Here is a 71709-nt window from a genome sequence, read left to right on the forward strand (position 1 = left end):
AATCAGAATACATGCCATCTTGGAGTGGGGGGAGGGTAGAAATGGGGAGAAAATTTTAACTCATAATCTTGTGGAAATCAATGTTGAAAACTAAAATATTAAATAATTACTAAAATAAATTGGGAAAAAAAAGATGGGACTTTATTTTCGCAGGTGACTTCGGTACCTTAAAGAAGCTCTGGGATTTCTTGGAGGCAGTGAAACCTGCTGTCCTCCTATTCACCTCTGGCCATATTTTCAACAGATGTACAGACTGTCTCAAATACACATACACACACACACATGCATGCACGCACGCACATGCACATGCACACGCGTGCACACACACACCAAGCTTGTCTGTCTGAACATATATTGTAATCCGGGCAATATATGTCCTTTCTTTATTTGGTCTTTCTTGTGTGGATGGTTAGGCCAAATTCCTTTGAGTCATGACAGGAGTCTAGGAAATGTTCCAGGACTTAATGCAATCAGCACAATGTCAGTCATTAGTCATGTTTTACTCTTTGTAACCCCTTTTTGGGGGTTTTCTTGGCAAGAATATTGAAACGGTTTGCCATTTCCTTCTCCAGATCATTTTACAGAAAAGAAGCTGAGGTAAACAGGGTTAAGTGACTTGCCTAGGGTCACTCAGAACAGAAATATTTAGAGGATCTCATCATCCACAGGACATTCCTCTTCACTTAGGACTCCACATGAGATCTCTTCCATCAGAGTCCTGATGGCCACGTATCTCCCTGTTTCCTACCTCATTTGATATTTAAGATCAGAGAGTCATTGAATGGGACTACTTCAGTTGTTTAATGTTTCAAGGAATCTTAAATGATTTTGACATATGGATGAGAGAAGCCTTGTTATAAAAAAGACTGTAACACAACATTTTCCCCTATCAAATCAAATGCTTTTTCACAATCAATATACAATAAGCAAAGTGGTTTTATATATTTCTACATCTTTCAGCTAATTGTAAAATGGTAAACATTTGGTCCAGCATTGAATATTGCCTTTGAAACCCTGCTCATTCCCTACAAGAATGTCCTTGGCTGCTATATAGCTGACTCTCATAAAGATTTTGTACAAATGGAAGATCAAGCATTTAGCTTGGTAGTTATTAACATATTTAGTTTTCATTTTTCGTTATTGATAAGGCCTGAGACTACTTCCATGCTTTGGGGCATCTTTCTCTCTTTCAGATACCTCGTATATTGATCCTTGATGGCCCTCACAATTACGTTACCTTCAGAAGGAATCACTGCTATCTGCACTTGGTATAATTTTTCTGCTCTTCCCTTCTGTGTTCTCTGTAGTGCCACTTCTAACTCCCCATGAGCACATCTGGGAGTATGATGTCAGAGTCTAAATATGGTGATCTCACTCTCCTTGATGGAGGAAACACTTTGGTATATTGATTTTTTGTTTTTACAAATTTTTTCCATTTTCCTTCTATTTGTAGTCCTTCTATTTTCATCTTTGAATGTCCTTGGGATGACCTTGCTGGTTGGATATCTTGCCAAGCTTTCCTTAAACCATTTACTCTCCACTGCTTCTCTATGCTTTATGAGATGATGTTGTTTCTGAGCATCAATCATCCTTCATTTTTAATTTTCCAAACTAGTTCATATTTTAACCTGGTGTCATCTTTGACAGCCACCACTCTCTGACAAGTCAGATGCTTGTTAACTAAGGCACTTTCTAGACTCTTTTGGTCTCCTTATTATAACAATTAATTATTTTAATATAATATAATCAAAGTGTATCAGATATCAGTGATAAAAGTCTGATAGCCAAGATATATACAGATGTACATATGTGTGTACATGTATATGTATACATACGCAGGACATCAAAGCTTAAAACTGTGCTAAGACTTTGGGGACACTTCATATAAGGAGTTGATACAAATATATAAGACAAATAGCCATTTTCCAATAGATAGTCTTCCCAATAGTCAGTTTTCAGAGTTTTTAAAAGAATTTCAAAGTATAAATAGCCAATTGAAAACATGTTCTAAACCACTAATAGTAAGAGAAATGCAAGTGATACAACCCTGCAATATCCCTTTACATACTACAGATTGACATAGACGACAAGAAAGGGTAATAAACATTGGAGGTGTTGTGAATTGAATATCAATTCGGAATTATGAAGGAAAAGTGACTAAATAATCCATGTCCTTTGAACTAACAATTCTAATACTGGGCATATATCCCACAAAAGCTAAAGATGATATAGGGGGAGATCATTAGAGACCAGCATCTGCAGATATAAAGCCCCTGAGCCTATCTACATGAACCTCTGGGATAAGCACTTTCTATGTGCCAAGCACTTTGCTAAGTGATGGGATATGAAAGAAGGTAATAGTCCCTCTCCTCCAGAAGCTTACATTATAATGGGGAAGACCACATGTACGTAAGTACAGACAAGATATATTAGAGTAGAAGGAAGATAATTTTAGAAATAAAGACGCTAGCCACTGAGAGAGATGGGAATGAGGATGGGAGGATAAGGGACTGGGAAAAGCCTTTTGTACAATGTGTACAAGCTGAGTGTTGAAAAAAGCTGGGCAAGCTAAGAGACAGAAGTGAGGAAAGAGAACATTCTAGGTGTAGGGGCCAGCCAGTACCTGAGTAGGGAAGAGAATGTCCTGTGTAAGGAACAGTAAGTTCCAGTGTTGCTGGATCACAGAATTTGCAGTATTTGGCTCAACACCAGACAAATACAGTCTTAAATCTGGCTAAACTTTATTTCTATATTTTGATTTAAAATACAAATAAAATGGATGAGAAACGGTTGGAGAATTATACAAGCTCTCCTGCTGAGAGACAGAAATTGATTTTTTATTATTACATACTTAACCAATCAACAAAAATGAAAAGCTGGTTATGATAAGAAATAGTTACTTTTCTGTTGGCTAATGAGAAGTGCTAGATTAAATGACAAATGTACTCAGACTGAAACTGCCTATGTTGCTTCATTTTTGCCAATGTTTATATATAAACTAAGCTTTGTAGGGAAGGAATCTGTTGGAACAGGACTTTCTTCTTTGTTATCCCTGGCATACAAACTACATTCTCACAGAGATTCCATTGAATCATTGATCCATGTTGCTAACCAGTTTATTTGAAAATCTGACAGATAGGAGAATAGTAGAGGATATGTTTAAATCAGAAAATAACCTTAATATTTCAAAGAGAGACAATATAAGGGTTGTCTCTGAAGAACATCTATAATGGTGCATGATGGTTTCAAGATGGTGTCTAAGGCTCATGCCCAGAGATCATGTTTCTTTTTTTTATTAGTTTATTTATTTTTAGTTTCCAACATTCACTTCCATAAGTTTTAAATTTTCTCCCCCTCCTTCCTCCCTCCCTCCCCAAGATGGTCTGCAATCTCATAGTTCTTTCTCTGGATTTGGGTGATATTTTCCATCATGAGTCCTTTGGAATTGTTTTAGGTCCTTGCACTGCTGAGAAGGGCTAAGTCTATCAAAATCAGTCCTCGTACACTGTGGCTGTTCCTGTGTACAGTGATCTCCTGGTTCTGCTCACTTCACTCCGTATCAGTTCATATAAGTCTTTTTGGGTTTTTCTGAAGTCTGCCTGTCCATCATTTCTTGTAACATATTCCATTACATTCATATACCACAACTTGTTCAGCCATTCCCTGATTGATGGACATCCCCTCAATTTCCAGTTCTTGGCTACCACAAAGAAAGCTGCTATAAATATTTTCGTACATGTGGGTCCTTTTCCCATATTTATGATATCTTTAGGATATAGCCCTGGAAGCAGCATTGCTGGGTCAAAGAGTATGTACATTTTTATAGCCCTTTGGGTATAGTTCCAAATTGCTCTCCAGAATGGTTGGATCAGCACATAACTCCACCAACAGTGAATTAGTATTCCAACTTTCCCTTATCTTCTCCAACATTTATCATTTTCCTGTTTTGTCATGTTAGCCAATCATATAGGTGTGATATGGTACCTCAGAGTTGTTTTGATTTGCATTTCTCTAATCAATAGTGATTTAGAGCATTTTTTCATATGACTATAGATAGCTTTAACGTCTTCCTCTAACAACTGCCTATTCATACCCTTTGACCATTTATCAACTGGGGAATGACTTGTATTCTTGTAAATTTGGCTCAGTTTTCTATATATTTCAGAAATGAGGCCTTTATCAGAGATACTAATTGTAAAAAATATGCTTCCCTCCTAATCTTGCATTGGCTTTGTTTGTGTAAAAACCTTTCAATTTAATGTAATCAAAATTATCCATTTTGCATTTCATAATGTTCTCTATCTCTTGTTTGGTCATAAATTCCTCCATTCTCCATAAATCTGACAGATAAACCATTCCTTGCTCCCCTAATTTGTTTAGAGTATCAGCCTTTGTATGTAAATTGTATACCTTATTGGGCTTTATTTTGGTATACGGTGTCAGATGTTGGTCTATGCCCAGTTTCTGCCATACTATTTTCCAGTTTTCCCAGCACTATTTTTGTCAAATAGTGAGTTCTTATCCCAGAATCTGGAGTCTTTGGGTTTATCAAACAGTCGATTGCTATAATCATTGATTACTGTGTCTTGTGTACCTAACCTATCCCACCGATCTACCCCTCTATTTCTTAGCCAGTACCAAGTAGTTTTGATGCTTACTGCTTTATAATACAATTTAAGATCTGGTATGGCTAGGCCACCTTCCCTTGTATTTCTTTTCATTAATTCTCTTGATATTCTTATCCTTTTGTTCTTCTAGATGAATTTTGTTATTATTTTTTCTAGCTCTATAAAATGATTTTTGGTAGTTTGGTTGGTATGGCACTGAATAAATAAATTAATTTAGGTAGAACTCTCTTTTTATTAAATTAGCTCTATCCATGAGCAGCTAATGTTTTCCCAATTGTTTAGATCTGACTTTATTTGTGTGAAAAGTATTTTATAATTGTGTTCATATAGTACTTGGGTTTGTTTTGGCAGGTAGACTCCTAAATATTTTATAATGTCTATAATAACTTTAAATGGAATTTCTCTATCTTTTGGTGTTGGGCTTTGTTAGTAATATATAGAACTGCAGATGATTTATGTGAGTTTATTTTGTATCCTGCAACTTTGCTAAAGTTGTTTATCATTTCTAATATTTTTTTACTTGATTCTCTAGGATTCTCTAAATATATCATCATATCATCTGCAAAGAGTGATAACTTAAGTTTCTTCTTTGCCTATTCTAAATCCTTCGATTTCTTTTTCTTCTCTTATTGCTACAGCTAACATTTCTAGTACCATATTGAATAACAGTGCAGAGATGGTTTTAAAACAGCCTGACATTTGCACTGCAAGAACTCCAACATTTGTGCTGTCTTGTTCACATGCTTACACTGCAGGGTGACAGAGGGGAATGAGGAAACTTCTCTGGTGCAGTATAACCAACACAAATGAGGGTAAGCATATGCATCTATCTGTTGGAAACCAGTTTGCACACTGGAGTGTTGAACAAGTGTAGTGGTTTGGAAATAATTTGATGACAGGTTTAGAAAGTGAAAGAACTCTGCACTTAGAAGCAGCATAATTTTGTGTAATTACTGCACAAAACACAATTGTTGTGTACATGATCATTACAAGTTTTGAACTCATGCAGAAACAATTCTATAATGCTTCAAACATGCACATGCTTGTTGTCACAGAGGAAAAATATATTTGTAACATAATTGGACAATTATTTACTGCTCAAGGCACCATTAAATAATTTTTAGCATGAATCCTTCAGACCATTGTTGTAAACTCCCAATGGGTTCTTGAACCCCTAAATAGGAACCACTGCTCTGATTGGTTGTTGGCCTTCATACTCAAAGAGGACCAAAATGATATCACTATATCAGGGCCAAGGTGTGTGACTATGGATGATGAGACCAATATGAGTTGAGAAGTCTCTACCACAGATCAGGCACAAATAGTCCACATGAACATTTAGACTTGGGGTGGCTCTAAATCTGCACATATCATGTTCCTTTTACGCTACTACAATTCTGCTTTGCGTATATAGCACAGAACCTTCTTTGATGCTAGCACCCCATGCTGAGCGGTCCTGTGCCAATGTTTCCCACGTGTCACAATTGATTCCAAAGTTCTTCAGAGAGACCTTGAGAGTTTCATTGTATCGCTTCTTCTGACCTCCATGGAAGCACTAGCCTTGTATGAGTTCTCCGTAAAATAGTCTTTTAGGCAAACATACGTTTGGCATTTGAACAATGTGGCCAACCCATTGGAGTTGTGCTCTCTGTGGTAGAGTTCGAATCCTTCCAGTTCAGCTCAAGAAAGGACCTCAGTGCCCGGTACACTATCTTACCAGGTGATCTTCAGGACCTTCCTTAGACAGTTCAAATGGAAGCGATTCAATTTCCTGGCATGGTGCTGGTACACTGTCCGGGTTTCACTGGCATACAACAAAAAGGTTGACACAAGAGCTCTGTAGACCTTCGAGTTGGTAGGCAGTCTAATACCTCTTCTCAGCAAAGAGGTAGAAGACTACTAAGGCATAACATTGAATACACCGTCAGATGGGTGCTGCTGTCTTGTTTAGCTACCTTTCTTTGTTACAAGATTCTGGAGTGGTTTGCTAAATGAGTTGGGGAAAACAGGGTTAAGTGACTGGCCCAGGGTCACACAGATTGTAAGTGTTTGAGGTCACATTTGAACTCAGGAAAAAAGAGTGTTCTGGACTACAGGACTGGACTGTCCCAACTATGGGAAAACAAGTTCTACTGTCAGTAGAACTGTGAATTTTTGCAGCCATTTCAGCAAAATAATTTGGAACTATGTCCCAAAAATTACTAAATTGTTCAAACCCTTGACTTAATGATACGACTACTAGGCCTGTGGGCAGCTAGGTGATGTAGTAGGTAGAATGCCAGCCATGGATTCCAGAGGACCTGAGTTCAAATATGACCTCATATACTTACTAGCTGTTTGGTCTTGGGCAAGTCACTTTACCCTCTTTGCCTCAGTTTCCTCATCTATAAAATGAGCTGGAGAAGTAAATGAAAACTCATTCTGGTATTTTTGCCAAGAAAACCCCAAATGGGGTCACAAAGAGTCAGACACAACGGAAAACAACAGGCCTATGGCCCAAAGAGATCACAGAGAAGACAAGATCCATATGTGCAAAAATACTTATGGCAGCTCCTTTTGTGGAAGCAAAATACTGGAAACTAAATGGGCAGGCCAATCAATTGAGGAATGACTGAACAAATTACAGTAATGGAATGCTACTATGCCATAAGAAATGATGAAAGGGATGGTTTTGGTGAAACCTGTGAAAATTTGATGCAGTGGAAATGAACAGAACCAGGAGAACAGTTTATACAGCACAGCAAACACAGAATTACATAGTAAAAATATATCACTTTGAAAGACCCAAGAACTCTGATCAACATAATGATCAACCATGACTCTAGAATATTCATGATAAAGAACAGTACACGGATTGAAAAGTATGTTTTCTGGATTTGTCCAATGCTGGAATCTGTTTTTTCTTTGCTATGCATATTTGTTAAAAGGATTTTGTTTTTATTCTTTTTTTTTGAATGGGAGGAGGGGTGGGAGCAAAACAAAGTTTTTTGTTCATTAAAAAAATAATTTTTTAAAAATTATAAAGATTAAAAAATAACTAAAGCAAAAGGTGGTACTAACCCCTGAAATCCTTGCCTTCCAGCACTCAGTGCCACGATTCATTCTTTTTCACGATACTCAGGGTTGAACGGGATAGGGTGGGGGCAGCAAGAGCTCGGTGCAATGTTTACAACTTCCCAGAGATTCCAAGGGCCGGACTACATTTCCCAGAATTCCTTCTGTAGGGAAGGGACGTGGCGAGGAAAACCTACGTTCACAAAACAGGACTACATTTCCCAGCGTCCCACGGGGGTCTCCGTCCCTCCCCTCCCCGCTCCCTTCTTTCGCTGGATCCTCTTGCGTGGCCGGCGTGGACTCCTGCCGGAAGCAGCTGTGGAGCAGCAGGTGGAGTCCGAAGCCGAGGTGGGAGTCTGGGGGGTGGGGGGAAGGCGGGTGGGGAAGTGGGAGTAGGGGAGGGCCGCGGCGTGGCGTGGCATCACTTATTTCCCGAGTGTCAGCAGACAGTGAGCTTAGAGAGGTGGTCCGCCCGTTGGACAGAAGGGGAAACTGAGGCCCACAGAGTCCAGGGTGTCCTTATTTAAGTTCGGTCGATTCAGACTCTTCCTGACCCCATTTGGGGTTTTCTTGGCAAAGATACTGGAGTGGTTTGCCATTTCCTTCTCCAGCTCATTTTACGGATGAGGAAACTGAGGCCAGCGGGGTTAAGTGACTTGCCCACAGTCCCACAGCTAGTAAGTGTCTGAGGTCGAATTTGAATTCAGGTCCTCCCGACTCTAGGGCCGGCTCTCTGTCCCCGGGGTGCCCTTAAGGGCCCACAGAAGACAGGCCCTACTCCGGATCCCGAGGGAGGGCAGGGTTCTATCTCTTCCCCTCTCCTCTCCCCGCCCTGTTGAGCCCCTCTGCCCCAGCCACTGGAAACAGGACCCGATTTCCCCGTGCCCTCCACCTCCTCCCTTCCCTTCCAACACCCAGCTCCCATGTGGTTATTTTGTGTTTATTTCAAGTATCACATACTTACATGTGTGCGTGTTGTTTCCCCCTACAGAATGTCAGCAACTTGAAGGCAAGGCAGGGCAACATGCGTTTATTAGGCACCTACCATGTGCCAGGCACTGGGCTAAGTGCTGGGGATACAAAAAGGGGCCAAAGACCCTGCTTACCCTTAAGGAGTTTACAATGTAATGGAGGCGATAACGTGGAAACAGCTGTGAAGGGACTGTTCCACCTTTGTCTTTGTATCCTAGGCACCTGGAACAATGTATATACATAGTCGATGTTTAATAAATGCTTGTTGATCAGTTGATGGGGGGCAGAGCTGATCTTGCACCTACCCATCCACACACACAAAGGGAGGAAGAGAAGACAGGAGAGAACCAGAGAAGGTGGCTTGGAAAACGTGATTGCTGTCTCACTGTTTGAAGGACTGTCTTGTAGAAAAGGGATTACCCTCATGTTCCTTGACCCCAGAGAGAAAAAAGGAGTAGATGAGGCTGAAAGGCAGATTTCAGAAGGGAAAAAGGCTATACAAAATTATTTAATCAACAAACATTTATTAAGCACTGATACTGTGGTAAACACTGTGGCTAGAAAGACAAAAAGAGAGCGTCCCCTGTCCTTAAAGGACATTATGTTTGCTGCCTTGGGAGGAAGTAGGTACCTCCTCACTGGAGCTCTGCAGGCATCTTGAGCTGATTCTGTCACAGCTGTTACAAAGGGCCTTTGGGTTCCTTACTATCCACTGCAGATCTATGACCCTGACTTGCCCAGGTGAGAGGAAAGGGAGAGTGTTGGAGAGAAGATTGTTAATAGGTCCTGGCTGGCCCTGGCCCAAATCCAAGGCTTTTATGCTTGCTTCTCCAGGACAGTTTGAATGGATACGTGGCCTCCAGGAAGTACAGATCATAGAGAGTTTTTCCTTCCTGCTCCTAGATGATCCTCTCTTTCCCTCTTGCATCCCAGAGAAGAGACTCCCTGGTCATTTCAGTTGTTCCTCTCCCACCATACGACTGGTCCTGAGGGAGTATAGCGAGATTAGTATTTATTTTGTGAGTGGGTACCCTTGACAAACTCCCAGTAGACTCTTCTTACAATGGCAGGTGGCAAAGAGAAGGCCATTATCTCCAGTGGAAGCAGCCTAGCCTATTCCTTCATTCCTGTCCCTCCTACTCCTTGGCTAGAATATAGGCTTCTTTTATCTATGACCTCAGCTTTTGGCTAATTAGAAATTCAACCTGATGAGAAGGATCAGGAGTCCATTAGACTCTTGAACTAGGGACTAGGGGACTTGGGTTCGAAACCTGGTCGCTTCTTGTCTCTGACCCTTAGCAACACAATCTCATTTCTCTGGACCTGCTTCTGCATCTGTAAAATGGGGTGGAACATATTTCTGCTATGGTACTCATAGGATTGTTGCGAGGAAAGCATTTTGTAAACCTTAAGACACTACAGAAATAAGAGTTGTTATTTTTGTGTTGTTGTCTTATTCTCATGTCTTTTGATGGGGCTCAGCTAGAAATGGCTGTGACAAATTGTTATCCCACTCTCTTATTATTTTATGTTCACTGTTTTCCAGGCAGTTGCACAGGTGACTTTAAAAAACAAAACAAACCACTTGGTTTTTGTAGTTGATTAAAACTCTTAGGCTTTAAGCTCCCTGAGTTGAGAACATCCTGAGTATAACCCCAGCAGCAGGCACAGCAGTGGGGGTGAGGTGCACCTCCTCCTGACTCCACAGCGTTTCCTCTGCCTGGTCTCTATTTTTAAAGCTTTTGGTCCACGTGGTCTGGGCAGCATCTACTAAAAAGCATAGCAATGCTTAATGCTTGTTAACTAGACTTGTGAAGTCTTTATGGATCAATCTTATGTCCGGGAGATTGTAGGCAACAGTTCAGTCTGTGCTAGTGCTCTGGTTCCAGACCAGTTGGTTGGCTGATTTCTCCAGGATATTTTGAGATCTGAATTTGTTGTAGCGGTGGTGGTGTGGTAGTAAGGGGACTTGTCGTCTGTCGGGCCTTGAATAGTAATAGCTTGTGATGTGTGTTTCTAGCCACTGGGTTATGTTGTGTTAGGTACTGAGTAGATGCCACCTTCATTGACCCGCAGTCTCTAGCATTTTCTTGAAGAATCTACGTTGATCATGAAGCCCGGGCTCCTTAAGATCACTGTAATTTCTAGTGGATGTTATTAGTATTAGTAATGAGGGAAGGAAGGATGAAGGTGGGGAGGCGGGGAGAGGAAGGGTAGGTAAGGACGGAACAAGAACAACAAACATTAGGGGCAGCTAGGTGGTGCAGTGGGTAGAGCACCGGCCCTGGAGTCAGGAGGACCTGAGTTCAAATGTGGCCTCAGACACTTGCCACGTTTACTAGCTGCGTTACCTTGGGCAAGGCACTTAACCCCAATTACCCTGCCTTCCCCTGCTCCAAAAAAAACAACAAACATTGGTGAGGGTCAGCTGTTTGCAGAGCTCTGGCTGGACACTGAGAGACACACTTTTCCTGCCTTCCTGGAACTTTCAGTTGAGTGTGGGGGTTGGGGCAGAAACTATTACTATTACAGCTAACATTTGTATCGTGCTTTAAAGGTTTGTAAAGTACTTTAAATATATTATTTCATTTGATCCTCAAAATGAGGTAAGTGCTATATTATCCCCATTTTACAGATGAGTAAACTGAGGTTGAGAAAAGATAAATGACTTGCCCAGGGTCACACAGCTAGTTAAGTGACTGGTGAAGAAGTCACACACAGGTCTTTCTGACACCCAAGTCCAGTACTCTGTCTATTACCCCAGCTAGCTGTCTCCATATCTCAAGTGTATCAGAGAGGTACAAAACAAAATATTATGCGAGGTTGGAGCAGGAGAGGTCTTATCGTGCGACGGGATCTAGAAAGGCTTCATGAAGGAGGTGGAGTTGACTGATCAAGAGTGGAGCCACAACTGAGCCCTGTCTATGGCTGTGACTTAACCACTGCTTGAACAGTAATAACATCACCTAAGGTTGTGGTGAGGTTCAACTGAGCCAATATGTGTAAAAGGCTCTACAGAGGTAAGGTTTGGGGCAGGTAAGGGGCAGGGCCCAGCTTTTCTTACCTTGTGTGTGACCTCTGTCCCCACAGGTGCAGCAGGCATGGCAGACCCATCAGAGGGTACTCGCATCCTGGTCACTGGGGGCTCTGGCCTAGTGGGGCAGGCCATACAGAGAGTGGTGGCGGACGGTGCCAGCCAGCCTGGGGAACAGTGGATATTTGTCTCCTCCAAGGATGCAGACCTAATGTAAGTGGTTCATAGCTTTCTCCCCTGGGCCCTTACACGTACCCATTTCTCTCTGTCCAGGCAGTAGGGTTGGGTTGTATTAGACTGGAGTGAGCTAGGAACGAGCTAGACCTAGGGCACAGCAGTAAGGCCAACCTGCCCAATTCCCATCCTGGACAAACATCCTGGTCCCCCACCTTTTGCCAAGAAAGTCAGATCTTAGTCACGTGATAACTTTATTACAAATTTAAAAGGAATGACAAGTTGTACGTAATTGATTCGCTGTTTCATGTGCAATCCTCTTTTTTATTATACTATGTTGTGGAAATGTTTGCTTTATTTTGTGAATTAAAAATAAGCTAAAAAGTTAAGAAAGCCAGATCTTTACCTGTTCCACCCTCTATTGTCTTACCTCTACCTGGAAGCCTTCCTTTGACACTTCCCTTCAGCATCTTTTTCCCTTTCCCCAGGCCACCACATAGCCACACGTCCCTGACTGGCTTCTTGGTCCCTGGTCCTTTAAGCTAGTCAGTCAGTCACTCATTTATTCGGTCTTTGCTGTTGTTTAGTTGTTTGCAGTCTGACTCTTAGTGACTGCATTTGGAGTTTTCTTTGGCGAAAATACTGGAGTGGTTTGCCATTTCCTTCTCCAGCTCATTTTACAGATGAGGAAATTAAGACAAACAGGGTTTAGTGACTTGCCCACAGCTAGTAAGTGTCAGAGGCTGGATTTAACTCAGTTCCTCTTGGCTCCAGGGCCAGTGCACTATCCACTGCAGCGCCTAGCTGCCCTGTTCAGCCTTTACTGTGTGTCAAGCTAAGCACTGAGGGATACAAAGAAAGGCAAAAGCAATCCCTGCGCTTTGGGGACCTCACATTTCCAGCAGGAGAGACAACATGTGAATAACTGGGGATGTCGATGGAAGGTCATCTCAAAGCAAAGACTAGGCAGCTGTGGGGGTGGGGGGGGACCAGGAATGGCCTCTTGCAAAAGGTAGGACTAGAGGTAGTGAAAAGAAACTAAGGAAAGTCCTACATGGGGGCAGAGCCTTCCAGGAGTGGAGACCACTTGTGCAAACACCCTGAGGCAGGTGGTGGAAGTTGTGTTTGAGGAGCAGCAAGGAGGCTGGTGTAGATGCCTGGAGGGTTCATTTGGGGGAGAGGGAAGAAGGGCTCGAGTTATGAAGAGCTTTAAATTGCAAGCAGATGGGTTTTGTTTGAGCTTAGAGGTAATAGGGAGCCCCTGGAACTTTTTGAGCAGGGATATGACGTAGTCAGATCTACGACTTAGAAAAATCACCTTGTCAACTGGGTGGAGAAGGGAGGCTCGGAGACCACTTCAGTGGCTTCCAGGTGACATGTAATGAGGGCCTGAATTAGGTTGGTGCTTTTGGGTGGAGAGAAGCAGACGTGTGTGAGAGATATTGTGAAGGCAGAAATGACAGGGTTTGGCAATGGATTGGATATGGGAGGTGAGTAGGAGTAGGAATCAAAGAAGACACTGAGCCTGGATGACTGGGAGAATGGTGGGACCCTTGACAAGAAGAAGCAAGTTGGGATGAAAGCAGAGTTTGCAGAGTAAAAAAAATGAGTTCCATTATGGACGCTTTGAGTTTATGATGAATATAAGATATCCAGTACAAAATACCCAACAAGCAGTTGGAAATGTAAGTCTGGAGATTTGGTCTGGAAAAGTAGATCTGGGAATCTTCTGCATAGAAATGACAACAACCCATGGGAGTTGATGAGATCACCAAGAGAGATAATCTGAAAGGAGAAGGGAAGAGGGCCCGGGACAGAGCCTTGGAGGATTCTCCTGGGCAACGAGCAAGTGTAACCTGGATGAAGATCCTGCTAAGGAGGCTGAGAAGTGGCTGGTCAGATAGGGGAGGAGCCAGGAGAGAGCAGTACCTTGAAACCCTAGAGAGATGAGAGTATTCAGGAGGGGAAGGTAGATGATAACAGTGGTCACTTGTACAGAGAGGTCAAGGAGGATGAGGAGGGTTCCCTAAGGCAGCCACACAGCACCTGCCTCCCATGTAGGCCAGGGTTATCCCACCATATGCTGACATCTCTAGAGATTTCTCCTTTGGCACAGACCAGGCTGTGATGGGATGTCCCTACTCTGAGCACACCCTCTCCAGCTCTCACACTATCTACCCCAGAGCTCAGGGGCCATCTAGTCTAACTTGTACCTGAACCCAAGTCCCTTCCATATCATACCTGACAAGTAAGTCATCCAGCCTGAGCTGAGAGCTCCACAGAGGGCAGGCTTGCTACTCCCCAAGGTAGCCCATTCAGTTTTGGGACAGCTCTAATAGTTGGGAAATATTTTTCTTGTATAAAGCCTAAATTTGCCCCTCTGTAGCTAATCATTTCTAGTTCTTCCTTTTGGGGCCAAGCCGAGCAAGTCTGGTGTTTCTTCCCCATGATGGCCCTTCGAAAGCTTGAAGACAGTGGTCATGGCATTTGGCCTTTCTCCAGTCCTAGATCTGCCCTTTATTTACTGGGTGACCTTGGGTCATTCCCCAGTTTTCTCCTTTGTCAGATTATACAAGTTCCCTTCCAGCTCCAGCCTTCAAACAGCTGAAAAGTAATTTTTTTGAGGCTCAGGCCTGATTGTTATTTTTTTGCTCCATGGCCTTCCGTAGCTCCCATTGCCTGTGGGGTATAATACAGCCTCCTTAGCTGGACTTGAAGGTTCTCCATAGTCTGACTCTTAACTGCCTCTCCTGCCTTTACTGCCTCTAACACTGTAATTTCTAGCCAAATTCTTTTATGGGTCATTCCTAGAATCCATCCTTTCCTTTTTCTTACCCGATGAATTGGCTCAGGCCACCCCTCTGTGCTTCAAATGTCTCTCCTTATCTCTGCCTGTGTAAGCCCATACTATTGCTTCCAGGCCGTACTCAGACACTATCTCCTTCACAAATCCTCCCCTGATAAAAAGTGAATCCTTCTTCCTTGTATTTTCCTGGAGTTCTTGGTATCACTCCTTTGCCCCCATTGCTCTCTAGTTGTAGACACTCTCTCTCTGACCCTCCCTTCTCTTTTGATCGCTTATTAGAAACACATACTTCATACTCCAGTAGATCTACGATTTCATCGATGTGGATTTCCCCCCACCTCCCATGACACAGACTGTACCCCTTCCCTGTTTGCCTATCCTATGTAACTTTGGTCCATGGATGCCCATAAATTTGACATAGAGTCCCTTCCTCTCCTCTAAAAATGTAAAGAATACCAGGGGAGCACACAGGACGTCCAAAGGTTGGCCTTTGCTCTTGCTACCTGACCATTCCTCCTTCTTTTCAGATTATACATCGATTTGATGATATCTTTTATTTGTTAAGGGTTATAGCTTGTTCCCATCCAGCATGTGCCTCGCCTCGCCATTGCCCTTTTTGTGATAATCAGTTTCAATGTTTTCAGAAGCTGTAGTGGTCTATGAGTCATAACCATACAAGAGGACTCCTAGGATATTGGCATAAAAAGACACCCTCATTTTAGGTAGAATCTTGAGTTCCTTTAGACTTTTGGGCCTACCCTTCTCCTCCTGTTGAATTATGGGCCCAGCTTGTCCATTTGCATTATCACATGTACATATACACACCGAGCACTTGCACAGGCATGTGTCTGTATCTGTTTCTGTGTCTGTGTATAGTTGGAAATGAATTTCTGGAAAAACATAGCTGACTCTGTTTTGTTCTATATTAACCATTTTGCTGTCTGTGACCCCTCAGAAACTGCAAAACCAGACACAGCCGCTGATGACCTGCAGCGTCTCCTTTTCTCTACATATCTGTACAAAAAGACTTAGTTGCTGAAGGTGAACGATTTCAGAGTCCTCCCTTGTCTGACCTGACAGGCAGTTATCTTTGATTTAGTGAAACGAGCTATACTAAGAAGATAAATCTCTTGTCTATCTCCTGTAGCCAAAGATACACATTTTCTTTTAACAAGTATGTTATTTTTTGGTGTGGCCACCTGCATTATTCTTTTCTTTATTTCCTATCTTGTATAAATATCACTTGCTAAATAATGGATAACATATTCCTCATCAACCCCTGGTGGAGAATGATACACTCTGAGTATACAAAACCAGTTTCCGATTTGTGCTGGCTTACTTGGCATTAGCTAGTCGAATCAATAAGGAAATTCATTAGATAATCCCTAGATATCTGTGCTGAAGGACGAACTCTAGGTTTCATGTCACAGCCTTAACTATAGGTATTCTTCATGCACTCCACTGGCTTTGCCTGTGCTGATGGTTAGGGCAGAGCCCTTTGAGCGGTTACAAACCTTGTCTGGGAGGCTCTGCAGTGTTCTGAGGCTTGCTAGGACCAGTATGATGTCCTCTGCAAACAGGGAGCATCTAGGGAACCTGGCCAACCGTCGGGACTCCCTCTTCTCCTTGGACTCAGCACTGGAACTCAGGGACAGTGGTGAATGAACATCCGGCAAGCAGATGTCTCCTTGTTTTCTGACTTAGCTGATGGTAATGATTGTTATTGTCAAAAAAAGTTATGTCTGTTATGTCTTTCATAAAATCTTACGTAACTTTGATGTATACATGGAAAACTTTGTTGGAAAAGGGCCTTTGAGATTACATTTGGTGCTACCAAATTCAAAGCTTTTTATAATCAATGAGCTATAAATATAATAAGATCTTTCTGGTAGTGGCATGATGGCAGAGGTGTGATTTAAGATGGAGTGATGCTTGTGAAAAATTGACTGGTCCCTGACAATACAATCATCTGCGAGGCCTTTGATGCCTACCTATATGATCTTTGTAATTTTTTTATTTAGATGGGCAAGTAGGCATATACTTTAATGCCCTACTCCTTTTTCTCATTGATGGAAGAGGAGCATTGATAGAATTCCCCTATTCACATTATTTCCTATATTTTTAGCACATATGGCCCTATAAATGCATGATTTTTCAGTGAAGTAACCACCATACTGTTTCGCAGATAACACACGGGAGGCACTGGAGTTTTTGGACTTCAGCCTGTAACAGGTTCACTCTTGGTCTGGTCAGACAGGAAGAGCAGGAAGCCAGCTTCGGAGGGGTTAATAATCTTACTTTGTTCTATTCTAGTCCTCTCAAGATGAGGTTGCTGATAATGGGAGGATCAACTCCTACAGCATTCCTTAATCACCCTTCTCACAGGGGCCAGCAAGAATATAGTAGGAGCTACAACTCCTGTGGAATCCCCCAAGCCTCAATGGGGGCTAGTTGAGGCAAATACAGATTCTCCCCAAGCTTTGATGGGGGCTGATCAAGTCACACACAGCATTACACTGTCATGTTCCCCTATAGGTTTCCCCATCACTGACCAGTGATTACTTGCTTTCTAGGGCAACAGACAAAGAAGGCATCTTGCCAACATTAAGGTCACAGGTTAACTTTAGCAATATTGTCACTCTGTGCAAGTGTAATAAATATCAGTTTTCTCACCCCCATATCTCATGGCACAGTCCCAATAGGAGTGTCTGTCTAGGATCCTTGGGGCTATTCTGGGAGTTCTATTTAACACCTGGGAGCTAGACACACAGCTAGTAAGTGTCAGGTGTCTAAGGCTGGATTTGAACTCAGGTCCTCCTGACTCCAGGGCCAATGCTGTATTCACTGCATCACCTAGCTGCCCCAATAAAACTTTTTTTTGACAATAGCAATCATTACCATCAGCTAAGTTTACAGTCACAGATTGGCTAGTTGGGGAAAGGAACTGATTAAGGGAAAGGGCAGTGCTTCTCTAAATACCCTCCCCCAGGAAACTCTAGAGGGGTCAAAGCACCAAAACTAGCTTTCCACCAGCTCTCTGGCTCTGATCGGCTGAGTTTGGGAAAGAGAGTATTAGTACTTGTGTTACCCTCTAGTTTAAGAGTCTTAAATGGCTGGGTTGGGGCTAGGAATCAGCCTAAACTCCCCCTGCCACATGACTCACAAACCCCTTCTGAAGCATATTGAGGGTGTTTGAGTTTCCTGGGATTCTAGGGCAGTGATTGGCAGAATAGGGTGAAGAGAATTGATCAGATGGCTCATCTTTCTTATCTCTACCTAAGATGTGGAAACCTGTTATCTGTAAAAGCTAGGGGAAACCACTGAGAAAATGCTGTACCTGGACCAAGCTGAGCATTATCACAGTTTTAGGAACAGGAAGAAATCTTCCCAACAGTTTAGAGATAGAAGGCAAAATGGTGAAATTTCAATAAGTTGCATTAGTGAACAGAAAACGCTTACAGATTTCTAAGGAGTTTTTTGTTGCCTGGGTTGTTAACTAGCTTGTCCAAAGCCAATGGAAATGACCTTTAGGCTTACTTCTTAAGGGAGAACAGTAGAACCTTTTTTCTAAGGAATTGCAGCTTTTCCTTTGGAGTCTGACCTAGATACGGGTGGGAGGTGGGACAGGAAACCACAGTGTTGAAGGGGAAAAGGATCCAGTTTACCAGCATAGCTATGTGTGCATGCTGGCTAGCAATTTCAGCATTTAGATTCAGGGCAGAAGGCTGTTATTTGCAATTTCAGAATTTTTCAATGTAGACACACCCTTATACAATATTAACAAGAGTATAGAACTAGAAACCAGACAGTAGGCAAAGAATTCCAGGCATCAAGTTCTCTTGCCCTTGATAGCATATGGAGTTGGCTTTTTTTTTCCAGTACTAATAAGGGCTGAGATTTTTTTCCCAAAAATCTTTAGTATCTTTCTGTTTTTCACATGCCTTATGAATCAATCCCTCAACATTAGGAATGACTGATAAGTCATATTAGTGGTAAATCATTTCATGTAGGTTTAAATATAATCACCTTAAATTGTTATTTGCTGCCTTCTCTGTCCCTGTTTGGTGCTTGTCATAATAATAATCTCTAGCATTCATATAGCAATGTATATCTATATGTCCCTATAGCTATCTATTTCTATATACAATCTTGTTTGATCCTCACAACAACCCTGTAGGTGCTATTATTCCCATTTTAAAGAAGGGAAAACTAAGTCCAAGGGAGGTAAAGTGATTTGTCCAGAGTCACACAGCTAAGTAAGTGTCTGATGCAGGATTTGAACTCAGGTCCTCCTGACTCCAAGTCTGATACTCTTAATCCACTGTGCCACCTAGCTGCTTTGTCATATTCAGACCTTTCCTGATTATTCTCCTGAAGAAAGGAGTCGGGATATGTAGACATGGTTTCTGTTAGTCTGCAAGTTTTTTTGGCTTATTTCATTCCTTTTTCTGGAAACCTGTTTTTCACCATCCATACCTATTCCCACCTTTCCATTAAAGTCACTGCATGACAAATTGTATCTTGAATATTTTTGTAAGGTCTTTTCAGGCTCTTTGTAGAGTTTCTCTTTGTCTTCTGCCACCAATCTTGGAGTGTAAGTTTATAATTGTTTTCATGGCAGTCCCTTTGCAAATACTTATCATCAAACAATACAGTACAAGCTGATAAAATGATGTTCTTTGTTGCTTTTTGGCACATGATAAAACCAGCTCTTCCCATAACTTTCTTAAGATTGTAGATTTATGGGTCAAGGAGACCTTAGAGGCCATTGAGTCCGAATTACTCATTTTATAGATGAGGAACCAGAGGTTGAGTGACTAGTCCAGAGTCACACGGCCAGTGTCTACCTGTGAGCCATCTTTCCATTTATCTGCAACTTCCTTCTGTCTTCTAGATTTGTTTATGGCAAAATCATCAGGGTTAATATATTTCAGTTCTTGTCCTTAGTATAGTATGTCTGTTCCTTGATCATTGCTTAAGAGCCTCACATTTGGAGTACCAATAGCTCAGTTAATGTGCACGCGTATTTTTTACTGTATGATTCATAGCTCCCTCTGCTCTGCACATAATATAAATGTCTGTTGAGTCAGGGTATGATTTGCCTCTCCCCCTGCCAGGGACACAGCCCAGACCCGAGCCCTGTTTGAGAAGCACCGGCCTACACATGTCATCCATTTGGCAGCCATGGTGGGTGGCCTCTTCCGGAACATCAAGTATAACCTGGACTTCTGGGTAAGGAAGGCTTCTGCCCTTGGAGCTTGGAAATGGGGAAGACCCAAGAAGGTGATTTCTTCTTCCTTCAAGGCACTTCCTCTTCCTCCTCCCCCAATTTCCTGAGGTGCTGTCCTGGAACTTCTCCAGGAGGAAGGGTGCCCAGTGGTGGGACTCATTCCTGTGTAGAATTATGCAAGCATTAAGCCCTTCCTAAGGACCAACTGTATGCCCAGGGTTCCTGGAAGCTGGGAGAGAGAAACATGACAGAGCCAGAGAATTAGGGGCTCATTGAAGGACTGAAGAGACTGGTATATTTTTTAAGGTTCTATGCCCTAACACCACATATGTGTGAATATATGTGTGTGCATGTGTTTGAAGACCAATATGGAGGGTGCAGTTCCATTCAGCCAGCATTTATTAGGCACGTACTAGATTGGCTGGAGCGGCAGTTTGGGTTAGGCCTCTGCCCTGAGCACCAGTAGTGCCCAAAGCCCCTGCTCTCCCCCAGCACACTCTCTTCCCAGCCACACCCCTAGGCCTGCCTGCCCCTCAGTCCTACTTGGATTTGGCCTGGGTTGAAGTTCAGTTGCAACTTGATAACTGTGTAACCTTGCAGAAGGCACTCCCCACTCTGAAATTCTGTATTTCCATATTTAAAATAGGGATTTAATATTTAAAACAGGGATAATGATACTTGTACTGTGTCCTTCAGAGGGCTGTTGTGAGCAAAGCGCTTTGGAAACATTCTGAGTTCTGTAGAAGTGGGGAGATACAAGTATAGAATCAGAACTGAGAATGTTGGGGTTGAAAGGGACCATAGAGATCCTCTAATCCAGGGAATCTTAACTGTTTTCATGTCATGGGCCCCTTTGGCAGTCCAGTGAAACTATGGACCCCCTTCTCAAAATAATACTGCTGGTTTTTAAAATTACATATTTTTTTTCAATCAGAAAAAATTTGCCTTCTCTCCCCACCCCAACCCACCCTCCCTCCTAAATGAGAATGAAAGAAAAACAAAACCCCTGTTACAAACATGAATAATCAGGCAGAATACATTTCTGCTTTGGCCATGTCCACAAAATATACCTGTCTTACTCTGTACTCGGACTCCTTCACCTCTCTGTCAGGAGGTGGGTAGCATGTTTCCTCGTTAGTCATCTGGAATTATTGTTGGTCGCGTTCATCAGAGCTCCTAATGCTTTTAGTTTTTTTTTTAAGTCTTTACCATATTGTTGTCTTTGTACGATTTGTTCTCCTAGTTCATAATACTGTTTTTAAATGCATAAAATAAAATTCAGAGGATTGAAGCAAGTTCTATTGCCACACACAGACACGTAGGTATAGTTATATATAGATATTTGTATCGAGATATGACTGAGACCACAGACCCTGTGATCTGCATGTTTTCTGGGCTGCACTTTGATCGTCTCTTTTTGCCTCCTTGAGGCAGTATGGTGTAGTAGATTGGAAGGAAGATTTGGGTTCTGATCCTGACTCTGCTACTTACTAACTGTGTGACCTTGGGCAAGTCACTTTGCCTCGGAGCCTCAATTTCCTCAACTATGAAATGGGGACAATAATAATTGTACTATTCACTTTGTAAGGAAAAGTGCTTTGTAAATTTTAAAGGACTATAGAATTACGGAATCCGATTCTGAACCGGCAGGGATTTTCAAGGCCAGCTTGGTAAGCCTGTTACCTGCATAAGAATTCCTTCTGCAACACACCCAATCTTTGGTCATCCAGCCTTTCTGAAGACTAGTGAGCCCATTTCACTTTTGGACAGTCATTGGGAAATCTTCACTTTCATCAAGCTGAAATCTGCTTGCCTCAATGTCTTCCCACTAGGTTCAGGCAGAACAAGGCTAATTGAACTCTTCCAGGTGAGAGCCTTTCAGGTATTTGAACACAGCTGTCATGCTCCTCTGAGCCCTTTCTTCTCTAGCATTCTACATCTGTCCAAACTCCTAATTTTACTAAAGAAGGAACTCAGGCCCAGAGAAAACAACTAGTTGAAGGTCACACAGCAAGCCTCGACAGAGCTGGGCCTGAGACCTCAGCCTAGTGCCTTTCGCTGCCCGACTTATAAAGGCTCAAGCCAGAATTTGAGCTGAACTCTGTAAACAGAAATCAGTCATCTTTACCTTTCTCTTTTCAGTTCAGAACACCTTTCTGCTTAAAGAGTGGGCCCTTCAAATTATCACATTCATCGCTACAAGTTCTGGCATATATCTTTGCAGGGGAATTATACAAGTGAATCATAGGCTTTTGATGCAAAATCATAGAATATCAGGGCTGGGAGGGAGCTTAGAATGGAGACTTTCAGGGCTGAGAGGAGCCTTAGAGGTTGTCTAGTCTAATTTCATCATTTACAGAGGAAGAAACAGGCCCAGAGAGAGACAAGGAGATATTCACAGTCACTTAGTAAGGTGGGGGCAGAGCAGGACTAGAACCCATGTCTCCTTATGCTCGGTCCTGGATTCTTCTCTGACTTTTCCTGCTCTTCCTAGCAGGGCACTGTGTTCGGGACCCGAATTCAGTATATCCGTTTAATACATACTGACTGAGGGCCTTACATGGTGGTAGTGGGGAGGAAATTATTTCTGAAGTCCTATCTAACTTGAAATCATATAACCTAGGAGTCACAGATTACAAGTTGAGACTCTTTTGTGGGTGAGAAGGGGGCTTTGTGGTATTTGAAGGGGAGAAGTGAGAGGCAAGGTTATGGAGGTGACTGGCAGCCAGACTATAGGACCCATTAAGGCAAGGCTGAGGAATTTGAATTGTGTCCTCGAGGCAGGAAGGGAGCCATTGATGGTTTTTGGACAGAGGAGTGACACAGTCAGACCTATACCTTAAAATCACTTGGGTACCCTGTGAAGGATAGATTATAGGGAGACTCGATCCAGTTGGACCAGTTAGAAGACTTAAAATACTCCACTTGAATGCAGTAACAGCCTCTTAAACTAGACCGTAGAGTGGTGACAGTGAGAGTGGAGAAGAGGGGACATAGGAGGATGATCTTTGGAGGTCAATTGAAAAGGAATCGGCAGTGGATTGGAGGAGAGGGGGAAAGAAAGATCAAAGAGCACTGTGGCTGAGTGGGAAGGTCACATTCTGTCTCTTGCCCCTCCAGAGGAAGAACATTCAGATCAACGACAACGTCCTGCACTCAGCCTATGAGGTGGGCACCCAGAAGGTCGTCTCCTGCCTCTCCACCTGCATCTTCCCTGACAAGACCTCCTATCCTATCGACGAGACCATGGTCAGCATGCTGCCCTCAAGGGACTAATGGAGGGAGGGGAGAGGACTGGGCGGAGGGGCAGGTGGAAGTGTGGGCCCCCAGCACCTTGGGCCTCAAGGATCTCTTTCTCTCTCTTTCTCTCCCCCCTTTCCTATCCTTACACTCAGATTCACAACGGACCCCCACACAATAGCAACTTCGGCTACTCCTATGCCAAGCGCATGATCGACGTGCAGAACAGGTCTGGGGTGGTTGGGAGGCAGCAGTGCCAGAAGCCCCAGGCCACTGTCTTGTCACACATCTTCCAAGCCTCACAGTCCCCAGTCTACAGCTGATCAATCAACAAGCATTTATTAAGCACCTACTGTATTAAACACTGGAGATACAAAAATGATAACAATATAATTATTATAATAATAGCTAGCATTTATGTAGTTTTTACTACGTGCTAGGCACTGTGCTAAGTGTTTTACAAATACTTTATTTCAGAAACGAAGTAAACCTTTCTCTCATTAAGATTAGATTCATTTGGGAGAGACAACACGTACATATATAATCAACCATCTATTAAGTAACTACTAAGTATGTGTATATGTGTGTGTGTATGTGTATATATATATATATATATGTATATACATATATATATGTATATATATATATACACATACACATACACATACATATATATATATAACCTATTTATTAAGTACCTAAGTGTCAGGGTCTTTGCTACATGCTGAAGATACGAAGGACAAATAAAATCAATCCCAACCTTCAAGGAACTTATGTTCTAATTTGGGAGACAATGTATACATAAGTAGGTATATACAAGATAGGTGCAGAGTAAAAGAAGAGTAACCTTAGAGTGTAAGGCACTAGTGTCTGGAGGGACCTAGAAAGACTTTCTGTAGACAGTGGCATTTCAGCAGGGTCTTGAAGCAAGCCAGAGACTCTAAGAATCCTAGATGAAAGGGAGAGCATGCCGGGCACTCGGAATGACCAGTGCAGAGGTGTGGAGATGGGAATGGAGTGCTGTATATGAGGAATAGCCAGAAGGCCCAAATGACAAGATTGTAGAGGGGAGTAATGCGTAAGAAGACTGGAAAGATAGGGGGGAAGGGACTAGGCTGTGAAGAGCTTTATGTTTTAAATAAGTTTTTAGTAATGTGTTGAGTTTTTTACATCACCATAGTTTTCCCCCAGTTTCCCTTCCCTTCCCAGAGAGCCATCCCATATAACAAGTAGTATTTTTTAAAGGGGAAAAAATGAAAAAGAATGGGGGAAAATGAGATAATCTATATATCAAAAAAGTCTGAAAATGTGTACCGTGTACAAGACTTGTGGACCTTCCATCTCTGCAAATGGAATCAAGTCAGGGTATCTTCTATCTTATCTTTCAAGGCATGCTGGTCTTTATAGTTTTGCAACATTCACTTTTGACTCTGTGCATGGTTCTTTTTTGTTTATATTGTTGTAGACATTTGAATGTATTGTTTTCCTGGCTCTGCTTACTTCACTCTGCCTCAGTTCATATGGATCTTTTCACACTTCTCTGTATTCATCATTTCTTACAGCATAGTACCATGCTATTACATTCATGTACCATAATTTGTATGGCTGTACCCCAATCAGTGTGCCTCTACTTTGTTTCCAATTCTTTGCTATCAGAAAAAGTACTGCTATAAATATTTTGGTATATGTGGGGACTTTTTATTAATAGCTCCTTTGGGGTATGAGTCTAATAATGGAATTTCTGGGTTAAAGGGGTGTAGATATTTTAGCCACTTTATTTGCATTATCCTAAATTGTTTTCCAGAATTGTTGTACTGATCCACAGCTCCACCAGCAATGTGCTAGTGTGAATATCCTTCCTCTTTGCTTGTACTAAAGTTTCCAGGGAAGGGTTGGGAAGGGTTCCAGGGAGGCAATGTCAGGATAAGGGGCCCAAGACAAGGTGCAGGATGAGGTGCAGGTGTAAGGTGTAGTGGGGGTCGATTTAGGGGGAGTCCTTAGGACATGGACCCAGGAGAACCATGTAGCAGCTCCTGCACTGCTTGTTTCTGGGCTGCACTTTGATCATCTCCTCTTGCCTCCTTGAGGCAGTATGGTATAGTGGATTGGAAGGAAGAAGATTTGGGTTCTGATCCTGACTCTGCTACTTAGTAACTGTGTGACTGTGGGCAAGTCACTTTGCCTCTGAACCTCAATTTCCTCAACTATGAAATGAGGATAATAATTGTACTGTTCACCTCATGAGGAAAAATGCTTTGTAAACTTTAAAGGACTATAGAATTACATTATCACAGCATCGTTAAGCCTGTACCTGCATGAGAAGCCCATCTACAACACACCCAATATCTGGTCATCCAGCCTTTGCTTGAAGATTCCAGTGAGCCCTTGTCACTTTTGGACAGCTCTGATTATTGGGAAATCTTCACTTTCATCCAGCCGAAATCTTCTTGGCTGCAATGTCTTCCCACTGGTTCAGGCAGAGCAAGGCTAATTGAACTCTTCCAGATGAGAGCCTTTCAGGTATTTGAACACAGCTGTCATGCTCCTGTGAGCCTTTTCTTCTCTCTGCTAACCATTTCTTTCAACATATTGGCATGACCACAAGGCTTCTGTCCTCCTGGTTGTCCTCTTTCCAAAAATAGGACACCCTCAACTGCACACAGTACTCCAGAACACAGCAGGAGAGGCCCAGCTCCCTAATTCTGGACACTCTACTTACACTGATACAACCCAAAATTATATGAGCTTCTTTGCCTCCCACATCACATTGTTGCTTCATTGGGTCCAAGATGTCTTTCAAACACTTCTTTCTACTCATATCTCCTCTATCTCATATTTATGAAGCCAAGAGTAGGACTTTATATTTATCCCTATGAAATTTCATCTTATTCTAGCCTCTAGAGATCTTTTTGGCTCCCGCCATAGCAGATAATTAAGTTATCTCACTTTTGTGTCATCAACAAATTTTTTTTAAATTTTTTTATTTAATATATTTAGTTTTCAGCATTGATTTTCACAAGAGTTTGAATTACAAATTTTCTCCCCATTTCTACCCTCCCCCCCACTCCAAGATGGCATATATTCTGGTTGCCCTGTTCCCCTGTCAGCCCTCCCTTCTGTTACCCCACTCCCCTCCCGTCCCCTTTTCCCTTTCTTTCTTGTAGGGCAAGATAAATTTCTATGCCCCATTGCCTGTGTATCTTATTTTCTAGTTGCATGCAAAAACTTTTTTTTTTTGTTTTTGAACATCTGTTTTTAAAACTTTGAGCTCCAAATTCTCTCCCCTCTTCCCTTCCCACCCACCCTCCCTAAGAAGTCAAGCAATTCAACATGGCCACATGCGTATCATTATGTATAACCCTTCCACAATACTCATGTTGTGAAAGACTAACTATATTTTGCTTCTTCCTAACCCATCCCCCTTTATTGAATTTTCTCCCTTGACCCTGTCCCTTTTCAAAAGTGTTTGTTTTTGATTAGCTCCACCCCCATCTGCCCTCCCTTCTATCATCCCCCCTTTTTTTATCTTCTTCCTCCTCCTTTCCTGTGGGGTAAGATACCCAATTGAGTATGTATGGTATTCCCTCTTCAGGTCAGATCTGATGAGAGCAAAAATTCACTCATTCCTCCTTTCCTGCCTTCTTTCTCTTCCTACAGAACTGCTTTTTCTTGCCACTTTTATGCGAGATAATTTACCCCATTCTATCTCTCCCTATATCCCTCTCTCAATATATTCCTCTCTCATCCCTTAATTTGATTTCATTTCTTTTAGGTATCTTCCCTTCATCCTCAACTCACCCTGTGCCCGCCCTCTCTCTCTCTCTCTCTCTCTCTCTCTCTCTCTCTCTCTCTCTTTACATATATACACACACACACACACACACACACACACACACACATATATACATACATATGCACTTACATATACATATACATACGTAAACATATATAGATAGATAGATAGATAGATAGATGCATATTCCCTTCAGCTACCTTAATACTGAGGTCTCATGAATCATACACATTATCTTTCCATGTAGGAATGTAAACCAAACAGTTCAACTTTAGTAAGTCCCTTGCAATTTCTTTTTCTTGATTACTTTTTCATGCTTGTCTTGACTCTTGTGTTTGAAAGTCAGATTTTCTATTCAGCTCTGGTCTTTTCACTGAGAAAGCTTGAAAGTCCTCTATTTTATTGAAAGTCCATATTTTGCCTTGGAGCATGATACTCAGTTTTGCTGGGTAGGTGATTCTTGGTTTTAATCCTAGCTCCATTGACCTCCTGAATATCGTATTCCAAGCCCTTCGATCTCTTAATGTAGAAGCTGCTAGATCTTGTGTTATTCTGATTGTGTTTCCACAATACTCAAATTGTTTCTTTCTGGCTGCTTGTGGTATTTTCTCCTTGACCTGGGAGCTCTGGAATTTGGCAACAATATTCCTAGGAGATTTCTTTTTGGGGTCTATTTGAGGAGGCGATCTGTGGATTCTTTCAACTTCTATTTTGCCCTGTGGCTCTAGACTCTCAGGGCAGTTCTCCTTGATAATTTCTTGAAAGATGATATCTAGGCTCTCTTTTTGATCATGGCTTTCAGGTAGTCCAATAATTTTTAAATTATCTCTCCTGGATCTATTTTCCAGGTCAGTGGTTTTTCCTGAGATATTTCACATTGTCTTCCATTTTTTCATTCCTTTGGTTCTGTTTCATAATATCTTGATTTCTCATCAAGTCACTAGCTTCCACTTGCTCCAATCTAATTTTTAAGGTAGTATTTTCTTCAGTGGTCTTTTGGACCTCCTTTTCCATTTGGCTAATTCTGCCTTTCAAGGCATTCTTCTCCTCATTGGCTTTTTGGAGCTCTGTTGCCATTTGAGTTAGTCTATTTTTTAAGGTGTTGTTTTCTTCAGTATATTTTTTAGTATTTTTTTGGGTCTCCTTTAGCAAGTCATTGACTTGTTTTTCATGGTTTTCTCTCATCCTTCTCATTTCTCTTCCCAATTTTTCCTTTACTTCTCTAACTTGCTTTTCCAAATCCTTTTTGAGCTCTTCCATGGCCTGAGACCAGTTCATGTTTTTCTTGGAGGCTTTTGTTGTAAGCTCTTTGACTTTGTTGACTTCTTCTGGCTGTATGTTTTGGTCTTCTTTGTCACCAAAGAAAGATTCCAAAGTCTGAGACTGAATCTGGGTGCGTTTTCGTTGCCTGGCCATGTTCCCAGCCAACTTACTTGACCCTTGAGTTTTTCATCAGGGTGTGACTGCTTGTAGAGTAGAGAGTACTTTGTTCCAAGCTTGAGGGGATGTGCTGTTGTTTTCAGAGCATTTTCTACACAGCCAGTTCTGCCATAGCAGCGCTCCTCCTCCCCCAAGAACTGCCAACCCAGACCATGACTCAGATCTGACCAGGCTCTGCACTCCTGCTCTGATGTGCCACTTAATTCCTCCCACCAGGTGGGCCTGGTGCTGGAAGCAACTGCAGCTGTAGTTCTGTAGCTGCCCCACCTCTGCTGCCCCTGGGGTGGTGGCTGAACCGGGAACTCCTTTTACTCTGTCCCAGAAGCTTTTCCCACTAACCTCTGTTGTCTTTGATGTTTGTGGGTTGAAAAGTCTGGTAACTGCCACAGCTCACTGATTCAGGGCGCTAGGGCCTGTTCCACCAGGCTCTTGGTCTGGTTGTCCAGGCACAACCCACGCTGGGCTCTGCTCCACTCCCAGCTCCGGGTGCGATAGACTTTACTCAGTGACCATCCAAGCTGTCCTGGTCTGGAGCCCTGCTTCCCTCTGCCATTTTGTGGATTCTGCAGCTCTAGAATATGTTCAGAGCCATTTTTACAGGTGTTTGGAGGGACCTGGGGGAGAGCTTTAGGTGAGTTCCTGCTTTCCAGCCGCCATCTTGGCTCTGCCCCCCCCCAACTCATTCTTAATGGAGCTGAGCTGGATCATTGTGATCTGTGTGTTTCATTTTCTAGATGTTTCATCTCTTTAGTGGCATATTCTAGAATTTTTTCCAGGAATCAAGATCAATTATAATAATTTGCAGATTTCACTTTCTTTTTTGAAAAATAGGAAATTCTCCCTTCTCTAGTTTTATGGCATCTGCCTTCTTCTCCATGATCTTTTAGAGACCACTGACAGTTGCTCAGCAACCACATCCATCGCTCCTTTCAGTGGGATATAATGCATCTGGTCCCAATGGCTTGAATTCATTGAGGACAGCTAGATGGTCTCTTAGTATCTCTCCATTTGAGTGGGGCATAAAAGCTCCTTATTAGCTATTTTTGTTCTGTCCTTTCAAGTTCCAAGATATTCTCCTGGATGGAAAATAAGAAAACTAGGCAGAAGCTTGTTCTGATTTCTCTAGCCTGTGTTATTGCATCTAACACAAGCAGCAGTCCTATTTCTTTGAGTCTTCGCTTTTCCCCCCAATATAGTTTTTTATTTTTTTAATTAGTTAATTTATTTTTAGTTTTCAACATTCACTTCTATAAGTTTTAAATTTTCTCCCCCTCCCTCCCCAAGACAGCCTGCAGTCTGATAGAGGCTTTACATATATATTCCTATTAAACATATTTTCACATTAGTCCTGTTGTATAAAAGAATTATAATGAATGCCCCCCAATATGGGTTAAAAAAAAACACCAAAAGCCGTTTTTTATTCTCCTTATGCTTCCTTCCCGTTATTCTCATTCTTAGCTTTTGCATTCCTGACACTTCCAGAATCACGCCAAACATTTGTATTCACTCTGTTACCCTCTCTCGAGTCCGTTTCCTGTGTCTTTGAGAAGTCTAAATGTGTGACTGGGTTCCCTTTGCATTCATGTTTCTTAACAACTCCCCCATCCTCATCAGAATTGTTGTATTTTGTCTTCAGCATCCCACTGGATTATTACAAGATCGATTGTTAAATATTACGGGATTGATTTTTTTTGTAGGATCTCAATTATGTATCTCAACATCCCTCCAAGGCCTATAGAAATAAAGTTCATGAGAACTTACTTTAACTAGGCTAGTTCTCTGGTGACAAGTCTGTCACTGGGCCTATCCTTAAATCCATGTCTTGCTTGAAAGGGCCTCCTGGACCCCATGTCACTATGGCAGAGCCTTCAAGAAGCCAGAGTGCCACTCTCTGTGCTACGATGAAGCATCAGAGAAGTCTCGTTATAGTTGCCAAATCTTGTCATTTCTACCTTCACAGCCTTTGTATTCATTTCCTTCTCTCTGCTCATCCAGCCACCATCCTGGATCAGGCGCTCCTCACTTCTCACCAAACTAGTACAGTAGCCTTCCATTGCTTTCCCTGCCTCAGTCACTGTTCATTCTAATCTGTCCTCCACTCAACTATCAAAGTGATTTTTCCTAAAGCATAAGTCCAGTCCTGTCATATCCCTTCCCTACTCACAAAACTCCATTGGTTCCTCCCTTTACTGGATCAGATATAAAGTCCCTTGTTTGGCATTGAAAGCTTCATAATCTGGCCCTGTTCCACCTTTCCAGCTGTTTTCTACTTCACTGCCCTCCACCTACCCAGTCTACAATCCAGCCACACTGGCCTTTTTGCTGCTGCTTGATCCCAGCTCATCCCCCTTCTTGCCTCTTTGTGCTAGCTGCCCCCATGCCTGGAATGAATGGGCTGTCCCCTTCTTAGCTTCTCTGGCTTTCTGATTTCCTTCAAGACTCTGCTCAAATCCCATAAAAGGCCTTTCCTGGGTTCTTTCTCCTCCATCCCACTCCACTAGTGCCTTCTCTTTTAAGATTATCTACCGTTTACTCTGTGTGTGTGTGTGTGTGTGTGTGTGTGTGCGTGTGTGTGTGTGCAGGATGTACCTCATTATTTATATCTTGACATTAGGACGTGAGCTCCATGAGAGGAAGGACTGTTGTCACCTAGTATCTCCAACACTCAGCACAGTTCCTGGCCCATAGTTAGCTCCTTATGAGTGCTTGTTGAGTGACTGATTTGAAGCTCTCACCTTCAGTTGGCATCAGTATTGAACTAGAACATGACTGTCATTGCCACTATCATTATATGTGCCTGGCACGTGGTAGGTGCTTAATATATTAACAATTACTGGTTGATTGTCCTCAGCCAAGGCTCTCCAGTTCATTTCAGCCAGCATTTATTAAACATCCGGTTGTGCATTGGAAAAATAACAGTCCAACATTTCAATAATATTTCACAGAATCTCATTTGATCCTCTCACAACAAGCCTGTGAGGGGTGGGTAGTGCCAGTGTCACCATCCGTCAGCTTTCAGATGAAGATACGGGCCCATCCAGGGGATGGGGCTTGACTAAAGTTGGATGGCGAGGGTAGAACTGGGAATTGAGCTTGGGTCTCACAGAATCTGAGAGCTGGAAGGACCTTCAGTGGCCATGTGGTCTAACCAACAATAAGAGGAATCTTCACTGTATATAACCCTACCCAGCAAGTAGTCATCCAGCCTCGATAGCCAAACCCAGGCTGTAACCACTACACCACAGCTGACCCTGTGGGCCCCAGGTTCCTTGTCTGTTCAATGAGTCAGACTCTAAGATCCTTTCCAGCTCTCACATCCTTTGAGAAAAGCATCACCTCCTGCTGCAGGTAGCTAATGTGCTTAAAGATGGACTGTGCTGGAGCTTTGGGTAAGCTTTGGATAAGCAATATAAATGCTTTTATACAGTCCCTGTGTGCTCAGTCTGGAGCCCATTCCAGCTTGGGAGAAAGGAAGGGGAAGAAGAAAACCAAGCCTATACCTCAGGGACCTCCCAGCCAGGAGACAGAACACGAGGTAGGATAAGAACAGGATCCAGGTCTAGCCATGTGGTATAGAATACCCAGGCTGGAGAAGTAGGAGGAAGGAGTGGTCATTGACTATGGGAACAGTCAGAGGGCTTCCTGCAGGAGGTAGGTTGATCTAGGCCCTGAGAAATGAATCATGGATACCCTGTAAGGAGAGCCCCAACCAGCCCCACCCTCACTCCCACCCCAGGGCTTACTTCCAGCAGTACGGCTGTACCTTTACTGCTGTCATCCCCACAAACGTCTTTGGACCCCATGACAACTTCAACATTGAAGATGGCCATGTGCTTCCCGGCCTCATCCACAAAGTCTACCTCGCAAAGCGTGAGTCTGTCTACGTCTTTGTGCATATGTCCATTTGTACCTCTTTGTCTTCTGTGTGCATGTGTGTGTGTCCTGGGATAGAAAACTTCCTCCTGACCCCGTCTCCAGCCCCCATCCTCACTATATTAGGCTTGGCTCCAGGAGGGTTGTTTGGTCCCAAACTCAAAGCTGAGGTTTTTTTATGTGTCTCTTACTCAACTGCTCCGCATCTGGCCCCCTCCAGGCCCAGTATCAGGGTGGTCTGGTCTCTCCTTATTCCATCTTCCTTTCCCCTTTTTTAGTCAGTGGCTCCGCTCTGACAGTGTGGGGCACCGGGAAGCCTCGAAGGCAGTTCATCTACTCCTTGGTAAGTGTTCATCCAGATGCTTGGGTTCTCCGTGGGAAGGAGGTCAAGGTTCCTCTCTGATACAGGTCTTTCTAGTCTGCACATGTGCATGCACCCATATATACACATAACTGTCACTACCGCTAATCAGGCTGAGAGCCTCTCCCAGCTCTGAAAGGGGACCCCAGCCCTGTAGTGTTCAGTGAGTCATCCAGTCTGTCCTGAGGGCCCCACGTATACCTGGCCAGAATCAGTCCAGGATGAGAAGGAAACCTGGGTTCAGTATTTACAAAGTGCACAGGCCAATGTATCAGTGGAGACTCTGCAAGAACAACAGATGGAAGTTACGGAGAGAGATTTTTGGTTCGATGAAAGGAAACATTTCCTGACCATTAGAGCTGTTGTACAGGTGGACTCCCTCAGGAGTAGCGAGTTGCTTATCACTAGGAAGCTGTCAAGAGAATTGGTGCCCCAGAGAGATGGGCCTCAGTCACTTCTAAGGGCCCTTCTAACTGAAGGTCTGTGGTTTCACAAGCTCAGAGGAGGTGGGGCCTGAGCTGGTCCGAGATGTAGATGGCTGTAAGCAGCCCTCGATGGCTCTGATCCAGCCGGGTTGGCTTCCTTAAGGACCATGTGCTCTCCAGACTGCTGGATGTGATGTTCCCTTGGCTCCAGGCCTCCTCCCAACGGACAGTGGTGGACTCAGGGGTCGGAGGGTTTGGGTTTCCTTGCTCTGTTCACTGCCTGTGACCTTGGAGAAGTCATGGAACCACCCTGCTCTTACTCGATGACCTCCAAGATCTCTTTCAGCTCTAAATCTGTGATCTTTTACAACTCCTAGACTACCTCAAGCCTCCTCAGCCTTTCTTGGCACTCAAGCTTGCTTGACTGAACCACCTGCTCTTGTAACCTTTGGTCTTAGTGCAAAGGGAATTAGAATCACTAGTCCTAGAGTTCCTCCTTTCCCTAGGTCCACAGGGGCAGTGCTAGGCAGGGCTGGGCCATCTGGAGGGGCTAGGTGGCCCAGTCCCTAGGGTTAAACTTATACCTCCTCCCAATGCTGACCCAACATGTGATCCCATTCTGTAACTTCATGACCCGAATTTGCCTCTCCCACTGCCTCCAGGACCTGGCCCGCCTCTTCCTCTGGGTCCTTCGGGAGTACAATGAGGTGGATCCTATCATCCTGTCAGGTAACAGAATTCCTCCCTCCCCCTTCCCCCACTTCATGCTTATACTGTAAAGGCAAAGGCTGCAGGAATTCAGATGGGGCAGGGTGGGGGCAAAGAGAAATCTTGATAGGTTGGGGAGATCCCCTAAAGTCTCTAGGAGGACCTGGGTCAGGAGCTGGTCCCTACAGAAAGATAAGACTTGGGTCCTTGATGGGAAAGTGGGAGGAGCTGGACCTGGCCTAATCCAAGACTTTCTTTCAGTGGGTGAAGAGGATGAAGTGTCCATCAAAGAGGCAGCAGAGACCATTGTGGAGGCCATGGGCTTCCAAGGGGAGCTGACTGTATCCTTTACTGTATTAGGGTCTGCAGTCAAGAGTGCTTCCCCTGATGCAGCTAGGCTGCTTAAAATGGCAGGAAGAATCTCTGCTCCAGAGCCAGCTGTACCACTGATTGACAGCATGACCTTGGGCAGGTCCCTTTCTGGGTCTTGGTTTCCTTCTCTAAGACTAGTTTGAGGCTAAGGTAACCCTTCTAGCTCTGCTGTCTTTCTATTAAATCTTCTCTAGGAGAGGGGGCCCCCTCACTATACTTTAGTGAGAATTAACTGACAGTCAGCTGAATGCAGGAAGAGCCCAGGATGTTGGGGAGAGGGTGGTGTCTCAAACAAATAAGAGAATAACTGGGGAATCTTATGATCTTAGAATTTAGGGTAGCATGCCTGAGTCTTTCATTTTACAGTTAGAGAAACAGAGCCCTGGGGTCACAGAGCTCAGAATGGCCTCCAGCTCCATATCCTGAGCACCTGTTCACTACTACCCCATCCTCAGTCCTACCCAGGATGCTTCCTTCTCTCTTCTTCCTTCCCCAGCTCTTCTACTTTACTTATTAGATAATGTTGCACGGTGAGCAAAAGTTAGAGCCAGGGCTAGAACCCAGTCCTTTTGTTCCCAGGATATTGGGGAGGACAGGATTAGGACTCACTGAGTATTCAGTGAGCTGCTGATTGTGTGGGCCCCTTGGTCCCCAGGCCCTAAAGCTTGGCTTTCTGGGGCTAGCCAGTCCTGGAAGGGAACCCCGGAGGCTCCATCAGGCTGGCATTTCGAGACAGGGTAGGGGACTTTGAGTGGAACTTGAGTGAGGGCCTGGAAGTCTGTATGGCTTGAGAAGGCAGGGAACAGTGGGAGGGAGGAGATGGCTCAGACATCAACCTCCCTCCCCTGTCCTGCCACAAAACCCTCCTGTTTGGCTTTGACCTTGACCCAGGGTCACTGATAGTTTGACACAACCAAGTCCGATGGGCAGTTCAAGAAGACGGCCAGCAACAAGAAGTTGAGGACCTACCTCCCAGACTTCCAGTTTACACCCTTCAAACAAGGTAAAGGCCTGCCCCACCTTGGGAAGGCTCATCTCCTGTGGGTCCCCCAGATTCATGTCCATCCAAATGAAGAATGGGCTGCTTCTAGACGGGTAGAATACTCCATCACTGGAGGTCATGCCTGGCATCATCGATCCAGGGCTTGAAGGGAACTTCAAGGTCCTTTGGTTCACCCCCTCATGTACAGAAGCGACAGCTGACACCCAGCAAGGGTAAGTGCTGTAGCCAACGTCATTCAGAAGTGGCGGTGCCAAGGTTTGAACACATCTATGACTCCAAACCCAATGTTCTTTTCTCCACTGTGCTGCATTGCCTGGTATGGACAGGGAAATGTAAGATACTACTATTACACAGCATAAATTCTCCATCTGGTGGGAAATCCATTCTGGGAAATACTACCATGCATGAGGGTGGAGGTGGTTTCAAAGGTCAGAGAAAACAGTGAGTGAGCCATGTCTGATGCGCAAGAAACTCCCCAGGTACCTAAAAAAACCAGCACCCCATTTCTCTTGGGCCTTTACTTGACAATCCTTTAAAATGCCATAACCCCCTCAACATGGTTTCAGTCCATCTCACACCACTCAGTTTCTCACATTAAAGAAAGGGAATGGGAAAGGAAGGGAACCAAGGTCCTGAGACAGGGAGGCAGGTATTGGGGGGCAGGGGAGCAGGGCCACTTGTTACAGAAGCTGTCGAGGCGACTCCTACTCAGGCATGCATCAGACTGGATGATCTTGGAGGTTCCCTCCAGCTCTGAGATCAGAGACAAACCCTCCCCTCACCTCTCCTTGTGTCCTTGAGTCATGAGAGTGCCCTGGTGTGTGGCAGTGGTTGGGGCAGGGATGGGAGAGCCGGGAGCTACCAACCCCAGCTGCTCCTGCCTCTGCCCAGGCTCTGCATGACTCTTGCCCAGTCCCTTGCCCTCTTTGGGCTTCAGTTTCTTCCTCTGTAAAATGGATTCATGGGCCCCTGATGTCCTTTCAGCCCTGAAAAATTTGATTTCATTCTTTTAGCAAATACTTGCTATGGTAATATAGTGGAAAGAGCACTGGATTTGGAGTTCTGGGTTCAAATCCAGGCTTTTCCTTTGTCTCATGTTATGACCTTGGATGAGTCACTTTCTGTCTTTGGGCCTTAGTTTCCTCCTCTGTTAAAAACTTCTCTGTTCTTTATTTTTATACTCTGGTGTCCCTAATGCCTCTGTGACTTTAGCAGAGCAGGAATTTTTATCCCCATTTGATAGAACGCACTAAGACCTAGGGAGAGGGTTTGGGGACACAGCTTACCCAAGGTCATAGGGCAGAGCCCGGACTAGACCCCAAATCTTCTGAGTCCCTGTCCAGAATTTTAGCCATTCCCTCATGTCAGCTTTAAAGCAGTGATGCATATCACGTGATTCCAACCCAGGTCTGTTCCTAGCAGAGTTGAGGACTGAGGACCCAGTCAGGTATCCTGGTATCCTGTCTGGTCTTTCACTGATGTCCCTAGTTAGAAACCTTGGGAATGGTCCAAAGTATAGGAGTCGGTGTTGGGCTTGGCTCAGGACTCTCCTTTAGTCTTTCATCCCGGCCTCTTTATTTACTCTTCAGCTGTAAAGGAGACATGTGCCTGGTTTGAAAACAACTATGAGCAAGCCAGGAAGTGATCCCAGAACACAAGGAAGAGGCTGCTGACACCCAAATCCCAGGAGGACAGTATGGACTGGAAGGAGAGGCTTGGCTGGTGGAAGCTGAGATAGATGCCCTTCTGCCTTCTCCAGGCCCAGGCCCTCAGTCTCCATAAAGGCTGGCTTAAAGACCTAGTGAGTCTCAGTTGAGCATCTGGCCTTCCTTTGTCTCTGTTCCTGACCTAGTCGCTACAGCTCAACCTCAGGGTGGACACAGGGTTCCCTGTTCCTGCCAGGCTGGCTCCTGAAAGTCCACCTTTGCTACCCTCAGGGAAAACTCCCCATACCTAGAGCCTGGGAAACCTGGCTACCCCTTTATACTCTTAATCACTGACTACCTGGGTTCCCTATCCTTTCTGATCATTCTCTGGAAATTCAAATAAAATACATTTTCACAGGAGGATCCATCTTGTGTCAGTCTGTGCGTGTGCATAATGTGAGAGGTATGGTTAGACAGTTCCTGGGAAGAAAAGTCTGAGAGGTTTTAGCAAACAGGTTCACATGGGTTAGCTGCCCCCAAGACTTAGCTTGATCTTAGGCTGCATTATTGAAAATATAAGAAGGAAGTGATAAGCCTCTGGTGACAAGCTGAAGTCTAGAGAGAGAGGAAGATGACTAGGCTGGTCATGCCCTGACCTGGTGTTCAGGACCATGGCCATAATGAGCAATTTGGGTACCTGGGGCAAATTCAGTTTGAGTGTTGGGGATGTGTCACGCAGCACAGTCTGGCCTGGTTGGGTACAACTGCTCAGGAGAACAGGGTGGCCCATCACCCAGAGGTATTGGGTGGGTGAGTGGGGGAAGTGGTGCTGATGACTCCTAACCCTGAGAAAAAGTTTTCCCCAGAGAAAACCCTTCCCATGACAGAGGGAGAAAGTGGTATAGGGAATGGGAGACCATTAAGGGGTGACATCTCACCTGAGGGTCAGGGAGGACTGTACGGTGTGGGATGAAAAGTCAGATATGCCAGTGGAGAAAGTGCCCATCCCCTCTATCGCCTACTACATTGCCAAAGCCTCTATCACCCTGCCCTTTGGCTATGGCTCTACCTTGCATTCCCCCATTCAGGCTACTTAGAAAACACCTAGAGTGCTAAGGATAAGCCAGACACATAGCAAGGACTATAAACTCTGGCCAACAAGAGGAGAGTCTATGGAAGCAGAAAGGACATGACAGTGGGGTAGGGTAATAACATCTCAGGGACAGTAGGGAAGAAGAGAAGCTGGGAATGTACAAGAGGAGATGGTAGAAGATGGGCCTGTCTGGGAAGAGGGGGAGATGGACAAAAGGTGACCTGGGAGTCAATCCCAACCAGGTTTAGGTTTACATAGAGGAACATGCATCAACCCAGCAGGAGCCAGAATAGTCTAGGGAGACTTCGTGCAGGATCTAGCTTGAATTGGGCCCCTAAAGATAGGCAGGATTGGAAGACGGTGTGGAGAGGAGAATGAGGGAAAGAACATTGTGAGTGAGGTTTCCATTTGGGTTGGGGCTGTCTCAACACTCATATCAAGGAGTTCCCTTGAAGGCAAGAGCTCTCCAGCTTCTTCCACCAGTATCTAGCAACAGCCTTTATCCACCATAGGTATAGTCCTGGGAGCATGGTAGGGCTCTGCTGACAATGCCCTCTAACCACACTCCTTCATCTTTGGCTCTCTAATGCTCTAAAGCACTGTAGCAAAACTGCAAGGTGGTATGAATTTGAACAGAGAACCCTGAGGAATCAGGCTTTAATGGTACCATTAATAAATTTTAATGACAGACTTGGAGATCACTTCCAGGGCAGAGAGAAGCCAAGAAAATTTTCTATCTAGTGAGAAGGCCAGGGAGGAAAGAACACCCCAATACACCCTTCATATATTCCTGGTGTGTCTGTTAAGTCTAGAGGTCAGGATAGGTCTGCGTCTAGGAGAGTAGTCGTGAGAAGTGCTCTAGGTCAGAAGTCAAAATATCTTGGTTCAATTCCTAACTCTGTAATTGACTGTCCAGTCCTTTCCTATGTGTGGGCCTTGATTTCCTCTTCTAGCATATGAGTGACTTTGACTTGAATTAATTTTGGATGTATGGGGAACCTCCGGTTCACTTTTTCCACCATTTAGAATCAAATATTCTTCAAATGGGTAAATTTGTGAAAGCCCAGAACAGCCTCATCAAAGAAATGGAAGGCCCATACACAAGCATATATTCTAATGAGGTTTATTGAAAGATATTTCTTTTACAGCCAGCCGAAGCCCCACAGGGCCAGAGAACTATCTCATTTCAAGTCTATAGGTTGTTTCACACCAATTATAGGATCATGTGGGACTTGACATCTCGGAAAAGTTCATAGTCATGTCAGAACAAAACATGATTTCCCAGGTTCCCCCTTATATATAGGAAAGGTCTCATCTCTGACTTGTGTCCATGCTTCACCAATCTCCCCAGTTCCCCAAGGTTCTAGGACCATGACAGGTATGGAGACAATCTGTACACTTTGGAATCTTTGAGCACTGTAATTGGTTGAGGGAGGAGGCCCGTTCTCATGGCCTTTTCTCAGAGCCCAGTCTCCTCTACACAGAGGGCCCTTATCTATATCTACTAACTCATGTGGCCCATGAACACAAAGATTTCTTAACAGAGCTATCTCTGTTGAAAATTTTGAAAATGAACTTGGATTTATTCGGGTCAGCATTCATCTGAGCTAAAGCCATAGCCACGTGGTAAGCTTCTTTCTATCGTTCTCATCTGAGGAATGTCAGGGATATTTGGATGCCAGTTCTGACTGAATCAGAAGAGCAGATGGTTAAATTTTCAGTCTGATCATTTGCACTTGAAAATCAGTTACAAATCAAGGCTTGGTTTATTGTTTTATTGATTGTCTGAACTTCAGAAAGTAATGGCGATATACATTACAATAATGCAAATTAAACTTCAAAGTACGTTTTGTGTGTGTGTGTGTGTGTTTTGCCCTATCACCACCAGAGCCTGTTGCAAAGCACTTACAGCACACTCCTGAACATGTTTGTTGGTTGTTTGTGTCTGAAGCTTCTCCATCCTTAGAGTCCCTAAAACATCAATTAATAGGTAGGTGTGATTCAAATCATCAAGGTACAGTTTAAAGTCCGTGATGGCCATCCTGATAGAATCAGTGATACATAGTTTGGTAAGATGACATTTATAGCAGTTGTGGTGAGCAGGGCTCCCATCCTGCTACTGACTTACTGGTAGACGGATTTCCCGATAAAAACATTCTCCCTACCTTTCCTTCTCCCTCCTCCTTTCCCTTCCCCCCTCCTTTCTCCCTCCCCTCCCCTCCCCTCCCCTGTGCTTCCCCTTCCCCTCTTCCACTTTGTGACCTCTGAGTCCCCAGGCAGAGACTGTACTCTTGGCAAAACACCTCAGTTTTCAATCTCTCTCTTCCCCCCAGAAGCTTCCCCCTCAGTCTCTGGTGGGAAGTGGGAAAGGGCTTGGGGAAGCCATTACATACATTGTGAGAATCCATCATCATGCAGGGTCCAAAGGACTGAGTCTTCTGGAAAGTGATTGGGTGGACAACCTTCCTCTGGAGAGGAGGAGAAGGAGAAGGAGAGGGAGAGGAGGAGCTGAGTAGAAGAGGTAAACTTTGATGGCCAGAAACTGCCCAGTTAACTTGGAGTTCCTTCCTCCCTCCCTCCCTCTCTCTCTCTCTCTCTCTCTCTCTCTCTCTCTCTCTCTCCCTCCCTCCCTCTTTCTTTCTCTTTTGTCAAAGACCAAACCTTAAACCCATTTCACTCTGGAGCTCATGGATGGGACTACAATAGGCCTCTGCCCAAGCACTCCTTAATGGTAATTTTTTGGGCCCTCCTGGCTCAGAGTGAATGTCAATAGTTACTGTTTCTCTTTTAATTAGCAACCCTGAGGGTTGATCCCCTGCCAGTTTGATTTTCTTTTTAAATTAAAGCGGCCATCCCATGACTCACTTAAAGAGGCCTATTCACTGAATGGGCATTACCTCACTCTGAGTACTGAAAAGGCCTGAGCCTAAAAGGGCCTGGGTCTCCCATTGTATCCTGAGCCATCTCCAGTCATCCTGATGAATATCAGGTCACTGGACCCACATGGCTCTGGAGGAGAAAGTGAGGCTGATGACCTTGCACAGCCTTCCCTCACTCAAATCAAAGTCACCTGCAAGTCATGTCATCATTTCCCTGATATGATGGTCCTCTTTGGGAATGAAGGACAAACACAACAACAACAGCCTGGGTGGATGTGAGAAACGTGGTTCTGGGGATCACTGGACTTCCCCAAATTGTGAGAACACGCGGCTTTGGGGATCATTGGACTTCCTAGGCAGGGCCAAAGTCCTGTGGAAGAACCCCATGATAATCCCTAGGGAAGGCTGTACAGACCACAGGACTCCCAGAGGAAGACCAAGTGGTAGCTATCCCTTAATCTGTGGGGATCACAGGGCCTCCTAGGGGTCAGACCCTAAGGAAGACCCAAGCGATGGCCCCTTAGGATGGCGGTAAGATCACAAGGCTCCCAAGACAGGGCCGGAAGTCCCAAGCGATGTCCCCTGGCCGTGCAGACCACAGGGTTCCCCAAGGGAATTCAGAGTGGTTGCTTCCCTTCACTTGACCTTAGGAAAATCCATGTGATTTGCCCATTCTCACCCAAAGAACTCAAGACCAGAGTGGGCAGAGGAAGGCATTTTATTATGCTCGAGAGAGCGGGTGTAGTGCTCACGGGAACACTCACACTGATACAGCTGCAGGAGCAGGGGTAACCATTCCCTCCACTCCTGCTAGAGTCATGGTTAGTTTACAGTTTTTGTTTTTTTACATAGTTTTCCTAGGTTATACAGTTTATATTGTTAAACCTGAAAATTTGGTTGAAGGAAACAACAGAGCTAGGTGATAGAAAAATCCATGTTGTTTATTATTTTCCCTTAAAGCATAGCGGAGCTAGCTTATTTGTACATACAAGGAGTCAGAGTATAAACTCTGGCTCCTGAACAAAGCAATGAGAAAACTTATATAGGTTATTTTAGCAGAGCTAGCAAGCCTGTATGACCTCATTTTTATGACCCCCATGTATGTTTAACCATGATGCAAGAAGAGGATTTTCCTTAATGGAATAGATTGTAAATACAACAAATTAGATAGTTGACAAAGTGTCAATTGGAATTACAACCCAGGATCTCTGTGTTTAATTTGCCATTAACATTCCACAACATAGTATATGCCCATAAAATATTAAGATAAGGAAAAGTCACATAATTCAAGATAGTGTCTGGGGTCAAGGTTTTCACCCTCAATGGCCATGGACAGAGCAAGGAATGCTCCATCTGGGTTTGTTGACATAATATGATAGAGATATCTCTGAGCTTACTCAGAGAACAAAGAGACTGTTAGGATCAGGCTTTTCTTCTGGTCAAGTAGTTCAGGCCCTGAGTCTTATTGAAATTACAAAAATGATATAAAATAGTATAATATTTTCCACAATATAAATAGGATAATAAGGATACAGAAGCAAAAGTGAAGCTAATTAGATTTTCCTTGTCTTAGTTTAGGATTAAACTATATTCTTTTACTTCCCCTACTTTCCCTCTTTAACATATGCAAATTACGCAAATCAGTAGGCCTGGATTCTTGACCAAGACCAGACCCTAGATAAGCTTGTACAGGTTCAAGTGGGTTTGGCCTCTCTAATTCCCTAGACTGCCTTCTCAAAAAGTATGCACATGCGTACAAGCCTCTGACCTCTCACCGGACCGACCTTGAGGCCTGGTCTCTGCTAAAGCTGGGGTGGGGGAGGGCAGGGAAGCACACCTGTAGTTCTGTGGAAACAAAACTCCTCCTCCCATTTCTTACAGTGGACAACACTATAGTTAGGCACTGATGACTACTTTAACACATCTTCAGAGTTAGCTACAGGTTCTAGGCAATTAGAAAAATGCCATGCTCCTTTTGAATTAATTTTTCATGTCCCATCTCCTCCAGGGCCTGGTGGCAAGGTGAAGGTGACCCTGGGCTCTCGACAAGGTGCCAATGCCAGGAGAGCACACGCTGGCAGATCTGACTAGACTGGAGAGGCATATTGCAGGCAGCATCAGAGGACCAGCCCACCTGGAGGGCCATAGGTTGATTTAAAAAATATATATAGCAACTCATACTGACTACGTACCCAGACATGGATAGGTTGGGATCTACTTAACAGAGGGAGCACTGACGCTAAACAGTCGGCTTCCTCATGATGCCATTTTTTTTTTTTTGTAGATGGGAAAACTAAGGCTCAGCAAGCAGATGCCAGGAAGGAAGAATATTTTCCCTCTTGTCCACTGAGCTATATCATTTTGCAGCTTCCACTGCAAACCTGGGGGAAAGAGAGAGAGGGCCAAAGGGAAGGAGACTTTCTGTTCTGATAGTAAGCCATGCTTTGTGATAGATTCCTATTCTCAGGTCCACCTTGCATGTAGGTTCTTCATAAAATATTTGTAGAATTTTGGCTCTAGAAAATAGATGAGAAAACATCTCTCTTGCTCACTATCTCTCTCGCTCTCTCCCTCTGTCTCTCTCCTTCTCCACCCCCTGGTCGGGCTTTGTGGCTGTGGAACATTTTATACCCTGTTAGATTTGGTGAATGTGTTGGTTGGCTTTGCAGAACTGCTTTAAAAAATATTTTGTTAAAAAGGATGTCTCAGTGGGCAGTGGAGTGAGAACAAACATATGAAGGCAGTGGTGGGATTCAGCCGGTTTGTACCAGTTGGGTAGAACTGGTACCTAATTTTAGGTTGAGTTCCACCAACAGGTTGTTGGGGGGGCAGGGCTGGTGCCCCCCACCTCAGCGGCGGGGGCAGTGCCTCGGCTTGGTTCTGTGGAGATCCAGTTGTCAGTTCATTTGAATCGCACCATTGTATGAAGGTGATATAAAAGCAAAAGATATCAATAAAAATTAAATAAATCCATGTGGATAAGATTTAAATCTGAAAGGCTGACCACATTGTTGTATGCGTGAGAAACCTGGACAGTCTATCGGTGCCATGCCAGGAAACTGAACCACTTCCATTTGAACTGTCTTAGGAAGACTCTGAAGATCAGCTGGCAGGATAAGGTACCAGACACTGAAGTCCTCTCTCAAACTAAACTACCCTCACCTTACTCAGTGGGCATCAGTTATCTGTTATACACCCCTAGTTGGTGTTCTTGGCCTCGAAGCATCCTCCATACCATGAGAGCGCAGCTAACCCCCATGCTCTCAAACCCATTTTATAGCTGCCAGAATTGGACCCTCTCCCATCTCAATCAATCAATAGTTGGTCTAATAGTTTTTTTCCTATCTCCCCATAGCCTGTCCAGCAGCATACCTGGATCATCGTCCAAACAAAAGCAAATGCAGGGCAACCATATCCCTATGTGCTCTAAAAAATAGAAATAAAATTAGAAGGCCTGAGTTATTGTCCTGGGTCTGCTACTGACTCACTGTGCCACCTTAGGATAACTAGCGCCCCACTTTGGGCCTCAGCTTCCTGCCCTGTAAAATGAGAGTGTCGGACTCTAGGATCACTAAGATCTTTTCAGCTTTGAAATTCTATATCCTATGAGGCCTATATGAAATACTAACAACAATGGACTGCATGTATATAGTGCTTTAAGGTTTGTAAAGCGCTTTACAGATATTATCATATTTGATCCTCCCAACAACCCTGGGAAGTGGGTGCCGTTATCATGTCCATTTCCCAGATGAGAAAACTAAGGTAGATAGAGGTTAAATGACTTGCCCAGCTAGGATCACACAGTTAGCGAGTGCCTGAAGATAGATTTGAACTCAAGCCCTCCTGACTCCAGGGCCAGCATTTTATCCACTGCACCACAAAGCTGAGAGTATGTAATGGAAGAATGTGGTAGACAGACAGCTGAACTTGGGGTCTGGGGTCTTTGGTTTGAGCAATGGAGATATGATCACCCTACATTATAAGATTATTGTGAAGAAAGCACTTTGTAAGCCTTAAAGGGCTTATCCAAGCCATTTTAATTTTATTGTTATGCTCTCAGATTCCTTCTTGCTCTGATGTTGTAGCAAACATATTTTCATACGGCCTTAACGTTTGCAAAACACGTCCCATACCTTATCTCATTTGTTTCTCACTGTCCCAGCAAGGTCCTATTATCTTCATTTTACACATGGGAAACCGAGGTGGAGTCAAGGTGAGAGTCTTTCATGGGTTCCCAAAGCTAGTGAGCATCTGAAGGAGTTTCAAAGCCAGGCCTTCCTGACTCCAAGTCCAGTTTTCTGTCCACTTCACCACACTGCCTGCGGCTCCAAGCAGTCTTAAAATGAGATCTTCAGATTCTCATTGAAACGTACCTAGAAGCTTTTTGCTGCTGCTTAAGCCAGTCTAAGGGTAATCCCTCTTGAAAATGCTGCTACTAATAGATTGCTTATTGTTCCATTCAGTGTGTTAAGCAGCTACCATGTATAGGCACTCTGTTAGACTCTACAGATATCAACACAAAAAAAACCTCAAAAGAACAAGTAAAGAAATCCTTGTCCCTAAGGATTACATATCTACAATCTACTGGGGGAAGGCAGTGTATGAAGTTGATACAAAGTAATTTGGGAAGGAAATGAGGAAAAGCCTCTGTATGAGGTAGCGTGAGATGGAGGTTCTAAGAAGTGGACTTGTGGAAGGAAAGCATTCCTTGCATGGAGAAGAGTCCTAAGGAGATGGAAGGTGGGAGTGCCCTCTGCCAGGAGGCCAGTTTGGCTAGAACACAGTGTTCCAAATATATAACAATGATGGCCATCTCCTCGATTTCTAATTCTTTGCCACCACAAAAGAGGCTACTATAAATATGTTTGTACATATAGGTCCTTTCCCCCTTTTCTTTGATCTCTTTGGCATACAAACGTAGTAGTGGTATTGCTGGCTCAAAGGGTATGCACAGTTTTACAGCCCTTTGGGCATAGTTCCAAATAGCTCTCCTGAAAGCTTGGATCAGTTCACGACTCCACCAACAGAAAATTAGTGTCATAGTTTTTCTACATCCTCTCCAGCATTTGTCATTTTCCTTTTGTGTTGTGTTAGCCAATCTGATAGGTATAAGGTTGTTTTAATTTTCACTTTTCTAATCAGTAATGATTTAGAGTATTTTTTCATGTGACTATTGATAGCTTTGATTTTTCTTCTTCTGAAAACTGCCTGTTTGTATCCTTTGACCATTTGTCAATTGGGGAATGACTTGTATTCTTATAAATTTGACTCAATTCTCTATATATTTGAGAAAATGAGGCCTTTATCAGAGATATTTACTGTAAAAATTTTCCCCAGTTTCCTGTTTTCCTTCTAATTTTGACTGCATTGATTTTATTTGTGCAAAAGCTTTTTAATTTCATGTAATCAAAATTATCTTATTTTAGAACTCAAAATTGCATGCTGTCTTGGGGAGGGGGTAGGGTAGGGAAGGGGTAAAAATTTAGAACTCAAAATCTTATAAAAGTGAATGTTGAAAACTAAAAATAAATAAACTAATTTAATTTTTTTAAAAAAAAATTTCATTTTACTTCCCATAATCTTATCTCATGCGGTGATTAACTCTTCCCTTATCCACAGATTTGACAGGTATATTTTTCCATGCTTCCTTAACTACTTATATCATTCTTTATGTCTAAGTTATTTCTGTATTTTGACCTTATATTGGCATATAGTGTGAGATGTTGGTCTGTGTCTAGTTCCTGCCAAACTGACTTCTACTTTTCCCAGAAATTTTTGTCAGATGGTGAGTTCTCACCCCAAAATCTTGGATCTTTGGGTTTATCAAACACTAGATTACTATGATTATTTACTGCTGTGTATTGTGGACCTAATCTATTCCAATGATCCATTGCTCTATTTCTTAGCCAGCACCAGATTGTTTTGATGATTACCACTTTGTAATATAGTTTGAAACCTGGAATTGTTAGGTAATCTGCTTTAATCTTTTTTTTTTTAAATTCATTTCCTTGATATTCTTGACCTTTTGTTCTTCCAGATGAATTGCTACTATTTTTTTTTCTAACTATAAAATAATTCTTTGGCAATTTGATTGATATAGCACTGAACAAGTAAATTAACTTAGGCAGAATTGTAATTTTTATTATACTGGCTTAGCCTACCCATTAACAATTAATATTTCTTGAATTGTTTAAATGTCTTTATGTGAAGTGTTTTGTACTTGTGTTGATATAACCCCCTGGGTTTGTCTTGGCAGATAGACTTCCAAGTATTTTATATTGTTGACCATTATTTTAAATGGAATTTCTCTCCTACATTTTATGAGTTGTTTCATGGTAACTATGTTAGGAAAAATGCATATTATCAGAATTAGTGTTTTGTTATAAAGAACTGTATGCAGAAAAGTGTATTTTCAGTAATCTCTAGCGAAAGACTACAGTTTTTGTCGGTCTTGGGAACTTAACCTCCTATTTTCCATAGGTTCAACATATCAATGTTCCCATTTCTTACTTTTGTGCCATTTTCTAGGAATGTTCCCCTCATTAAAGTTGAGGATTAATTGTAATTACAAAATATTCTTTATACAAATAAAGCAACATCTAAATAACTGGAGAAATATTAATTGCTCATGGGTAGACTAAGCCAATAGAATAAAAATATCAACACTACCTAAATTAATTTACTTATTTATTGCTATGCCAGTCAGATTACAAAAGGACTACTTTATAGACCTAAAAAAATATTAACACAATTCATCTGAAGGAACAAAAAGTCAAGATTATCAAGAGAATCAATGCATTTTTTTAAAATGGGAAGAAGAGGGAGAGTACTTGATCTCAAAGCTCTAACTGTCAAAACAATTTGGTTCTGGGAAAAAAAGAGAGTTTGATCATTGGAACAGAATAGGTACACAATATACAGAAGCAAATAATCACAACAAGCTGGTGTTTGATAAACCTCAAAATCCCAGCTATTGGGGCAAGAACTCACTCTACCACAAAAATTATTGAGAAAATTGGAAAACCATCTGGAAGAAATCAAGTGTTGACCAATATCTCACACCATATTCCAAAATAAACTCCAAATGGGCCCATGATTTAGACATAAAGGGCAATATCCTAAGCAAATTAGAGGAGCATGGAAGAAATTATCTGTCAGATCTATGGACAGGTGAAAAGTTCATGACCGAATATAAGATAGAGAGACTCACAGGAGTTAAATGGATAATTTTGATTATATGAGATCGAAAAGTTTTTGCACTAGTGAAACCAATGCTGCTAAAATTAGAATAGGAGCAGGAAATTTTTTTGGGGGGGAAGGAATCTTTGCAGAAAATTTATCTGATAAAAGCCTCATTTCTAAGATATAAAGAGAACTGAGTCAAATTTAGAAGAAAAAGAGTCATTCCCTAATTGATAAGGAAAGGCTGTTTTCAGGAAAAATCTATACTATTAATAACTATATGGAAAAAATGCTTTAAATCACTAAAAACTGGAGAAATGCAAATTAAAACAACTCTGAGGTACTACTTCTAAGGTCACACCCATCAGATTGGCTAAATTGATGAAAAAAGAAAATGACAAATGTTGGAGGGGCTGGAGGAAAACATATTCTTTAATACACTATTGTTAGAGCTGTGAACTGGTCTAGCCATTCTGGAAACCAATATGGAACTATGATCCAAAAGCTACCGAACTGTGCATACTCTTTCACCTGGCGATGCTGCTACTCAGTCCATATAGCCCCAAGGATATCAAAGAAAGAGCAAAAGGACCCATATGTACAAAGATATTTATGGCAGTTCATTTTATGGCAACAGAGAATTGGAGACTAAAGGGATGCCTTTTGCGGGGTGGGAGGGGGGTGAACACCTTTTTTGATAGGGACTTTAATCAAAAAGGTTGTGAAATTGCGTCTGCCCCACCTCCTAAGTCCATGCCAGAAAGGAAGGTTGAGAGACAGTGAATCCTCCCTCAAGCAACCTCTTATTTCCATTCCCCTAGCTAAGACTTTTGTGACTAAAAATTTAGCTCCAGACAAGCTATAAAAATTTAGCTATCCAGACAAATACCGGTCCTGGTATTCATTAAAGCTGAAGTCACACACTAGACACAGGTGGTCGGAAGGGTAATTGAAGGATGGTAGCTGATTGGGTCCAATCTGTTCCTCAGTGAGTAAGCCAAGAGCTGACTGCACATTTAAAGCGTGCTTGGAAGACCAGATATAATCCAGTGTGTGCCGGCACTCCCCAGATGTCTGGATCTTCCAGGTCGTGTATGGTGGTTCAGACTGTCCATTTGCACTCAGCAGTTTATAGGCACTGGTTAGGTTTAGGCTGGAAGAGGCAAAGTGTTTGTAGACTTCCTCTGTGGGCTCTGCATTAAAGTCCCCACAGACAAGTGGGATCTTGGCTCCCTGGGTGGTGTTCTGCAGGTTCTGGGGGAGGTCACAGCCTTGTGCAGAATGAAATTGCTCCCAGCCAGTACGTGCTTTCAGGTGGGTGACAGCAATGCCGAACAATCTCCCTGTCTTCTTGCACTCCAGTGTCTCTGCTATGGCCTCCTGGTTAGTTTTAAGAGTCATAGCAGTCAACGTGATGTTGGTGCTGTTGACCAGCTCAAATCTGTTCTGAAGGAAAAACAAAGCACAGCCATCAGGACCTTTGTTGTGTTCCACATCCAGACAGAGCGACCATGGCTTTGGAAAGAAGGTACCCTGGTAGCCCAATCTACTGAGGAGAGGCTGGAAAGTGTTGAAGTAGGAGTCCACCTCTTGCAGGCACAGGATGTCTGGCTGGTAGGCCAGGATCTCTTCCAGGATAAGACATTTCCTTTCTTCCCACCTGAGTGCCTCAACAGGGCACTGTACAAAGTTATCTTTGCCTTCCCCAAGAGCTTGAGGAAGGATGTTCCACTGCATGACCCTAATGGGTGGGTGGCTACTTGTTGAGTCTGTCCTTGAGTCCACAAAATCCCTCTGGAACCGGGGAGGCCTCATGTGCAGAACTGCCCTGCATTCTTCAAGCAGCTCTTTGGGATCTATGGGATCCAGCTGTTGTGAGTCCGGAGGCACCAAACACTCTGGGTGCTGGGTGGCTGCAGAGCCATTCAGGGATTGGTGAATGGCTGAACAAGTTATGGTATGTGAATGTGATAGAATAATATTGTGTTGTAAGAAATGGTAATGGGGATGGTTTCAGAAGAACCCATGGAAACTTGTATGAACTGATACAAAGTGAAGTAAGCAGAGGAGAACGATTTATGTAATTACGACATTGTAAGGACAATCAACTCTGAAAGACTTAGGGACTCTGACCAACCCGATGACCAACCACAACTCCAAAGGACTCATGATGAGTCATGCTATCCACCTTCATACAGAAAGATGATGGACTCAGATTGCATATTGAAACAAATTTTTTCTCTTCTTTTGACAAGGCTAACGTGGGAATTTGTTTTGTATAACTATACATATATAATATCTATCTATCTATCTATCTATAGTGTCTGTGTTTTTGTATTGTCAGGATCCATATGCCAAGACCACCCCTCTCTTTTTACTATTAGGAGATACACTATTTTCCTCCCTCGCCTTTTTTTTTTGTTTGTTTGTTTTTTGGCAGGGCAATTGGGGTTAAGTGAATTGCCCAAGGTCACACAGCTAGTACATGTGTCAACTGTCTGAGGCTAGATTTGAAGAGACACACTATTTTCCAGAGCTAAGGCCCAGCAAGCAAGCTGTGTCCTGAGCTTGGCATAACAATAATCCTTTGCACTCACCCTCCGGATGAAACCCTGCAACAGCAAAATCCCAGAACTGTTTCTATTAAGTAGCCCCAGGTGGTCCCTAAGGTCGGACAAACACGGTGTCATCAAGCTCTGCTGTGAATCAAACTTGATTCATTGTTGCTGTTACCCTCCTTGTCAGGGCTACAGCTCACTGAGTAACCAATGCTATATGTATTGAGTTTTGGTCACACTAAAGCAAGTCTCCTACTAGAGAAGGCCTCAGCACATGTGTCTGGTTTCTGTCCTCCAATGGAATAAAGAAAGCTTTTTGCTTATGACTACTATTAGCTCTTTGATTTGATTTTGTTTTTATTTCTTAGCATTAACTGTGGTTGCAGTAACCTTTGTTATGAGCTCTTTAGTATTTTTAGAGTTAATAGTAGTTGCATAACCTCTGTGACTTTTTGGTCATTTGTTTTCAGACAATATGCATATTGAAGGAATTGTTGAATTTCAATTAGAGGTTAGTGAAAATAAAGCTGATTTCCCACCCCCCACAAAACAACAAAAAATGTACACGAATCTTTTTCCTTCCTTTGATCCATAAAGACAACCCAGTTGAAGAAACACTCAACCACGGCAGGGTTGACACAGCTGCTGAGAGAAGCCGAACAGCGGGCCCCTGCTGTAAACCTCCCAAGCAGCTTTCTGCAAAGGCTAATGGGGCACCTAGGCTTTGGAACAGTGGAAGCTTTCTACTGTAGCTGGTATCCTTGGTGGAACTAGAGGTCCCTGGCACAAATACTGCATGGGCCCCTTCTTCCCATTAGATACCCCAGGCTGCTGGGCTATTAACTATATCTTGGATTTATTCATCTGTGTTTTTCAGGGCTTCTGAAGTTTTTTGTATTTTATGGCCTTCTTTGGCAGTCTGCTGACATCTTCTCAGAATAATGTTTTTCAATACATAAAAAATTGACAGGGGGGCAGCTAGGTGGCGCAGTGAGTAGAACACTGGCCCTGCAGTCAGGAGGACCTGAGTTCAAATCTGGCCTCACACACTTGACACACTTACTAGCTGTGTGACCTTGGGCAAGTCACTTAACCCCAATTGCCCTGCCTTCCCCCCTGCAAAAAACAAAAAAACAAAAACAAAAACAATAAAAAATTGACAGGATTACAGAGTAAACCAACTGTATTGAAATTGTTATCGAAATATAAAACAAACAAACAAACGAGCTTATGGGATCCAGATAACTAACACCAGTGTGTGTGTGGTTCTCTGTGCTCCATATTGACCCTCTCCAATTGACTGAAAACTCTTTCAGGGTTGGGACTGTTTCAATTTTGTTTTTGTATCATTAGTGCCTGGCACACAGGACTTGCTTAATAAATGCTTGTTGATTGATTCCATTTTATATCCACTACTCCTTTTCTTTTTTAAAATTTTTCTATTTATGAGCTTAAATATATATTCAAAGAACAAAAAAGAGGATTATATATGATACTGTGACTTTGTTACAAGCTTTGTATTTTTAAAGTGTATATTAAACTTAACAGAATGGCCATAAAATTGCCTCCCTTGTTTGTGTCCCCTTCTGAACCCCCTTCTTTTCTCTTCTGTGTATTTTTAGATTTCACTCACCCTGTTTTCTTGCATGATCACTTCCCCCAATTCCCTCTCAATGGCTCTCCCCCACAAACAGAAGCCTTCCTTTGTAATAAGTATAGTCAAGCTATGCCTGAAGTCATATTTCTCATTTTGCACTTCCGTGAATGAATGAATGAAAAAGTATTAAGTGTTTACTATGGGCAAAGCACTGTGCTAAAATAGAAAAATAGGACATTCTCCACTTTCAGGGACTTCACATTCTAATGGAAAAACAATACATTGAAGGTTTCAGCTGCTAGTTAAACAGAAATGTTCCTTGGTCCTTAGGGTGAAGCAGCAAAGCAGAATAGGTAATGCACTTCCTTTACTGAGATACATTTCACTGACAAAATCCTATCAGTTTCTGATGTACTGTTTGACAGTGCCAAGGACTTTTGTGATGAGAGTCTTCTTTTCTGGGTCTTAGGTAGCTGGGGTTGTAGCTGTAGCATTCACAGAAGTGGTTGTTAAACTGCATCTTCCTGGTTGGATTGCTTCCTAGAAAGCATAGCTTTAAGGGCTGGACTGGAAGGACAGGTAGTCTAAACAGTCCAGCCATTCCCAAGGTTCTTGGGCGTACCTGGTCATCATTAGTATTGTAATCATTGGGATTAATGGTGGAAAACAAGATGGCACCGATGTGGATACAAACAGTACCCCCCTCGGGGTTAAGCAGACTATTAAAGGTTGGTTTTCCAATTTGTGAGGAATTTGTCAGCATTCCTGAGCTTGAGGGTGTTCTAACATCCTTTTCTCCTTATTTTGTAATACCATAAGACTGCTCCTTATGTTGTGAAACCAAAATAATTGCTTTTTGCTTCCTTATCCTGTGTTCTTCTGTCCTTCTGTCATAAATTTCCTCCTTATCTTGTAAGCAACCGGCTCCCTCATCTTGTGTCATAAAATTCTTCCTTACCCTTAATCTTCAACCACCATAAAACCTTAAAATTATATCATCATCCTGAATATCTACAGGCTGTATAGCTTTCTGTCTATATAAGCCTGGTCCTCCCACAGCTATCAGCACCTTTTTATTCAGCCCCATGTACAGGAAAAGGTCTGTGGGCTTACATGTAAATAAAACTCCTGAATGGCTAAAAATCTAAGTGAATTCTTTCACACTCGAACTACTCTGAATCTGACCTCAACAGCACTGCTCTGAGTTGATTGCTCCCTTCAAAGCTGCAGGTCCAGGCTAGAAGCAGGCAGGGAGAGTGGTATGGGGACATAGCTATTCCATGGTTTTTGGGTTCAGGGTACTGAATCCAGGGCTGGCTCCATCAGGATAAGAAGGCAGGTGGTGGTGGTTTGACCTGCCTGGCACATACTACCTCTTGTCTCTCTCCAGGTGCCTTCCTGCTTCCACTAAACTTGGCTTGCCTGCCCTGTCCATGACACTTGGTGGAGATGGCTAGCCTCTTTTCCACAGAACAGTTTCCCTGGAAAATTGCTTTGGGGACTAAATCTGTAGCCCACCTCTCTGCAAAGAAGTAGGAAGCATGAATCATCACTCTGTCATGATTGGTTATTCATTGATCAAAGCTACTTCCTTTATCTTATTGTAATAATGCAATGCTCACTTCACCCTGCATCAGTTCAAACAAAATTTTCCAAGTTTCTCTGAATGCCACATATTCACTTTTTTTTTTTTAACCATACAGGCAGTTAGCTGGCAGAGTAGATGGAATACTGGATTTGAAGTCAGGAAGACCTGAGTTCAAATCCTGCTTCAGACACTTAGTACCGATGAAACTCCGGGGAAGTCACTTAATGTTTGTTTGTCTCCGTTTCTTCCTCAGTAAAATGGGGGGACGTCGTGAGGGTAATATGTAAGAGTATTTGTAAACCGCTATACACTTATGTATCATACCATAATTTGTTCAGTCATAATCCAACCGATAGGTGCCCACTTTGTTTCCAGCTCTTTGCAACAGCAAAAGGCGCTGCTTATATATTTGCACATATGGTCCTTTCCCTGTTTTTGTCCTTTTGGGGATGCATGCTGTGGAAAATATTATACTATTTTATATCATTTTCTAATTTCAACTAGACCCAGAGCCTGAATTAATGAGTAACTGGATGAAGATCCAGGACCTGGGCTTCTTTGTTTTCTCTAAAGGTTTGCTCAGGTAATAAATACCCTTACCTCTGTCAACAAGGCCAGATTAGACTGACCTAAGGACATTACCCTAACCCCAAGAGAGATTACCTTGCTTAATATTCTACAGTTATATACTATGTTATGGAATGTAATGAGACACAGAGACGCTGGGCTGTAGTTTCAACTGACTTTTGTCAACATCCTATACAACTCTATTCCATTAAGGAAAATCCTCTTCTTGTATCAGGGTTAAACATACATGGGGGTCATAAAAATGAGGTCATACAGGCTTGCTAGCTCTGCTAAAATAACATTATATAAGTTTTCTCATTGCTTTGTTCAGGCAGCCAGAGTTTATACTTTGACTCCTTGTACGTACAAGTAAGCTAGCTCCGCTATGCTTTAAGGGAAAATAATAAACAACATGGATTTTTCTATCACCTAGCTCTGTTGTTTCCTTCAACCAAATTTTCAGGTTTAACAGTTATGGTGCCGTGACTTTCGGATGGAAATGATGGAAACGGGACAACGCAGCCCAACCTTGCCAACGCTTTTGGGCGCCATAGGATTAATTTTTCCTGGAATTTTGGCCTTGACAAGGTGGGGTAAGTTTTCTCTCTTCCCAGCTTCCAAAAAGAACTCCCACAAAATTGGTTGAAGTCTGGAAATTCCCTTTAAGCTAGCTCTGGGGGCAGGGATCAAATCTGTGGTAAAACACAGATCTGCGGTCAAACGCACATAGATCCCCTGGAAACACTGATTGATCTAGAAAATTAACTATGGATCAGTCAAAAACTAGAATTAGAAGTCCAACTGTTCCTCCACTCCCTCTCTTCCTTCGCTTGGAGGCTCTGGTCCTGGGGAGACAAACTGCACTTTGCTTTTTCCCTCCCCTTCTGCCTCCCAGGAAGGGCTCTGATCCTGAGAGAGGTAACTCTGTTCTGCTACCGTTGCCTCCTCTCTCTCTTCCCTCCCCGCCCCTTTCCCCCTTTCCCTTAAGGGCTTTGTTTTTGCCTTCCGCCCTATTTCTGCTTCCTTCCCTTGAAGGCTCTGATTATGGGGAGGATAAATGCATTTTATCCTTACTCCTCGCCTTCCTTTCCCTGTCCTAGTCCTCCTCCATTTCCCCTTTCCCCCTTCCTAAGGGATAGGATATGGAGAGTCAGAAAAATCAGGAACGCCAAGGCTTCCCCAAAGACCATAGGGGTGCTAATAGCTAACTCATGAAAGCTTCTAATTCTCTGTTGTTTGAACTCTGAGCTCAGTCTGTATTTGTTCTGTATTTGTTTTGTTAATTGTCTGTTAACTGTCTGTGTGAGAGCGTGTGCTGTGAAATGTCTATACCGTGTAAAATCTGAAACGCAGGTAGCCAGAGAATTCTAAGGCTGCAGTTAGGGAAACAGAGACTCTATTTCCTTTTTCAATGTTTGGCCTGGCCAGCCGAACTTGAAGAAAAAAATAGAGCTGAAACATTTTAGCAGATTCTGGGATTGATTATTCATTAAAAGTTTGGAAATTGATTAGTTGGAATTTTGGGAGAGAACTCCTGAGACTGTAAAATCCCTCTAGGACCTCTCACTCTTGCTAAAACACCCTCCCAAAGCTGATCACTTAGGTGAAGTTACTTGAGTTACAATCATTGACATCTTTCACCATTGTCTTGTCTCTGACCGAGCCAGAGCTGCAGTAAAAGTTTGAGCAGCTAAAACAAACTCCTCTATCCTCCCAGATCAGATTAGGAGAAGAGAATGCAGGAGAACTGTAGGGAAAACTTAAATCACCTTTCCCCACCTGGCAAAAGGAGGAGGAGGACAGAAATTCACAGACTGACAGTATTCTGACAGTCCTGTGCCCATGGGTACCTTTGTAGCCCATCCCTTTTGGCAAAGCTTGGAAACGTCACCCAGGTCCTATGCATTCTGCCCATTCTACCTAGCAGCTGTAAAACCGCTTTAGGCTCAGTAACTTCTGCAGTTGTGGGGGAAGGGTGAGGTAGATGGATTTGGACTTTCTGACTCCCAGAATTGTCACCACTGGGATACTAGCTTCTGCCCTAGGTAACTTTACACTTCTTGTTCCAACTGCAAAACTGCATTTTAATCTCTGTTTGACCTGTTTCCTGATTTGTAAAGGGAAAGTAATAATGATGGTTGTTACAGGATCAAAATGATAATGATTGTAAAATGCTTAACATAAAGTCTGGTATATGTTAGATACAACATTATTATCTCTCTCTGATTTAATGTAATTGTTAACTTTTGAAGTAGTTTTTAAATACCAAAAGTAATAAGCTGAATAATTTCTATATGTGCAAATCTGGAAATGCAATAGATGTCATCTGAAAATTATTGTTTCTGTATTTCTAAACTTGCATTGTGTTCCCAAAATTCTCTTAGATTGTGGAATTTGAGAAGACCATTGTATGGTAAGAAATGATATTATAGCAATTTTAATCTGATTTTGATATATGTGAATTGAGTTTCTAAAGGGATGTGATAAAATCTGGAACTGTTATATGTGGTTATAACAAGTAAATAATTAATAATACTGATATTTAACCATGAGAACAGAAAAAGTTTTCTATTATGAGAATATATCTGGTGATTTAAAGTTATAGTTTCAAATGATGAGATGAAAGATTCTCTGGGCAAGGAGATTTAGGAATATGTTCACCTAACTGATAAATGGGTTGTTTCAAGTTTTAAAATGCATAATTATGTTTAGGGCACTGGTACATTTCTAAATTGTGTAATTTGACAAACAGATGTATCAGCAATATTGAAAAATGTGGTAATCTTTTACAATGCTAAGAGTATTGGGCCTTAGAAATTAAAATGTTACCACTAGTGATTAAAATAATTCCTCTTATAATCTGGATGTTGTTAGATTAAGAATTGTAGTTAATTAAGAAATTGAGATTTTTAACTGACACAAGAACTTTTGAAACCATCTAGTCATGAATTCTTATCAATCTTGTGTGGTTTTCTGTGTAGAGGAATTCTTATGGAGAAAGTTTTTAAAGTCCTGGTAAAAGTTATTATTGTGATAAGGTTAATTTAATTGGGTATGTAATTATAGAAACTAAGTGTCCTCCACACTTTTTGACTAAGGAATTTGTAATATCTAGGAATTCTGGGCAATATTTGAGAATGAGGACATTTGGCACCAACTTAGTTAATGAATTCCAGTATTTAAGGGTTAATTTGCTTTAAGGAAAATACTTTTGGAAAATGTTCTGTAAAATCTTTTTGTATAATTTTAGAAGGCCTGCTGAATTTCCACCTGTAAGCCAATTGGTTGCAGTTCAAACCTATTGTGAGTTCTCGGAGTTTCTGGGTGAGAACTTAATTAGAATTATTAGAATTAATGCTTATCTATAGAAGCGTCCATTCAATGTCTTATTCAAGGTTCTTTTTTGGGTAAGGAGGTTGGAAAGGACAGTCTGAATTCCTTACTCCTCCCCGCCCTTAGTTTAGATAAGAAGATTCACCTTAGCCCACTTGTCAGAAGGGAAGGAAAGGGGAGGGGCAACAATTACTGGGATTTGAGTTTTTACTGAAAGAAAGAACAGTAGGGGTCAGAAGCCTAAAAAAAACCTGGCTTTTTAAAGTCAGCAAAAGTGATGCGTTTTTAGGATAAGACTGGGTTTCGAGGAGGATGTGGGTCTTAAGGATACAGTTCTTATTAGTGAAGCTTGCCATCTGATGGGAAAGAACCCACCCTCAGGGGGAGATGATGTGGCAGATCTCTTTAATCAGAAATAAGCAGGTAGTGACAAAAGGGAAGTTATCAGCCAGAATCTGTTACCGTTATGAAAGAAGTTGTTTTTTTGAAAAAATGGGAAATTGGATAAATGCAAATATGTAAAATATTGTTGTTATAATCAAATGACTGGTTATATTGGTACTCTTGTATAGTCAAATGAAAGATAATATGGTTTCTAAAGTGTTAATGAGAATAATTAGAAAGGGAAGAGAAGTTTTATGATGTAGGGTTGAATCATTATCCCGTGGACTAAGACTGGGATTTTAAAGTTATACTGTATTTATGTGAAATAGAGTTCTTAGATGTTGTGAAGTGATATAAGAGCAATTGGGTATTGACACAAATAGTGTAATTAATTACTGCGACTAAATCAGAGACATCTTCAGTTTAGGTAAACAATTCTAGAAGTATTTTGGAAAGTGTTTTTGTGATTTTAAGCGAGAGTTAGAGCTTAACAATGTGTATAAGACTCAATTCCTGAAGTGTTCCTTTTTTCCTCCAGAAGGAATTAACAGGGACAAATCCATCAACTTGTGAGGTCAGTCATTAACCTCTTTTGTTTGTTTAAGCAAGCTGGAATGGGATTCCAGTATACACAGTTATGTCAGTAGAAGTATTAACTTATGAGTTGTTTTGTCTTATGGTTGAAATGTAAAGAAGACTGATTTGGAAAGGTAAATAAAGGTTTGATTGGAAATACAAAAGGCAGATAAGAAAGTTTAGGGACAAATGGAAGTTAGCTAAGCCTCTCCTGGTTTAAGTTAAGTTGAGAGAGTGAGAAAGTATTTTAGAAGATGGAAAAGTTATGTAGCTTGATTTGATAATTATTAGCTCAATGAAATTTGGGACAGTCCTATCTGAAGGATATTTATTTGCTATTTAAGATTTTATGGGACTACAATTTAATATTGTTTTAAGCTCTGATTACAAGAATAGGTCACATGAAGCCAGTAGTGGAATGGCAGGCATTACAGACTGAGAATTCTTAAAGGTGGATATCTATGCCTGGGAAAAAAGTCGTGAAGACGACCTTGGACACAACCTAGGTAGGATCTTCCTGACTCTATTTCCCAATTCTGCTATTTCCTTTCTGAAAAGGAAAATCCCCACCTGGTTACTCCTAAGCCCTGCTTTCAGCACCTGGTGACTATAAGATTGGCTATCAGATATGACTGGTGCCTGGAATCAAACAGAGCTAAGGAAGTTCTTTCCTTCTGTTAAGATATATGATATTGTCCCTCTTTCCTTTCATAGCAAATTTATATTATCAAGAAGTTTTGTAAGCACAATGCTAAATCTGTTAGGTAATAGATGGATATTGGAATATCTCTGAGTTATTATAATAGGATACAGGAATTTTAACCTATGTTCATGACCAAATAAAGATCAGAAGGATATAGAGATAACATCCTCCAAAAGGAGGAAATGATTAGACAAAGTAATAAGGCAAAGATGTAATGTGATAAATGTCTAATTAAATAGGATAGCAAATTTTGAGGAAAAAGCAATAGGATCAAATTGATTCCTCTAAGAATTATATACAGATGTGTATGATTGGCTCCAAAATTTATCAGTCATGGAAATTCAAGCTAATAAGTGTGTTTTGGTAATAAGATCTTAATTGTGGATTTTTGTACAAGAAAATTGTATAAGATAGTGGTACAGGTGAAATTATATCTCCTTTGTAAAGTATGTCTGATGATTTTAAAAGGAAGATGAATTCAATTTATGGTTGGACCTTCATATTTTAAAGGACTCTTATACCAGGTACAAAATTTAGGTAAGGACAGAAACAGTAGATGATATATGAACTGAAATACTCTGAAGTTAAAAGAAGGAGAGCCAAATTTAAGTGATTAAGTTATATTAAGTTAGAATTGTTTGAGAATTTCTAGATCTGAACCAGAGAAGCAGAACTCTCTTTTACTATCTAGGGACCAGATAACTACAATCAGGCATCTGGGATTCAAGAAAAAAGTGCCACTTTAAATGGATATTGGAAATATGTAACTGGGATACTGAACCGTTTATTGTATTTGTTTGAACTTAGCCCTGTGTGGCTGGGACCTATGTTGTGCTGTTTTTCTCTCAATTATCAAATTATATGTGTTCTGGGAGCTCCTGTCAGATCTGACTACTTCTACAGCTGCCAACTTATGGATATGGACTCCTTGATCCTTCTGTCACATCTGCCCCTGATCCCAAGTGGACATCTGAGCCCGTAAGACACCTTGCCCTCCGGTTTCAAGGAGCCTGAAGGGGACAGCATCAGACGCAGGCAACCTTCCCAAGAGCCCGGACCAGAACCTGAACAAAGAACTGCTCTTTCCCTTTCTGAGTCCGTTGCGTTCCCAAGACTGTTTACTTGTACCTTTGGTGTCTTTAGTTTATTTAACTTAGGTGTTCTAGTTTCCCCCTTATGCTCCCTACTGATACCCCTTGCAACTTGCTCCCTCTGCTTGTTTACAAGTAGTTTACAATTACTGTCCATCTCTGGGGATGTCCAAACATAGAAAGAAAAAAAACCTGAATCCACCTAGACAAGGATTTTAAGAACCTTCACCCCTGAGGAAGATACAGGTTTTTCCATACCTTAATTGGTCTTCAGGTGAAGCTTTCAACTTACCTTTGACCAAAAGGAGGAAATGTGGAAAATATTATACTATTTTATATCATTTTCTAATTTCAACCAGACCCAGAGCCTGATTTAATGAGTAACTGGATGAAGATCCAGGACCTGGGCTTCTTTGTTTTCTCTAAAGGTTTGCTCAGGTAATAAATACCCTTACCTCTGTCAACAAGGCCAGATTAGACTGACCTAAGGACATTACCCTAACCCCGAGAGAGATTACCTTGCTTAATATTCTACAGGTATATACTATGTTATGGAATGTAATGAGACACAGAGACGCTGGGCTGTAGTTTCAACTGACTTTTGTCAACATCCTTTACAACTCTATTCCATTAAGGAAAATCCTCTTCTTGTATCAGGGTTAAACATACATGGGGGTCATAAAAATGAGGTCATACAGGCTTGCTAGCTCTGCTAAAATAACGTATACAAGTTTTCTCATTCCTTTGTTCAGGCAGCCAGAGTTTATACTTTGACTCCTTGTACGTACAAGTAAGCTAGCTCCGCTATGCTTTAAGGGAAAATAATAAACAACATGGATTTTTCTATCACCTAGCTCTGTTGTTTCCTTCAACCAAATTTTCAGGTTTAACAGGTGCAAAACCTCCTCCACAAACGGTATACAGACCTTTGCCAATCAGCGATGAGGAGTCGTGGCACTATGCAAATGACGGTAGGAAGGACGTATACAACCTACTAGACAAAATGAGTGCGTAAAGTGAGACCCGTATGAGAACTTGGCGGAAGGATAAAGAATACATATACATGAGACTCTCTAGCAATCAGCAAAAAGGATGGGACCATTTTAACCAATCCTCGGACCCTGGGGGTGGGGACTCTAAGCCACAGTGTGAAGAGAAGAGGAGCGAGGCCGAGGACGGAGAGCTATCCAGCCAATAGGCAACGGCGGAGGGGATCGGAGGGGCCAATAAGAGGGCGCGAGAGGCGGGGAGGGCGAGGCGGTTGGCGGCGGTTGGCGGCGGTTGGGGAACGTAGCTGGGGGCCGGGTTACGGCGGGGCCGATGTTGCCGATCTGAAGAAGCGCCTGAGGGAAATGGCTGGGGCAGCCGCTGCGACCGCAGCAGCCGTGGCTGTAGCCGCCGCGACTGCGGCCTCGTCAACAAAAGTGTCGTCGTCGACCCCGTATCTAACTTCATCTTCCACGTTGTCGTCATCTACCACCATGCCGCCCCCGATATCGGTGTCGTTGCCCCAGTTACCCTGGTCACCGGATTCCCCGATGCAGATTGGCTTCGTGGGTGCAGGCCGCATGGCCGAAGCTATCGCGATGGGCATCATCGTGTCAGGTAGCAGTCTTAGGGCTGGGGCGAGGGGTGGGGTAGAGATAGAGATTCTCCTCTCCTTCCCCTCCCCCCCCTCCCCATCCCCATCCCACACCACACCCGTCTGCCCCGTCCCGGAGCTCGCCGGTCCAGACTCGATCCGGACAGCCGGACCAGACTTCTCAGTTCCTCTAGCGTAGGGAAACCCAAGTCCTTCCCAAAGCTGCTCACTTTACCTTGGGACGAATCATAGAATCTCAGAATTGGAAGAGACCTCCCAATCCATATCAGAACAATAATCCCTTCGATAACTGCCAAGTAGCCTTTGCTTGAAGGCGTCGGTGCCAGTGGGAAGCCACTACTTCCTGGGGCAGACCGTTTACTTTTGGACAGCTCCGGCTGATTGTTGGGAAGATAAATGTTTGAGGCCAGATTATTACCTCTTCAGCTTCTAACCAGCTCAGCCCGCAGTTTAAATAAAATAAGTCTAATCCCTCTTTCTGAAGACAATCCTTTAAATGTTTGGAATTAACTATCATGTTCCCCTTAAATCTTTTGTTCTCCAGGCTAAAAAAAATCCCCATTCCCTTAACTGAGATCCCAGTGGTACTCTTTGAAGGAACTTCACAACCTTGACTGCCTTCCTCCGGATAATCTCTTATCTTGTTAATATCTGAAAATGTAACTCCCACATTCCCACAAATGAGCCCTATTCCAGGTGTGACTCGCCCACATCTGGAATACTGCCCCTGTGCCAGGATACATTACGCTGGAACTATCGCTTCCCTAGCCCACTCTGCAGCCCGGTATGTTCTTGAATGCCTCCCACTTTTGCTAGGTGCTGGGAATACACAGAACAAAATGAACAGTCCCAGACCTCAAGTAGGTTTCATTCTACTGGAGGAACACGATGTATCCAAATCAGTAAATAAGATAATTTGAGGAGGAAAAGAGCACTAACAAATGGAGGGAGAAGGATCGAAGAAAGGCTTCCCTTGAGAGCTATAATCTGAGCAGATCCTTAAGGAAGCTAGAGATTCTGAGAGGCTGAAGTAATCGAGGAGAGATGGCAGACAGCTGTGCAAATATGTGGATCTGGGAAAAGGAATGTCAAGTTAGTAGTAGTTGTTTAGCTGGAATGTAAAGTATATAAAGGGAAACTATGAAATAAGACTGGAAAACAGATTGGAATTAAATTGTGGAGGACCTTAAATAAGCAGCCTAAGGAATTTGTGTTTTACCCTAGAAGTAACAGGGAGCTTCTGAAGGTTTTTGAAGAGGAAAATGATATATAGTGTAATATCTGTGTTTTAGGAATATTAATTTGCCAGCTGTGTGGAGGATAGGTTAGAGGGGAGATCTGGGAAGCAGACCAATTAAGAAGCTGTTGCAGTAGTTCAGGCCAGAGGAAATGAGGATGTGAGCAAAGGTAGTGGCCATATGTTTAAAGAGAAAGGGACACATGTTAAAGATACTGTGGAGGTAGAATCCATAAGACTTAGCAACTAATTGGAAATTGGAATGGAGGAATGAATGAGGGGGAGGAAAGAGTTAAAGGCTTCTCTGAGACTGGAAACATGGGTGACTGGAAGCGCAGAACATAAAAGAGGCCATTCAAGGTCAAGGAGTAAGGTATAAGAAGACTGGAAAGGTAGGTAGGGGGAGGCTAGGTTATGAAGGGCTTTGAATGCCAAACAGAAGATTTTATATTTGATCCTGGAGGCAATAGGGGGCCACAGTTTATTGAGTTGGGGGGTGAGAGAGGTGGAGTGGTCAGACCTTTGGTTTAGGAAGATCACTTTGATGGTTAAATGGAGGATGGGTTGGAGTAGGGAGAAACATGAGGCAGGCAGACCTACCAGCAGGTTATTGTAATAGCACATAGTGATATGATAAGGGCTGCACCTGAGTGGTGGCAGTGTCACAGGAGAGAATGGAACATAGTTCAGAGATATAGCAAAGGTGAAATCAGTGTGAGAGATAAGGAGAAATCAAGGAGGACACATGAGCCTGAGGAACTGGAAGGAGGGTGTTGCCCTCTACAGTAATGGGGTATGGGGGGTAGTATTTAGAGAGAATGATAATGAGTTCAATTTTGGACATTTGAGTTTAAGATGTCTATTGGACATCCAGCTTGGGATGTCAGAAAAGCAGTTAGAAGTCAGCAGAGAGGTTTAGGCAGGATAGGTAGATTTGAAAATCATCAGCACAGAGATGGTAATTAAATCTAAACTGATGAAATTACCAAGTCAAGTAGTATAGAAGAAGAGAAAAGAGGCCAGGATACAACCCTGTGGAACACCTACAGTTAGTGGGTATGTCCTAGATGGCAAAGGAAACTGAAAAGGAGCAGTCAGGTAGGTAGGAAGAGAATATAGAGAAAGTGGTGTCCTGAAAAACTAGAGAGAAAGAGTATCAAAGAGAGAATGATCAGCAGTGTCAAAGGATGCAGAGAGGATGAGAAGAATGAGGATTGAGAAAAGGCCATTAGATTCATTTGATGAATAAGAAGACTGAGACTCAGGAGAAGCTTGCCCAGGATCATTCAGCTAGTATGTGACAGTGCCAGAATTCACACTTAGTTCTGATTCTAAATCCAGCATTGTTTCCATGACACTACCAGAGGTCTTAGGATCCCCTTGAAGAATTTGACTGGGGGTCAAGAAATCAAGAGGCAAAGATAGAAGAAAAAGAGTTTGATTAGTATCAGCTAATGCAGTTGCAAGTTGGATAGCTACCTGCCTAACAAAGGGAGATTCAAAATAAAGGGTTTTATATGGGGGGAGCTAGGTAGTACAGGGGATAGAGCACCAGGCCTGTAATCAGGAAGACCTGAATTCAAATCCCACCTTAGACACTATCAGTGTGACCCTGGGCAAGTCCTAACCTCAGCTTGCCTCAGTTTCCTCATCTGAGAAATGGGAATAATGCTAGCACTTACTTCCCAGGGTTGTTTTGAGAATCAAATGAGACAATAATTGCTCTTAGCACTATATAATGTTAGTTGCTGTTGTAATTTTACATAAGTTTAGAGTGCTCAACTACTTTCCTTATTTGGTAGATTGATTAATAGGGACAGGATGTCAGGTGATTTGAGGAAAGCTGGATAGAACTTGTTAACTTTGGGATCTTAGGAGTTGCAAAGATAGGTTTGTTATAACAGGATAATACATTTCTCTGAGGTTAGCCATCAAAATATCCTGGTGTGGGGCAGGAAATCTATAAGACAGTGAAGGCCTCCTTCAAGATAGGATCAGCTCCGTCCTTCCCCTGCCAGCCAAAGGATCTCTATTTACACAACTATGTAGCTCTGCTTCTTTGTTTTCTAAGATTGCTTTTTCTGGTGAGATATTTTCCCCAAGCACACTCTTCCACAATACATATTTAGTTCTTGAGACTTAAATGTCATGACCCAATTGTACTATCATGTATGAAGTTAACTGGCTTTTAATGAGCCATTTTTTTTAATTGTGAGTAACTTTAGGAATCTGAAGCCTGAAAACCAATATATCATTTATTATTTCTTTTTATACTTGAGCAATTTAATCATTTTAAGTCATCCAGTTTATACAAAAGTAAAGATTACATGAAGATTCCCATCACCAAATTCTAGAACATAAAAGATAAGAACAATATGTACGGTTTGGAAGCATATTACAAACCTCTCTTCTAGTTTCTCTAGGAATATTGGAAAATGATATTTCTCTAAAGCCCTTTCCAGACTTCTGTGAAAAGCTTTTTCTTTGGAAAAATGGGTAATAGGTTAGAACAAAAGAATAAAAGGGCTTTTGTTAAGAAAATGAATTAAAATTTTATCAAAAAATAAATCATTTACACACATCTTTTCCTTCCTCGAGAAGTGGTTTGATAATAACACTTCCATATAGCACTTACTATGTACCAGGCACTGTGTTAATGCTTTATAGTTATTATCTCATTTGAGATAGGAGACTTATTATCCTCATTTTTCAAATGAAGACACTGAGGCAGACACAGGTTAAGTGACTTGCTGCACCACCTACCCTGAGTTGGTTATTGACCCAAATAAGGACATTCTTTTCTTTACCTACCCAACTGAAGTGATTGGCAGACTTAAGATATCATTGGAATAGAAGAGGTCCCTTTTTTTTAAACTCATAGAGTGAGGGGAATGAGCTAATGACTTAGTTGCTCAATTCTGGAATATCAAGCAAAGCTGTGTTTTAAATAGCTTTTCCTTGTTTAAGATTCTTATAATTGTTACCTGATGTCATCTTTGGGTAGTTAATCAGCTCACATCAGTTAAGTCAGACACTATGTTTCTGGCAACGTGCTAAGTGCTAGAGGTACAAAGAAAGGCAAAAAACAGTCCGTGCTCTCGGGGAGCTCACAGTATGGAGGAGAGAAGATGCAAACAACTATGTACAAATAAGAAATATGAAGGATAAATTGCAGGCAGTCTTAGAGAAAATGCACTAAGATTGAGGAGGATTGAGAAAGGTTACTTGCAGAAGGCAGGACTTTAACTGAGACTTGAAAAAAACCAGGGAAGCTAGGAAGTAGAAATGAGGAGGGAGAGAATTCCATGCGTGGAAGACTGCCAGTAAAAACTCCTGGAACTGAGAAACGGGAGTGTCTTACTCTAAGAACAGCAAGAAGAGTAGTGTCACTGGATTGAAAATTACATGACAGGGAGAAGGTGTAATAAGAATAGAAAAGCACAAAAGGGCTAAGTTAGAAAGCCAAACAAAAGATTTTGTATTGATAAATATTTGATCCTGGAGGTATAATAGGGAGCAACTGGAGTTAATTGAACAGATTAGGAAGATCAGTTTGACAGCTCAGTGGAGGATAGATTGGAGTGGGAAGAGACAGGCCATGAGACCAACCAGCAGGCTTTTGAAAGTTTGGGTGTGAGGTGATGAGGGCCTGCATCAGGATGGAGAAGAGAAGGCAGCATATACAAGAGATGTTAGAAGGTAGAAATGACAGGCCTTGGCAACAGATTGGATGCGAGGAAGAGAGAGAATGAGTTGAGAATGACACCTAGGGTCTGACTGGAAGGATGATGATACTGTTGACAAATAACAGGGAAGTTAGGAAGAAGGAAAGGTTTGAGTGGAAAGATGAGTTGTCTTGGATTTATGGGGTTTAAAATGTCTATGGGACAGTCAGTTTGAGATATTTAATAGGTAATTGGAGGTTTGAAAATAGAGATTGGAGACATGTAGATCCAAGAGTCATCTGCACAGAGATGACCACTGAAGCCATGGGAACTGATGAGATCACCAAGTGAAATAATATAGAAGGAGTGGGGAAGAGGGCCTAAAACAGAGTCTTGTGGCTAGCTTGGCTAGCAGTCCACTAGGTAGTAGAACCAGGATAGAACAGTGTCACAAAAACCTAGAGAGAAGAGAATATCAAGGAAAAGAGGATAATTAGTAGACTGCAGAGAGCTCAAGAAGGATGAGGTTTAAGCAATTGAGAGATCATAGGTAATTTTGGAAAGAGCAGTTCTGGTTGAATGATGAGATTGGAAGCCAGACTGCAGAGAGTTAAGAGAATAAAAGAAAAGAAAGAGGAGGCATCTATTGCGCCTTTTGCTTTTATAAGGACTTTAGCCACAAAAAGGAGAGGCATAGGACAATAGCTAGCAGAGATGGACTAATTGAGAGTTTTATGATGCAGGTGGCCTGGGCATGTTTAGAGCCAACAAGGAAGAAGCCGGTGGACAGAGAAAGATTGAAGATAAGTGAGAGTGTAGGGATGATAGAGAAGGCAAACTGATAGAGAAGAGGGGGTGGAATGGGATCACTTGTGTACATAGAGGTGTTTACCTTGGCAAGAAGAAGGGCTACCTCATAGGAGATAAGGCGAAGAAAAAGATAGTGGCAGAAGGCAGAAGGCACAGTGTGATGGGAGATGAGGAACAGGGAGTTGTCAATTTTTTCAGCCTCAGTTTTTTTTCAGTGAAATATGAAGTAAGGTTCTCAGCTGAGAGTGTAGGAGAAGATCCATGGAAAAGCTGTTCTGGTGGGTGGGATAGTGAGTTAATTAGGAAGGTATAAAAGGATTGCCTAGCAGCAGTGAAGGCCCATTTGAGATCATGTAGCAGTGTGGTTTTGTGATTTTCTCTCGCTTTACTCAGCAGTTGTGATTGTAAGAGGCATAAGGCAGCACATGGCAAGAGTAATCCCAGGCTGGGTTTGGCAGGGTGGAAAATAGGAGAAAATAGGAATTTTCCTATTTTCAATAGGAAGAAAAAGGGCCAGGGAAAATTAGATTCCTTTCATTTCTCAGTCTTTATTATTCTGTGTCTTAAGGATCAGATAATCCTTGCCTGTCTGGCAGAGGTAGAAAGAAATCTGAGCTTAGTTGGCAGTGTTGTATTTGGCGATGGGATCCTGGAATTATTCTTGGTTTCTATGAGCCAATTCACTACTATTTATCTGAGGCTGGTCTGCTCTCATCTACCGTTATTATTTCCACGTGAATAGTAAAACAGAAAAAAGAGGATTGTACTGGAAACTGAATGTCTTCAAGAGATATTTATTGCCCAAGGAAGCCATCAATAAGAAAAAAGTCCCCATGTACTCCAAAATATTTATAGTAGAACTTTTTGTGATAACTAAGAATTGGAAACAAAGTAGAATTGGGGAATGGCTAAACAAACTTTGGCATGTGAATGTAATGGCATATTACTACGCTGTAAGAGTGATGTGTTTGATGAATATAGAGAATCATGGAAAGATACAGATACATGAACTCTTACAGAGTGAAGTAAGCGGAGTCAAAAACACAATATACAGTGACTAGAGCAAGGTAAATGGAAAGAATAGCTACACACCAAAAAATCAATGGGGGATGTAACGCAATTGTCACGCTCAAGCAGGACTTCAATGAAGAGAGATCATAAGAGTGTTGGGAGGTCCCCAGGTGTTACACATTGCACGTTTTCAGACTTTTTCAGTGTATCAGTCAGTTGTGCTGACTTTTTTTTTCTCTCTACAGAAAATACTGTTTTGTCATATGGATGGGGAGGGGAGAGGATACTTGGTGATATCTTTAGTGATATAAAAACAACATTAATAAAAACTTTTCAAAAAAGAATTGTGGGGAAGTTATCGTGCTGGCTGTTGAAGAAATTAAAGCATAGGAGTTATTTGTTCATATTCATTAGGAGCTAGCTTATAGTCTCCTTGGGGAGACAACATCTAAACAAATAAAAAAGTTAAATCACAGTAACATTAGGAACTAATGTTTTTTAAGTGCTTTAGGATTTCGAAAATGATTTCCAATCCTTATGTCTGTGAAGTACATCAGATGCTCTCTCCTTTTTACGTTTGACAGATCACCTGACTTGCGTGTCTTTATAGGTACATAGTAGCTGAGCTGGGATTCAAACCCAAGTCTTGTGACTTCTAAGGCCACTAATGCTCTTTCCATCCCAAGACATTGTCTCTCAGTTTTTAGAGTTCTTTAGTTACAGCATTTGAACACATTGTAAAGAAGTAGCAATGTTAATCTGGCTAGAATCAAACTAATGAATATTTATAATAATTTAATATTTCTACAGTGGTTTAAGTTTCTTAAAAGTGCCTTGCTCACAGCAACCCTTATTTTACATATGAGAAAACCAGGACCCAAAGAGAAGTAACTTGCTAATGGTCACAAAGGTAGTGTGTTTCAAAGCTTCAAACACACCTGACTACCAAATCCAGGGTTTTTTCTACTATACTAGAGTGCTTACCTTAGCCATTGTTATATGGCATATAGGGTTTCTAGTACTAAGCATCCACTGTGTATATGCAAGGTACAGAATCAGGTTTGGTGGAGGATACTAAGACATAAGATGTTCTTCCTTTTAGTGATCTTAAAAGTCTCCTAAGAAAAACAGAAAAAAAATAGTTAAATGACAGTATATAATTTCAGTAACCACATTAAAAAAAATAAATACAGAGTGGTGTGTGTAGTAGAAAGAGAGCTGGCCTCAGGTTCAGGAAGACCGGGTTCAAGTGTTGACTCAGATACATACTAGCCTTGTGACTCTAGGCAGTTTACTTACCTCTCAAAGCTTAAAGCAACTAAGACCTTTAAGTGTAGGAACAGGTTTTGATCTCCATCAAAAGGAGTTTCCACACTGGAAGTTCCTTCCCCCAGTGAAATCACAGGGGCATTTCAAAATATAAGGATGCAAGAGGCCCTTTCTTAAGCTGTTTATGGTACCTTTCAGCCTTCTTTCTTTTTGTTTTTTTTTTTTTTAACAGAGAAACAAGGGAAAATGTCAAATTGTAGAGCTTGGAATACTCTTTGTCATGATTGACCCCAGGCAGGTCACTTCTATTCTTCAGTATTTCAGCTCTTTCATCTGTAAAATGGGGATGAAATAGACTTCCCAAGCCAAAGTATGTTTTTTAAAGATAAACTGTACCAGCAAGTGTTTTTTTTTCTTTTTCTATTTTTTTCTAAATGTATATTTAATTTTAGTTTTTTAATTTTCAACTATTTTTTTCTTCTATCTTCCCCATCCTCTTATTGGAAAAAAGAAAAAACTCTCAACATATATGCAGACAAAAACAGATTTCCATATTTACCAGCAGGTAGAATTTTGTGAGGGTTTAGAACAGGGGTTTTTATTTAACACTTTTTGTGTCTTGGAGCCCTCCGGCAGTCTGGTGAAGCCCTATCTATGAACTCTTTTTCAGAATGTTTTTAAATGAATAAGACAAAATACACAGAATTACAAAGGAAACCAGTTATGTAGACCTGTATAGTTATCAAAATATTTCTTTAAAAAACAAGTTCACAGGCTTCAGGTAAGCAACCCTTGATTTAGAATACTGACTGTGAGTACACTTTGAAATTGGCACCTGGAATAGACTCTTGGAACCGCCATTGTCCGAGGCCCAAGAGGGCATGGTCACTTCTGTAGAGGCAGTTTTCCTTTAAGAGACTGTTGTGAATTTATATAACTGGTTATTGGACCTAGAAACACTGGCAGCCAGTTCCTGTCAGTTATCAACACAGGTATTTTGGCTGAGCACAAATCCTAATTGATGTTCCTTTGGAAGTAACATTCTTGTAGGAGTCTTTGGTCAACAGATTCTTACATTGTAGGTAGAAAATTAGGATCCATTGAATGCACTTTGCAAAGGGTTGCAAAAAGTTATATTACAAAAGTTAATATTATTGAAAGATTTTGAGCTGAGGAGGAATATAACCAGATTTATAGATGGAAAAAAGATTATTCTGGAAACAGTATGAAGGATGAATTGGAGTGGCAAGAGAATGGAAATGGGGAAATCCTGTTGAGCAGATTATAAAATCTGGGAAGACTTATATGAACTGATAACAGAGTGAAGTGAACAGAACCAGAAATATAATTTATACAGTAAAAATTGTAAAGACAAACAACCTTAAAAGACTTTAAGAACTCTGATCGACCCATTGACCAACTACTATTCCAGAAGATCTATAATTAAATGTGCTACCCACCTCTTGACAGATATAATGGTCTCAGACTGTAGATTAAGATATACTTTTTGAACATGGCCAGTGTAGAAATTTGTTTTGTTTGATTATGAATATTTGTTTTTCTAATGGGGGAGAGAGAAAATAGATTTTTGTTAATTGAAAAAACAGTAAGTTGAAAGAAGAAAAACAACTTTGAAAGTCTTGAGAACTATGACTGGAGGAATGACCAACGATAACTCCAGAGGACCAGTGAAGAAGCATGCTACTGACCTACTGACAGAGGTGATGGTCTCAAAATGAAGAATGAGACATACATTTGTGGACATGGCCAGTGTGGGAATTTGTTTTACTTTACTATGTACATT

General features: G+C 42.2%; 3 protein-coding genes across 3 annotated transcripts in view; 2 read left to right on the forward strand and 1 right to left on the reverse strand.

Annotated features, from left to right (window-relative positions):
• Nucleotides 1–7950: 7950 nt before the first annotated feature.
• On the forward strand, nucleotides 7951–37176 carry GFUS (GDP-L-fucose synthase). The gene is made up of 11 exons (XM_036741471.1): nucleotides 7951–8030; nucleotides 11745–11901; nucleotides 19786–19900; nucleotides 23019–23147; nucleotides 23294–23367; nucleotides 32108–32241; nucleotides 32523–32587; nucleotides 33693–33759; nucleotides 34000–34079; nucleotides 35014–35113; nucleotides 36703–37176. Exons 2-11 carry the CDS (start codon nucleotides 11756–11758, stop codon nucleotides 36756–36758), a joined length of 966 nt encoding a protein of 321 aa, XP_036597366.1. The 5' UTR covers nucleotides 7951–8030; nucleotides 11745–11755; the 3' UTR covers nucleotides 36759–37176.
• An 11610-nt stretch (nucleotides 37177–48786) lies between these two features.
• On the reverse strand, nucleotides 48787–50092 carry LOC118833784 (nocturnin-like). The gene is made up of 2 exons (XM_036741187.1): nucleotides 50047–50092; nucleotides 48787–49856 (listed from the first exon to the last, which is right to left on the reverse strand). Exons 1-2 carry the CDS (start codon nucleotides 50090–50092, stop codon nucleotides 48787–48789), a joined length of 1116 nt encoding a protein of 371 aa, XP_036597082.1.
• Nucleotides 50093–61263: 11171 nt separating this feature from the next.
• Nucleotides 61264–71709, forward strand: part of PYCR3 (pyrroline-5-carboxylate reductase 3) — a 17139-nt gene continuing 6693 nt past the window's right edge. Inside the window, exon 1 of the mRNA XM_036741868.1 lies at nucleotides 61264–61915. Within this exon, the coding sequence (XP_036597763.1) occupies nucleotides 61663–61915 (253 nt within the window). The 5' untranslated portion in view covers nucleotides 61264–61662. The remainder of the gene's footprint in view (nucleotides 61916–71709) is intronic.

This window comes from Trichosurus vulpecula, chromosome 1, assembly GCF_011100635.1.
Source record: "Trichosurus vulpecula isolate mTriVul1 chromosome 1, mTriVul1.pri, whole genome shotgun sequence".
In the NCBI taxonomy this organism is placed as follows: domain Eukaryota; kingdom Metazoa; phylum Chordata; class Mammalia; order Diprotodontia; family Phalangeridae; genus Trichosurus; species Trichosurus vulpecula.

Excerpts from the sequence above, each read along its gene's own strand:
- GFUS (XM_036741471.1), top strand. The coding sequence starts at position 11,756 with ATGGCAGACCCATCAGAGGGTACTCGCATCCTGGTCACTGGGGGCTCT. Across the intron at positions 34,080-35,013 it reads GCTTCCAAGGGGAGCTGACT|TTTGACACAACCAAGTCCGA; the intron begins GTATCCTTTACT and ends GGTCACTGATAG. Across the intron at positions 35,114-36,702 it reads GTTTACACCCTTCAAACAAG|CTGTAAAGGAGACATGTGCC; the intron begins GTAAAGGCCTGC and ends TTTACTCTTCAG.
- LOC118833784 (XM_036741187.1), bottom strand. The coding sequence starts at position 50,092 with ATGACTCATCATGAGTCCTTTGGAGTTGTGGTTGGTCATCGGGTTG. Across the intron at positions 49,857-50,046 it reads TGTGGTTGGTCATCGGGTTG|CCATTCACCAATCCCTGAAT; the intron begins GTCAGAGTCCCT and ends TAACTTGTTCAG.